General features: G+C 42.6%; 3 protein-coding genes and 2 long non-coding RNA genes across 50 annotated transcripts; 3 read left to right on the forward strand and 2 right to left on the reverse strand.

The window, feature by feature from the left end:
• Nucleotides 1-1550: 1550 nt before the first annotated feature.
• LOC143477791 (uncharacterized) lies at nt 1551-23213 on the forward strand. 13 transcript variants are annotated; one of them, XM_076976538.1, is made up of 26 exons: nt 1955-2094; nt 3888-4082; nt 4159-4243; nt 4344-4525; nt 4804-4836; nt 4951-4987; nt 6566-6651; nt 6891-6944; nt 7137-7311; nt 12904-12970; nt 13593-13679; nt 14086-14197; nt 15139-15325; nt 15656-15973; nt 16062-16205; nt 16336-16419; nt 16988-17056; nt 17295-17491; nt 17600-17695; nt 17815-17974; nt 20035-20142; nt 20241-20337; nt 20718-20948; nt 22113-22185; nt 22343-22432; nt 22571-23213. In XM_076976538.1, exons 4-26 carry the CDS (start codon nt 4512-4514, stop codon nt 22665-22667), a joined length of 2616 nt encoding a protein of 871 aa, XP_076832653.1. In that variant the 5' UTR covers nt 1955-2094; nt 3888-4082; nt 4159-4243; nt 4344-4511; the 3' UTR covers nt 22668-23213. The 13 variants fall into 13 exon arrangements, with proteins under 13 accessions (XP_076832656.1, XP_076832653.1, XP_076832654.1 ...); XM_076976539.1 differs by having other exon boundaries at nt 4360-4525; XM_076976540.1 differs by having other exon boundaries at nt 4159-4238; nt 4360-4525.
• Nucleotides 23214-23789: 576 nt separating this feature from the next.
• LOC143477816 (uncharacterized) lies at nt 23790-32678 on the reverse strand. Its single transcript, XR_013121645.1, has 2 exons — nt 32591-32678; nt 23790-24165 (listed from the first exon to the last, which is right to left on the reverse strand). It is a non-coding gene; the product is annotated as an uncharacterized LOC143477816 (long non-coding RNA).
• A 155-nt stretch (nt 32679-32833) lies between these two features.
• LOC143477797 (uncharacterized) lies at nt 32834-54295 on the forward strand. Of its 22 annotated transcripts, none has more exons than XM_076976581.1 (28): nt 32834-32973; nt 34767-34961; nt 35038-35097; nt 35240-35405; nt 35490-35716; nt 35831-35879; nt 36208-36334; nt 37444-37529; nt 37769-37822; nt 38015-38189; nt 43796-43851; nt 44474-44560; nt 44947-45058; nt 46002-46188; nt 46503-46820; nt 46909-47052; nt 47183-47266; nt 47829-47897; nt 48146-48342; nt 48451-48546; nt 48664-48823; nt 50897-51004; nt 51105-51201; nt 51588-51818; nt 52983-53055; nt 53213-53302; nt 53441-53562; nt 54138-54295. In XM_076976581.1, exons 10-27 carry the CDS (start codon nt 38053-38055, stop codon nt 53535-53537), a joined length of 2343 nt encoding a protein of 780 aa, XP_076832696.1. In that variant the 5' UTR covers nt 32834-32973; nt 34767-34961; nt 35038-35097; nt 35240-35405; nt 35490-35716; nt 35831-35879; nt 36208-36334; nt 37444-37529; nt 37769-37822; nt 38015-38052; the 3' UTR covers nt 53538-53562; nt 54138-54295. The 22 variants fall into 22 exon arrangements, with proteins under 22 accessions (XP_076832696.1, XP_076832699.1, XP_076832704.1 ...); XM_076976584.1 differs by having other exon boundaries at nt 38020-38189; XM_076976589.1 differs by having other exon boundaries at nt 36208-36289.
• On the reverse strand, nt 38241-43150 carry LOC143477808 (uncharacterized). Of its 12 annotated transcripts, none has more exons than XR_013121643.1 (6): nt 43002-43150; nt 41009-42497; nt 40786-40897; nt 39230-39353; nt 38589-38739; nt 38241-38370 (listed from the first exon to the last, which is right to left on the reverse strand). XR_013121643.1 is itself a non-coding variant. In XM_076976651.1 (6 exons), exons 3-6 carry the CDS (start codon nt 41039-41041, stop codon nt 38328-38330), a joined length of 339 nt encoding a protein of 112 aa, XP_076832766.1. In that variant the 5' UTR covers nt 41042-41085; nt 42444-42494; nt 43002-43150; the 3' UTR covers nt 38241-38327. The 12 variants fall into 12 exon arrangements, 7 of the variants coding, with proteins under 7 accessions (XP_076832766.1, XP_076832763.1, XP_076832765.1 ...); XR_013121644.1 differs by lacking the exon at nt 39230-39353 and adding an exon at nt 39518-39591; XR_013121642.1 differs by having other exon boundaries at nt 39230-39591.
• A 3866-nt stretch (nt 54296-58161) lies between the features above and the next one.
• LOC143477207 (uncharacterized) lies at nt 58162-70738 on the forward strand. 2 transcript variants are annotated; one of them, XR_013121515.1, is made up of 8 exons: nt 58162-58445; nt 60239-60434; nt 60511-60562; nt 60704-60869; nt 61146-61178; nt 61293-61341; nt 61670-61857; nt 70457-70738. It is a non-coding gene; the product is annotated as an uncharacterized LOC143477207 (long non-coding RNA). The 2 variants fall into 2 exon arrangements; XR_013121514.1 differs by lacking the exon at nt 70457-70738 and having other exon boundaries at nt 61670-63088.
• Nucleotides 70739-70944: the final 206 nt, after the last annotated feature.

Raw genomic sequence — 70944 nt, forward strand, 5'->3', positions numbered from 1 at the left:
AGTATTTGTCTCGACCGACTCGTGGAATGTTTTATGTATATATGTTGTCTTGCACTGTTTTTATTCTTTTTATGTGACTAAGAGGTACCACTCAGAATTTCGTTGTATCATGTACAATGAAAATAAATCTCTCTACTACTACTACTACTACTACCAAATGGGCTTTATTACAGAATTTCATTACTGCAGTGTCTGGGCTTTTTTTTTGTTCGTTTATTTGTCCATTTTTGTTTGTTTTAGAATACTTTTAATATTTTGTTTTTATTAGGGGTGGGCATAGATTAATTTTTCTAATTTGGATTAATCTCACTGAAATCCTGAAATTAATCTAGATTAAAATGGCTCATTCAGAATATGCGTGCTACCCAAGTAATGACTAAAAGTCAGTCTTTGAGATACGGTTTCTTAATACAGAGGGCGCATTAGACCAGGGGCTCATCTTCTGTTTCCAAAATGCATCAATGACTGCCTGAGAAAACTGTTCTACTTTGATACTTGAAGAAAACAAAACATGCTCAAAAAATGTACTCGTGTTCAACGGTTTATTCAGTTAAACATGAAAATAGTACTGTAAGCCTACATACTTTAAGAAGGCATATTCAGTCAAACATGAATTTGTAAGCCTACATACAGTACATTAAAAGGGGTTGATAACATGTTTATTCAGCTAAACATGGGATTTGAAATGTAAGCCAACATTTAGTACATTTAACCTGTTTTCGGCGACGGCGACTCTTCCCCTGGGCTGCATCGATGCTTGACCCAGCGTCAGCAGCATTAGCAAACGGGTGCTTTGTGTTTAAATGGTACTTCAGACTGGTAGAACTCCTACAATGAACTAATTCCGCGTTGCAACTTTAGTCTTGTCAATGTCTCCATTAGGAAGCTTCTTAAAAATGAATTTTCCATGAAGCAAACCTGGCGGCTTCGTGGCTGCATCCATGTAAACACACGTACGATTCGTTTTGTGTGGTAATTCACAGGTTTGAAAACTCGTTCTCGCTCCCTACTGTGCAATTTGGTTAGGAATAACTCGAGCTAAACTATCAAGGTGAAAGTCATCAGTTTGCTTACCTATTTTGACCCAGCTCCCAACCCAACTTTAAAAATAGATTAATGGTGATATTTTTTTATATCGCCCGATAAGAGTATCACATTATCGAACGCCGTTAACGGCCGATAACGGCCCACCACTAATATATATATATATATATATATATATATATATATATATATATATATATATATATATATATATATATATTATATGGCAGTGGGGAACCGTCAGGGCCCTCTACGCCCTCTAAGAGGGCTTAGAAATTCTCTTAAATTATAAATATATATAATATAATTTATCCAATTTTATTTTTTCTACTTACAGTTTGACAGTCGACATCTAAACAATTACAAAAATATAAGCAAATAAATTATTCAACCGTGTCTATTCAATCTGTGTTGGAAGGTGAGGGGTTAAGTGGAAGCCTGTGAGCCTGTCTCCCCCTTGGCCTAGGTGCACGCACCACTTCCTCGTTTGGTGTAAGGATGTTACCATATTTCCGGTTGGTATGCGGAAGTGCCGATGTTATGGCCGAGTCTATGGCTGTGTTCGAAATAGTCTACTACATACTACTGGCATACTGATCGAGCCCCAAATCAGTATGTCGTATGCAGTATGTGACCAAAATGAAAATTTCCAGTACGCGAAACATACCCGGATGACTTACTACTTCCGCAAAATATTCCAGTACGCGAACAGAGCTATCTTCGTGGTGTACTGCATCCCATCATGCAACGCTACGTTCACGTGACCCCGTAGTGTGCTTTGCTTTTGTCGCATACTGGAAACTGTACTGCATACTACTACGAGGACCAGTATGCAGTATCCAGTATATACCGAGTCCAGTATGCAGTATCCAGTATGTAGTAATCTATTTCGAACACAGCCAACGAAATTCGCAAGGTGCCTCTTGGAGTTACCGAAGATTACCGTCAACGATGTGCGTCGTATTGTCAGAGCATCAAGTACAACGCCACAGAGTAAACTTGAAAAGGGTTTCAAGTTCTACGTTTCATCCTACCTCTGCAATTTTGAAGGTAAGTCGCTGACGCTAGTTAGCTAGCTAGCCTGAGGTGGCAGTCTAATGAAGTGATGTTGTTTTTAGTAACGAACCAACCTGTCCTAGTACTAGAAATGCCTTTTTAAAACATGTTTGTATTTCTGATGGAAGTATCAGGCAAAAGTAAAGCTAACGAGATAACAGTGAGGGCTCACTGCTACAGATCTATGAAGAAAACAGATATGCCACACCAGCTGAGAGTAGGACTGGTTAAAATGACACGAGTTCTGTTCTGTGTCACGTTCAAAGTTCTGTTGAACAAGTTCAAAAGTTAGTTCAACACAAGTTCAATCTTTTATCCTTGCTCTTACTTCACGTAAGCTGTGATAACCATAGGCATTGGTTTTCAAAGCTTACAATGGTAGCCAAATGCAGAGTAGCTGTGTGGGAATCATTAGCAGTCTATTTTGCCTATAGTAAACAAATGGGAGTTTATTTTACAGTTCGAGCTATTGTTATCTACCTCTATGACTCAAAAGCAGAATATAGTCCACCTCAGCTATTTTTCAAACTGCATTTTCTAAAATCTGTCAATCTGTCTTTCAAATCTTTCATTTTAACTTCTTTATTAACATGTGGCTTCAACACTTACACCTATTAACATATTCTGATAACACTCTTCAAGAAGCAGTTGAAGTAAAACCTGCACTGTTCTGTTGTTGGTGGTGGAAACAACAAAATAATATAAATATTAGGGATGCACCGAAATGAAAATTCTTAGCCGAAACCGAAAACCGAAAATGAGAAAACCAAGGCCGAAAACCGAAACACCGAAATACATTATGCCAATTATTAGTAACATTGGATTTATGGCTAACCTCACAAAAATCAAAGCATTGCAATTCAAAGAATAAATCAACTACAAAATTTGATTTGAAAATATGTATTTAGCACTGACATTACAGTAATGCATATTATAAAATAAAATTAGTGGTGGGCCGTTAACGGCGATAACGCTGACAATGGCCGACCACTAATTAAATTTAACTCGCTTCCAGACCGTTTTTATCTGAGAGGATAAATATATGTATTTTATACAAGTTAAATTTAATTATAACTGATTGACCTGAAAGATAAATATAAATTCTCTCATAAAAACGTGACGTGAGTTGCAACAACATTAAACAGCTCAGGTAAACACGCTTCTGAGAAATGTCATCTGCTCGGCAAAACATAACGGGGCTCAATGTTCTCTATTAGCCTACGAAATCCCACATCCTCTACGACAGAGAACGGCTGATCGTCTAAGGCAACGAGTTCCATAATTTTTGGTGTAATGTCCTTTGCCTTGGCGCCATCACTGGAAAACTTTTTTGCTAGCTTTATCCAAATAAACACGTGCAGGCGATTTTTGCTTGCGTCATCACAACACATTGTTTCGGCCGTGTTGTTTCGGTGATGAAAGTATTTTGGCCGAAAACCGAAAATGCAAATTTAAGCCATTTCGGCCTAAAATTTTCGGTGGCCGAATTTTTGGTGCATCCCTAATAAATATAAGTAGGCCTGTTTCACTCCTATGTGTAAGCATTTCATCTGGAGTGAAAATGAAGTTTAAATCTAAAATATATTTAGTTTATAGTTGCTCTGTGAACTAGTAGATTGAACCATGCACAACACTGTAGAATAGAAAGACAGTATAGCCAAACGTTACATGAGACAATAGACAAGTGACATTCACCACTAACAACATGATGGGACAGATATTGCGCCTATTGACATTGCTGAAGTCTTCTTTTCAAGATATTAAATTTTGCCTCTTGTGTATTTCAGATGACATTACGTGATTCAATGCCAGTTGTGCTCATTAGCTGCAACTGCTCTTGTGCTGCTGGTTGCGGAATCTGCAACCACTTGGTTGCATTGCTTTTCCAGACAGCTCATTATTCTGAATCTGGCATGTCTGTCGTCCCTCCTGTCCTTTCATGCACACAGACAGAACAGAAGTGGAATAAACCACGAACAATGGTTTGTCTTATTTCATTATTTAATATTAGTTAATGTATCACAGTCACTTTACTAACACAATCTTTTAAATTAATAGGGGGTGAAGCCTGGACCCGTGGATGCCATGGTTGTCCTAAAGCCAAAACCCAAAAACCAGGTGCTACTACAGCCAGTGGAGTTAGGTTTGCAGTACCAAATTGAATAGGCAGATTACAGTGTGTGGTAAAAAAAAATGCTTTTGATCATCTGATAAGACCCTGTTCTCTTCAAAATTTAATTTAGCCTCGTTGTACTTCAGATGACATGTGAAGAAAACCGCTCCAAACAGAACTTGCTGCTGAGAATTAAGTCTTCGATTTGTTTTCGGAGCCTTGATATCTCCTCGCGTAGCTCTTCATTTTCACTGAGGGAGAGATCAAGCACAGCAGGCTCATTACTGACGCAGTAGTCATGTTCATGACACGGTAAGGGGTCATCATCATCATGGTCAGTCTGCATCTCTGTTAGATCAGTGTTGGGTGGACGCTCTGTTCTTTCCCATACTCCAGGTCGTGGAGTTGGAATAGTATAGTTATTCCATTGAAATAGCACAGGAAAAGCTCCAGGTCGCAGTCGTCGTCGTCCAGCAGGAGTGGGAGGTTCGAGTAGATCAGCAGTGATAAAATGTCGCGAACACACTCAGGGAAGTACTCGTGACGATAAAATGATCTCTCCTGATCTTAACCACCCATTGTTTCTGCAGTTCTGAGTCCTTTGGAAAGGTGTGGAAGCTCAGGTAGGAATTACACCTGTCGATGCTGTGCAGAATGGCACACAGCAGTGGTGGTTGCACCAGCTGTCTGTACATTGTTGAAACGTTTCTTTTTTTTTGTTTACCTGTCATGTTTAGGACACGTAAACGGACAGGAGATGAAGGAAACTTCCAAGTAAATAACACGGTAAATATGTTCGTTACAAGACTGGTGAGGTGAATAGCTAGCACAGTGTACGCTTTCAATGGCTACCGGATGTCAACAACCATCCTAACCTTTTAGCGGAAATTACGTCACTTAACAGCGTGCACATAGGCCATTCAGCAATACCAGTTTCAAATGACAGTAAAATTGACCAATCATATCTTCCCTCTTAGTGGGCGGGCTTAACTGTATGATAATTTCCGCCCGCTGTGGCGACGCTAGCTGTCGTTAGCGTACCACCGCTAGCTAGTTTCGATTCATTCCTTTGATGTCCTCACTGTGCTGTGCTGCAATTTTGCATTTTTCACAGATGCTGGCAAACCTGATGACCTTGTGGACGATGTAGCCAGCAAGATGGAAGAGAATGCATTTCTCGCTCTTTGTGAGATCAGGTGCAGCTCTGTTGACCGCCATTAGCTGTTCCACTCTGACTGATGGTATGACATTTTGCTCCACCGTGTCCAAGAAGTCTGCCAAAAAGCTACTGTTGTCTTCCAGGTAGCTCCCAGACCTGATGGCTGTGAGGAACTGTCCCACAGATATGATTCTCAGTGCATGATGGAATTCCACTGGAGTTGGGACACCTGGCACAGTAGCCAAAAACCTAGGCGTCATACTCGACTCCGACCTATCATTTGATAAATACATAGATAATACTACTAGGATAGCATTTCTACATCTCCGCAACATTGCCAAATTAAGAAATGCATTATCACAGGATGATGCCGAAAAATTGGTGCACGCCTTTGTTAGCTCTAGATTAGACTACTGCAATTCACTACTGTCAGGATGTTCAAATAGGAATCTAAATAAACTTCAAATAGTTCAAAATGCCGCAGCCAGAGTTCTGACCAGAACTAGAAAATTTCAGCATATTAGACCAGTCCTATCAGCCCTGCATTGGCTCCCAGTTAAATTTCGTATTGATTTTAAAATTCTATTATTAACATATAAAGCACTACACGGGCTTGCTCCTGAATACCTCCAGGAACTTATTTCCTACTATGAACCCCCACGTCAACTAAGATCACAGGGTGCTGGTCTTTTATTAGTTCCACAAATTAATAAGGTAACAGCAGGGGGAAGAGCCTTTTCTTATAAGGCCCCCCAGCTTTGGAACAACCTTCCAAAATGCGTACGGGGGACTGACACAGTCACAATCTTTTAAGTCTAGGTTGAAAACCCACCTATTTGGTTTAGTGTTTGATAATTAACATCCCCCCCCCCTTAGATAAAGGTACAGATCCAGGGGTTCATAGACGAAGGGTTTTATGGTTGACTGGGGTGCTGGTGCTGTCGTCCCGTCACTGCTCGTGGTCACTCAAGTTCGTTGACCGTGCAGTGGATGGATGCCATTGTCTTAGAATGCCCCCAAGCCTATGTTACCTTCTGGTTCTGCCTTTTTAGCTAGGCTGTAATAGTTTAACTTAATGCCGGAGTTGCTGCCACACTCCAGAAATGTGTTTAATTTCATCTGTCCTGTATATGTCCTCATACAGAGCTAATTTTCCCTGTTTTATTTTCTCCACATGGCTGCCCGCCTGAAAGGAAGTTCAATTTGAGCGCATAAACACAGAGACAGAACTGCGATTTGAGGATTATTGTGACCTTATAGCGAGCAAATTTAGGCTAATGTGAGAGCACATTGCTGTTTAATGCTTTGATTGTTTTATAATTGTTATATATTACGTTCATTTATATATTTTGAGGGACAAGAAGGGGTGAGAAATTCAGATCAGATTAAATTTCATTATTCACTAAATTTCATGTTCACTAACATTAACATATCTTTAAATCATGGTGATTTCTGTAATCCCATGGTATTGGGGACCTAAGTAATCTAAATGACTAATGTACATTTTCTGACTTTCAGATACGACAGAAGGAAATTGTTTGACTTCATTGTGCAGAAATCTGCTTTAAAAGGGTACATTAAAACACATTACATTTACATCCAGACAGTATATGACATATTAAAATACATTGATAAATTATATATAGCTTGTCTTTTTAATACACACTTATTTACAGCAATGACTTCATCAATAAATCTCTAATAATCTCAAATATGAATATCATGTCAAGCAGTTTTTCTGTGTCCTTTCCTCCATGTTGTTAGTGTAGTGTCCACCGTGGTTTGCTGTGCTGCATGCGCCAATGGATCCGAGAAAGGAGCAAAAATGTATGGTTTCTCCACTGATACTGAGAGGAGAAAAAAATGGTTGGCTCAACTCAGCAGGAGCAATCTTACCCTCACTAAAGATTACAATAGCAAAAAAAAAAAAATATGTGAGGTAATCATCAAACACTGCATTTGCACTTTTCACAATAAACACACTATTGGAAAGCTTATTGCATGATTTATTAAAATACAGAACAGTGAACAAAAAAAATCAAAGACTCCAGACAGACTCGGGTGCAGGTTGAGGGTGCTATCTGGTTGCAGGCTCCATTGAATCCCCTATGGTTCTTTGGCTTAAAGAGAGAGAGGAGAAAAAGACAGGAGAAAATGATTATTATGAGTATTGATGTGATATGAATTTGAACTTGTTGCACACCCTTGGTTGTTTTTTATATATGTAATGAGTGTATACGTATCCAGTAAGTGTTCTCTAATACTGTGTATTCACCCACTATGGGATATGTATATGGGTAGACAAAACTGAGTTGTCATGTGTGAGGAGTAAACTCACATCACTCTGCAGGCACATTTTGAGGCAGAGCAGTTCATCAGAACCAAACGGGGCAAGACTAGGCTGAGAGCAGATGCTGTTCCCACCATTTTTTTGCATCGCCCCGCACTCAGAAAGAGGAAGCCCCCTGCACTACGATGCACCACTGGACCTGTAAAGACAGGGCCCACAGATGCTGATCACAGCTATAGTGTTAGAGGTGACACAGGTATAATAAGTATGAACTCCTAATAATTATATTATTTCTTTAAGTGATAGAATATTTAATACGTAATCAGACTAAATAGTATATATCTTTTATATCCAGCAGTTTCAAAAACTGAGGAAATAAGGGATGAGGATACAGAGAGAAGGGAAAGTGAGATTGAACAAAGAGAGAACATGGCTAGTGAGGAGAGACAGGGAGAGCTAATACAACCCAGTGAGCCAGCAGCCAGTCAGCATAACCATCAGCCAGAAGCCAGCCAACCAGAGTTATTGAAAAAATTAAAGAGACAAGAAAGAATCATCAGGAAAACAAAGGCAGCACTACAAAAAATAAGGAAGGAAAATGCCACTCTCAAGAAGACACTGAAAGTTAGGGACACAAGATTTAAGAAAACGTTTTCAAAAGATCAAATGAAAGCATTAGGCAGACTAACCACAAAAGGGATGAAATGGAGCAATGAGACAATTAAGAAGGCGTTGAAAATTGGCTTTACTGCTGGTGGGACAGGTTACAAGACCCTGCAGGAACTGCAAATTTCCCTGCAAGGAATAAGAACCCTACAGAGAAGGATGCAATGCGTTAGATTTGAGCCTGGAGTGCTGACAGAGGTGTTTGATTTCCTTAAACTGAAGGTAGATGGGTTGACAGAGATTGAACGGGAATGTGTGTTGACCTTGGATGAAATGGCAATCACACCAAGTGTGGAGTTGCATATGCTTACCGGCAAACTCTATGGTGATGTGACTTTGCCAGGTCACACAGGAGTAGCAACACATGCTTGTGTCTTTATGCTGGCTGGAAGCACAACACGGTGGAAGCAAGTAGTGGCATATACTTTCACTGGCAATACTACCAACGGAGCACAGTACAGGCCAATAATTATTGAATTAATACAAAGGGCAGCATCCATAGGGCTACATGTGCTCAACGTCACCACTGACATGGGTAGCCCTAAGCAGGCTATGTGGAGATCCTTTGGGGTCAACCTCAATAAAACATCTGTGCCACATCCATAAACACCAGACAGACAACTTTATTTCATGCCTGATGTCCCACATATGGTAAAGAGCTTAAAAAGTGCCCTTGTCCGTGGACATGTGTTCAACATTCCTGAGGACATTGTAAACAAAGAGAACCTCCTCTCTAATGAGGTTTCAGTGGTCCTATTAAAGACCTAGTGGCCTTTCAGGAAGGGATGGCATTAAAAATAGCTCCCCATCCGTCAGCTGCAGCCATCGAGCCAAGTCACTTTGACAAGATGAAGGTTGGTCCTGCTCTAAATGTATTCAGTAAGGCAACAAGTGCTGGGCTGAAATACATGGTGCAGCAAGAAAAACGCCCTCTGTCCTACACAACTACAGCGTGGCTACTGGAGCAAGTTGATGATTGGTTCGATCTAATGTCATCTCGTCATCCATTTACGTCCCTGAGCAGACTGAAGATGGAGGAGTAGCAAAAGGCCATCACCTTCCTTCAGGACATTGTCCATCTGTTCCGTGGGATGAAGATTGGTCAGAAGGGACACTGGAAGCCTGTTCAGACTGGGGTGATAATGGCAACAAAGGGCAGTCATGGCCTGGTGGTTAGGGAACTGGTCTTGTGACCGGAGGGTCGTGGGTTCGATTCCCAGACCTGAGGCCATGACTGAGGTGCCCTTGAGCAAGGCACCTAACCTCAACTGCTCCCCGGGCACCGGGCTAGGGCTGCCCACCGCTCTGGGCACGTGTGATCCACAGCCCCCTAGTAATCACTAGTGTGTGTGTGTGTGTGTGTGTGTGTGTGTGTGTGTGTGTGTGTTCTGACTGCACAGATGGGTTAAAAGCGGAGGACAAATTTCAATTGGGGTGTAAAAATCACAATTGGCAAAATATGGCACATTTCATTTCAACAACATCAATTTTAGCCATACAAGAGGAGTTGCTGACTAGAGGACACAGGTTTGTGTTAACATTAAGATTCACACAAGACTGCCTTGAAAATACCTTCAGCTGTGTGAGGTCTAAAAATCCTGTCCCAACTCCAGTGGAATTCCATCATGCACTGAGGATCATATCTGTGGGACAGTTCCTCACAGCCATCAGGTCTGGCAGCTACCTGGAAGACAACAGTAGCTTTTTGGCAGACTTCTTGGACACGGTGGAGCAAAATGTCATACAATCAGTCAGAGTGGAACAGCTAATGGCGGTCAACAGAGCTGCACCTGACCTCACAAAGAGCGAGAAATGCATTCTCTTCCATCTTGCTGGCTACATCGTCCACAAGGTCATCAGGTTTGCCAGCATCTGTGAAAAATGCAAAATTGCAGCACAGCACAGTGATGACAGTCCTGCTGGAGAAAACAGCATCTTATTGAACTTAAAAAGAGTTCAAGGCAGGTGCTCTTTGTCATCCTTCCCAAGACGCATATGATTTCATTCAGCAAATTGAGGAACTATTTAGGACCAAGACTGGTTCCTCCCTCATGGAACTCCCCAATGCAGTGAGTGTCTTGGAGAAACAAGCTCAGGCACTTTGCAGTAAGCTTCCAGCTTGCTGTGGAGTACAAGACAAAATCATGAAAAGATTCATACGGCTAAGGTTGAGAATTGAGGCAGCAACAATACCAAATGACAGAAAGAAGAAACAGTTAAAAGATGGTCATTTTGGAAGCAAGAGCCAATCCAGAAAGTTGAAAAACAACTCCAGTAGCCAAGCTTCAAAATCCGGTAACCCCTAAACAGCTCCAAATGTGCCATCAAGCCCATTAGTCACTCCAACAGCAACATTTGGACTAATCATTGCTCCTACAAGTGCTCCAGCCCCCCAGCCAACATCACTACTCCTACACTCCTACAGCCAACATACGGCAGTGTAATAAACATGGATTTCTTATTGCTATTTGAAACTTACCTTGTTGTGTTTTCAATCTCATTGTGCTGCCCTCACTCTGAGTTATCTAATTTCACCAGCTAGACAGCGAGTTAACGACGCTTCAAATAATCAAGCTTTGTTTCTTTGTGTTGATTTATTTGTAGAATGGCCTCTAACCATTGCCCTCTTTAGGCCGTCGTAAAACTAAGAAATAAAATGTACAAGCATAGCATTAGCTAACATCGCAAACTGTCGTGTTACATGTTAACTATACACCACACAATAACAAATCCAGATCAACTCAAATGCACATATTTTTTTACACAAACAAAAATAAAATCACAATTTTGTCATATTATGATACTTACGGACAAATCTCGTCCAAGGCTACAATGTGTGGAGTTCAACATTAATTCGACACACGAACGGCTCGACATTGCGTACGGTCATCTTGAATGATTTCTTTTTTACAAAGTTAATGAAACAGTAATGCCACTCATCCACAAGAGGGAGCTCTGAAATAGCGTACAAAAAACTGCTGCTCAACACAACTTACAAGAGGCAAAACACTCATCATGGTCAGCACCCAATTATCCCACAGCAGGCCACTAATATACACTAACAAGATAAATTAAATACAACATAAATAATACAATAATAGAATACAAGTCTAGTACGGTTACATATGATTACATATATCATACTGTACTATAACATTTTAGTATGTTGTATTACTCTTTAGTCTTGTAAGATTCATTGATCAAAACTGCCACCCTAGTTTCAACTTACCTTGTGTTTTCAATCTCTCTTGATGACCTTCCCTCTCCCTTTGCCATCAGTCTGCTGAGCATAATACAGATAATAGTCAACAGAGTAACAATACCTACAAACACTTGATCTATAAATTACACTGTTGTGTACTATTTAGAAGTCTTAAATATGCATTCTAATCAATATCAGCAGTGATGCATCACAAGAATGGCTCTCCTCCTTATTGTGCGTTAGCTTAACGTTAGCTGGTACTCCAAAATGGATATCCTCATTTCACCTCCTCGACCCAACACACTCTACAATCACACTCAAATGTTGTATTTAACCAATACTTAGCTACCCCGCAAAAACATCGCGTTTAGGTGAAACGGCATTAAGAGAGGAATTTACAATTAATAGGCTGTCGGTCGTTAATGTGAAATCTCGCTAACCGTATTCGCGTTGCCTTAGCATAGATTTAGTTCCCTAAATCTGCTTATTAAGAGGTGGATAATTCACTAAAATGTTTTAATGCACATTTAAATGCACTTGTTAATTTGATTCTGATGTCCTTATAATACACAATCTGATTTTTTTACGCGTACTAACTTGTAAAAGTGTATCACAGATGGTCCACTGCTCCAGTTTGACTGCGCTGCTCGTATTTGCTGCTAACTTCCGGGAATTATTGACAGGCTCCACGATCCGCCATTGCAGTAAAAAAACTGCTCCGTTGGAGTGAACGGAGTTGACGCGACTCTCTCTCTCTATAGGGCTCTGGTTTCGATTAATTCCTTTGACGTCCTCGTGCGCGTTGTTTACATATTCCGCTTCCGAGGAACACGGAGCTGTGAACCTTATTTTGTTGGAACCTTATTTTTCTTAAGAAGTTATCTAGTACATATATTACTGTTTATTGCGTGTCTAAAGCTGTACTGTCGTCTCAGTTTTTTTTTTCTTTATTGTAGTTAATTAGGAGAGGAAACACTTCTTTTTCGGGGGGATGGGAGCGCGCCCAGGTTTAATGGTCACGGTTCGCTACTGATATACGGTCTCTGGTATGAACCCTTTGGGTACAAGCCAGGCTGCATCAGGTTATTGTAGCAGCCTGGCTGATTTGGTGTTTTAGTTAAAAAAATAGGAAATTGTCATATCACGTGCTACTCAACTTTAGAATGTTTGGTTGGGAAGGTGGAATGTTTGGATTCAGTTTCGATGCTGAAAAGCTGAGAAATTGTCGCATGACATTTGGCTCTGAGAATTATCAACCCTACAATCTGAGAATACTATCAACTACAATCTTTACAAATCTTACAAATCTTCCCAGATCTTTCTATTTTTTCTAGATCTTTCTATCTTTCTATTTTTTCTAATTTTTCATCCAGGAGATTTTTTTTACCCTAGGAGAAGTGACCAGCCAAGGCCGGGGCAGGAACCGAAGATCTTCTCCAGGTGAGAAAAATATATTTTCATATACTGTACATAATTTTATACTTCTATGTAAGACAGTATATTTAGTTCTTATGAGTATGGATTTCCACAGGCTTATTCACAATTATTAAAAATTAAATATACACATTTATGTAGTAGGTTTCTAAGGTTCAGAAAAATAACATGTATATTTATTCTGCTGATGACTGTCAAGCTCTTTATTTCATGTGTACAGGATAATATAATTAATGGAGCATGGGTTATTTCTTTGATTTCTTTGACTCAGTACAATTTTTATGAATTCCACCATGTTAACATTGTCCATGTGGCCATGGAAAAAGCAAATAAAAATAAACATTTTTAAAAAGAAACAGATTTCTAACATCACAAATTCTTAAGCTTTCTCCCCACATTCTGATGACATCACATGGCACCATAGCCCTTCTTATAATCACTTGTTCATTGGGAAACACTTACAAGGCATTTGAGCCTCACTGTGAGGCGTGCTGGGTTTCACTTTACCTGCTGTGGGATTTTCAGGTGTGCCCTACAACCCCCAAGAGACAGTAATCCACAGAGAATATGGCAATATCTGTCTACTTCTGTTATTCGTATATTACATAATCTTTTTCTTAATGTTCAGTCAACATGACAGCAGATGCCCTTCGGAGACCAGTTGGAGACCAGTTGATCCTGGAAGAGGATGAGAATTATCTCCCATCTGAACAAGGTACATTAGCTGTCGCATACTACCTGTTACAGTTTAGGACCCCGGATAAAACTTTAATATATGTTACTGAAATGGTATACTTTAATATCCACCATTGATAAAGTCTACAAGCTACAACAGTCCCATCATTTAATAACTAAATTATAATGTTGACATAATAACTTAATAATATATAATAATAATAATAATAATAATAATAATAATAATAATATATATAATAATAATATTAACAACACATGTCCAGTTGGGACTCTTGTATGTTCGTCCAAGCTATAGCTACACTTTATAACATAGAATCATTCTCCATGCATTATGGACTTAAATATTTGAATTTGTGGGATTTTTCTTGATTTGAAAATATCATACTGATTGTGGGTATATTCATCTTATCCGTATTTCTCCTCAGAGGTCCATGAGTATGCCAGAGAAATTGGCATTGACCCTGATGGGGAGCCAGAGCTGCTGTGGCTGGCCAGAGAGGGGATTGTAGCCCCACTACCTCCTGAATGGAAACCCTGGTAGGACAAGCTCATTCTCATACAGTCACCCAGTTTTCTTATCCTTACACACAGAGCAGTGAGCGTTGGTGTGAGCGTTGGTTCCTTTTAGAAAAAATCCAAGCATACTCTAATGTGCCCTTAATTGAGGAATGGCTTCCATTCCAAGAACTCTACGTCTCATTCATGCTGGCTCGTTCATTCAGGTTCTTGATTACCTGACGTACCAAGGCCCTTTGTCCCCTGTAACTCAGTTATAATTTTAAGTACCATTTATAGAAGTAGGATGCATCAGGACTTTATTGTGAGTGTCATAATGTCACACAGACTCTCTGGAAGCTTGCAAGAAGTGGGCATTAAATCACTTATGACCTAGGTGATTAAATGAGCAAATTAGACAGCCCAACTTTTTTTTAAATACCATGGAACTGCAAGTCTGGAGAAGACTGAATATTTTGACTGGGAAATAAGACTGGGCAAGAGAAAATTTAACAGGCAGAAGAGGATTTTTGAAGTTGGAGAGTATGATGTGACATGAAAGATCAGACACAATTTAACATATGAAATCATTTTTGGATTCTGTATTCAAATGGTTTGGGGGAAAGTATGTTATAACCTTATTGTCAGGTGTAACTGGTGTCTTTATATGAGTCAGTACCTTCATAGATAAAACACACAAAGACAAGATCCAGGGGATATTTAATGTTAGTTGTCCCCAAAACTAACAATTGCAAAGTATAAAATTAATATTTCATCACTCTATGCAGCAGATTTGCTTATAGACTTGGCATTATTAATCTGAGCAATGAGACCCAGAGCACCACTCAGTGTTTCAGATGTTGTTCTGTTGACACCTTTGTGGACAGTCCTGTGCTGGAGAACCTAGGCTTGTCTACATGTCATGTGTTTTTATGTGTGTGTTTATCTATGTGATGAGCTTGTCTCTCTTTCCTACTCTCCAGTCAGGATGTGACTGGAGAAGTATACTATTTCAACTTCTCCACGGGCCAGTCCACCTGGGACCACCCCTGTGATGAGCACTACTGCCAACTAGTGGCCCAGGAGCGGGAGTGTGCTCAGCCATGCCACAGCCATGCCATGGATGAAGAGGAGGAGGATGAAGAGCCGAAGAAGGCGTCTGTCCATGAGGTGGAAACACCTGCTAGAATATAATGCTCTGACTTTTAGCTCACTGTCACCTTTGTAGTCTTTACACTGCAGTTGTTCATACATTATGTTCCCAGCTTTTATACACATTTTTATACAGCGCCACTAACATCACTGTGTGTGCTCACGTGATCTTAGTGTTACTGTAGCACCTTGCTCTACCTGACACACACACACACCCACACACACACACACACACACACACACACACACACACACACACACACACACACAGATCTTGTGAATGTCTGTACATGCATGTTTATGCATGTGTGTTTGCATGTGTTGGTGTGTTTGTCTGTGTATGAGCAGGACAGTGAACTCAGGGTGGCAGAGGAGACTGAGCTGGACGTGGACGAAGAAAAGAAAAAGAGAGAGAAGGAGTGTGTGTGTGTGTGTGAGTGTATGTGTGGTGAGTTGTCTGGTCTGTTGCAGGAGGTGAGGGAGGAGGTGCAGAGGGAGCACAGCAGGAAGCTGGAGCAGCTGTCACAGGAGCACCAGGAGCAGCTCTTCACCCTCAGACACGAGCACCTGGAGGAGGTGCAGAGGGAGCACAGCAGGAAGCTGGAGCAGCTGTCGCAGGAGCACCAGGAGCAGCTCTTCACCCTCAGACACAAGCACCTGGAGGAGGTGTGGCAGGGAGAATTCATTTACTCACAGCTCAGTGATCACCTGAGAGACCGAGCCAATGTGTGTTCATCACATGGTGTGTGTGCAGGAGAGCGTGGAGAGGGAGCGCATGTTGAGGGCTCATCTGGAGGAGAGGGAGAGGATGCAGGCTTCGCACACGTCCCAGCTAGATCAGCTCAGACTACAGCTCGACTCTCAGCTCCAACACACCCACAAAATACACATGCAGAAAGTAAGATCCCACACCCATACGATACTCACGTGCAAAAACGCCTCTTCTGCCATACCCAGTCGGGTGTTTATGTGTATAAAGACGGTGTGAGTTGTTTGTATTTGTTTGTTTTTCTTGTGTGTGTGTTTAGGAGTTAGAAGTGCAGAAGATGATTGAGCAATTGGACATGAAAACCAAAGAGCTCAAAACTCAGGAACTGCTACTCCAAACTCAGGTACTTTACCTGCGTTATTTGAGTGTGTGTGTGTGTGTGTGGGTGTGGGTGTGCTACTCCAAACTCAGATACTTTACCTGCTTTATTTGAGTGTGTGTGTGTGTGTGTGTGTGTGGGTGTGGGTGTGCTACTCCAAACTCAGATACTTTACCTGCTTTATTTGAGTGTGTGTGTGTGTGTGTGTGTGTGGGTGGGTGTGCAACTCCATGCTCAGGTACTTTACCTACTTTATTTGAGTGTGTGTAGGTGTGTGTGCGCTACTCCAAACTCAGGTACTTTACCTACTTTGAGTGTGTATGTGCAACTGGTACACTGAGCTCCAGGTGCCCTTAGGTTAGGTGCCCTTATAGCTGTACTTATAAGTTACTAATCATTCGTCAGTCAGTTCTTTGTGCTGAGAAGTTAACTGACTCAATGACCTGTTTTGAAGAAAAAAAATGAATAGATCATGTCTGGAGTGTGTGTGTGCGTGTGCATGTGCATGCATGCATGTGTGTGAATCTTCAGTCCAGTCACTCAGCTGCCTGATAAAATGATCTGTGTGTGTGTTCGTACTGTTGGTCTGTAGGCTGCAGATTTGAAGAAGAGGAGACAACAGCTGAGTGAGGAAGGAGATGAAGTTGAGAAGGGGATAGAGGTGCGTGTGAGTGTGTGTGACCAGGTGTGTGTGTGTGTGTGTGTGTGTGTGTGTGTATCTGAGAGTCTGTGACCAGGTGTGTGTGTGTGTGTGTGTGTGTGTGTGTGTGTGTGTGTTTCATTGTAAACTGTTATGCTAGGTTGTGTGTCCCCCCCAGGTGTGTGTGTGTGTGTGTGTGTGTGTGTGTGTCATTGTGAACTGTTATGTTAGGTTGTGTGTGTGTGTGTGTGTGTCCCAGGCTCTCCCACGTGTCCTGAGAGAACGGGACAGTCTGCGTGCGGAGCTGGACCGATTAAGAGATGAGAGGAGGAGAGAAAGGGAGGAGCTGGAAAAAGAGAGAGAGGGAAGGAGGAGAGAGAGGGAGGAGAGCAGAAGGATGATGGAGGAGAGAGAAAAACTGCAGGCTAGATGTGATGAACTCCACAGAAGGCTCAGGTAATACACACACACACACACACACATACACACACATTAGCTTTGACCAAGTCAGTACTGGTCTCTGGTGACACAAATGCACGGTACACAGAGTGTGTACATGTACAGATCTGTGTTGGTGTGGAGGGCTCCCTCCGGGTGGAGGAAATGGAACCTCCTCTCTCCCCTGTGCCCACCTCCCACAACCTCCCGCAGCATAGACAAGTATGTGGGTGTGGGTGGGGTGTGGGTGGGGAGGGAGGCTGTCCGATTGTATGTATTTATCATATGTTTATATACTCGTTTGTAATCTCCTCTCTCTCTCTCTCTCTCTCTCTCTCTAGCTTGCGGGAGTATATCTCAGGTGAAGGTGTCCTGCAGAGAGCAAGACAGTTCTTGGAGAAACAGACCAGCTGTCTGAGAGCGAGACAGGCGGCACTAAGGACGGCCCACCCCAGCCCGCAGAGGTCCGCTGCAGGAGGCTCTGCTCAGCCTCTCTGCCAGGTCCGTCAAGTCTAGTCAGTTTTATTTATAAAGCGCTTTTTACAAAACATGGTGTCACAAGCGCATGGGTCCAGATCCCTATTGAACAAGACAGGGGCAAGTGTGGCAGAGACAAACTCCCTATGCGGATTAGGAAGAAACCTTGGGAGGACCAAGACCCCAAAGGGAAGCCATGCTCCATTGGCCCAGCAACTTTAAGTTCATATTTATAGTCCTGTGTCTATCTGAGCAGTCACAGTCTCTCCAATATGGATGCTGGGCCTCAGGTAGGATGCTGGCCGTATTGGCACATGCATCCACGGCATCAGCACATCCACTGGCAACCCAGAGCATCTTCTAGCTCCTTTATGGAATTGTCTTTGTAGAAACATGTAGTCAAGATACAGAATGCAGGTTAATATGTAAAATCAAATTAAACTTCCATATATATAGCACACGTGCCAGTGACTTAGCATGTGGCTCCAGCAGGCTTATCCCTAGCAGCATAACTAAAGAGAGGGGCCTGGAGGTGACCACAGGCATGAGGGTACTGAGACATTACTCTGCCTTCGGCTGTAATCTTGTAGTTTTCGGATCTGAGCGCAATCCTGCGCTTTGAGAGAGCAGCAGGTGAGATGGATTATGGTATGCAGTAAGTTTACTCGGATATTGTGGAGGACTATTTAATGCTTTATAGCAGAACAGAAGAATTTTAAAATCAGTTTGATATTTAACCAGGAGCCAGTGCAATGCTGAGAGAGTAGGACTAATGTGATGCACTTCTCAAGGCCTAGTTAGGACTCTGGCTCTTGGATTCAAGTTGGAATGCAGCAAGTTGGACTTTCTTTAGGGACTGTTTAGAGCAGGGGTAATCAATTAAATCTTTCCGCGGTCCATTTTTGGCAGATAGCTCAGACCTTAGGTCCGGGTCCGCGGTGGCGAACGAAAGTTGTTGAGCGGGGGGGTGGGGGGGGGGTGGCAAACGAAAGTTGTTGAGCGGGTGGGGGGGGGGGGGGGGACGTAACACTCAAATGGGTGGTGAGCGTAACACTCGTCTGAAAATAAATTCTCCGGTTTAAAATATAGTCTCCCGTTTTTTTGGCATTTGGGTCCGTATCCAGTTAATAAGGAATGTGATTGGGTCCGGACAGGACGGCATTCGGGTCCGGATCCGGACCGCGGTCCGCCATTTGGTGATACCTGGTTTAGAGCATCCAATTAAAAGTAGTCCAATCTTGATGAGATTGTGGACCAGTTTCTCTGCGTCTGATACCGAACGTACATGTCTCAGCTTGGCAATATTACATGAAGGTGCAAAGGCAGCATTAGTGACATTGCATATGTGTGTGTCAAATGAAAGATCCTAATCACTAGTGACGCCTAAACTTTTAGCAGGAAATTCAGGTGTTACTGAAAAGCCATCTAGTGTAATAAGAAGATCAGACCCATTGCTTCTAGCACCCTTGGATCCAAGAAGTAACACATCAGTCTTATTAGAATTTAGAAGAAGAGAATTAGATGCCATCCAGTTCTTTATTTCTTGGATGCAGTTCTCAGTTTTGGTAGTAGTGTTGACATCATCCAAATTAGAATATATATATATATATATATATAAGTGTAAGTAATTACACTTCCAAATTAGAAAAATATATATATATATATATATATATATATATATATATATATATATATATATATATATATATATATATATATATATATATACATATAAAACTGAGTATCATCTGCATAGCAATGCAAGCTAATACTATGCCTACAAATGCTTGCTAGCCTATATAATGAGAATAACATGGGACCCAATACAGATCCTTATGAGCATTCATTATTTTCAAGTACAAATAGGTAACGATCGGTCAGGTAGGATTTGAACCAGGAGAGTGATTGACCTTTTATCTGAGAATATTAAGAGATTGTTAACTACTTTAGACAGTTTCAGTGCTGTGGTGGGTCTAAGCACGTTAGGTCTTGCAGTGCCTACAGCCATGTAGCCAGGTCAGATGGGAGAGAGTAGGAAGCATGAGTATAGCTCCTCTTAGATGTTCTGCTCCCCTGTGCTGTAGGAGGTGAGTGAGCTGGAGAAGCTGAGGGAGACGGTCCAGAAGGGCCACGAGCTCCTGAGAAAGAAGGAGGAGAGACTCGGCCAGCTGGACACGTCACTGGCAGAGGAGGTAACACACACACACACACGCGTATGCCTGCACCCACACACTTATGTACAAACCCACATTAATACCTACCTGGGCTTTACAATGTTTTACTGTCTCAGCTGTCATGTGATGAAGGCGAGCGGCTGGTGGGAGATCGGAGAGTCTCTGATGTCATAGACTCAGAGACGAGCGGTGTGTGTGGCCAAGAGGAGACGAGTGAGACACACACTCCATGTGCATGCACAACACACACGGGCAGACATTTTAAGAAGGCACTAATTTTGGTTAGCCATGAATAAGGGAAGGTATCAAAACATCCTTCCAGAACAACATCTCCCAACGATTCAGGAGCAGTTTAGCAGCAATGAACAATTATGGACTGTTAATAATTGTACTTCATTAAGGTTCTTAAAAAAGGTTCTTAAAAAAAGCTGAGGAAGCAAACTGTGAAAACTAAAAATATGCCCACAACTGTAAACAGCTCTAGAGTCCACTCTGGTCTTGTTGGTTCATAGTTATCTGATGTTTTTATTTCTCTAGCAGTAATACACCCAAACTCTGGTCTTCCTCTCTGCTACTCCCACTCTCTGTTTCAGCACATGCAGTGCCAGTGAAAGTGCAGCAGTTAGCAGAGTCCCTGCAGCAGATCTCTGGCCAGCTGAACACAGTGCTGGGTGAACTGGGATCTTTCACTGGGAGGAGCGTCCAGCCCCTCCCTCAGCCACCTCCGTCCTCCTCCTTCCCTCCTGCCCCGTCCTGGGCATGGACACCAAGCCCCGCCTCCTCTTCAGTGGCTCAGAACAGCTTCTTACACTCCACCATTAATGGTCAGTGTTGGGAACGTTACTTTAAAAAAGTAATTCGTTATAGTTACTACTTGTTCAAAAAAGTAACTGAGTTAGTAACTGAATTACTCTATAATAAAAGTAACTCGTTACCAGGGAAAGTAACTATTTGCATTACAGTTAAAAAAAAAGTTATATGCCAAGGAATAAGGATTTTTTGAAAAAGCAGTTTTCACAGTCAGTTGAAATGAGTAGATCAGAAAGGTGTTGAACTTTTGATATTTACTGCACATCCACAGACCAGTGCAGGATAAAATCCTTTATAATCCCAAATCTTTGTAAAAAAAAAAAAGCAAAAGCAAACAGTTACACTATATAAAGTGCATTTACATCTTTCAAATTAAATTAAATTCTCTCAACCTGAGACAACTGGTTTGTTCACAACAGAAGTAAACTTAGAATAAAACCTCTATTCTTAATTAAATAAATCAAATACCCAGTCTGGTAGACATTCAGGAACTTCAAGTATTTTCTTAAATAATGTTTATATCGCCACCTTGAAAATGCTAATTTTTCTTCGGCTTGTTCCTGACTCGCCATTTCTGCCTCTTCTCCGTGTCGTGTGTCACTGGTGTGCTTCGGCGCGCGTGTAAAAACACTGGCTCTGATTGGCTACCATAACGGTGCCTTAGCCAATCGCTTACTGACTTGTTAAGTTAAACAGGTGTTACACCGTAACACAGAGAACTGTGACCTATCGAGATCTGTTACTCCTCACTAGCCTGGGCAGCGATCCGCTCGGATTACTGTTAGTATATCAATATATAGTAATGCACCGCTTTTAATGACCAGTAACGTCAACTGCGTTATATTATCCCGTTACTGACTAAATGACGCCGTTACCTAACGCCGTTACCTAACTGTGGTCACACAGTGGGCTGCAGTGATTTTCACTAATGCTTCATTTCTTCATCACTTGTAAAACCTTTGAATACAAATAGAAAACTTCTGCCTCTCCCTCAAGCACAAACCAGTCACTGCTGGATTTATAGCTTTTTTCACATAGTTGATGACCATTGATTTTCTGTGCTAGGATAATGCCGATCTTTTCCAGTGTAAGGGTGGTGCAGTGTAGAGACCTGCTGTGTCAAATTGGCTTCAGAAATCTAAACCGCACTACCTGTATTAAGACTACTCTGATTTTAGGAGTTTCCATGGATACCAGTGCCCGCTATCCTATGAGGGCTACCAGAGCATATAGTGGATACACTCCAGCAAGGTGACTACACACACTTGCACACCTGTGCAGGCTTGGTCACAATCTCTCACTCTCACTCTCTCTCACAGGATCAGTGCTGCTGTTGATTTTGAAAGGAAAATTGATGAACTCATACAGTGCTTTTTCATTATGTGTGTGTGTGTGTGTGTGTGTGTAGTCTCTCCTCTGAGCTAGATGGCCAGAGGCTGCAGAGACTGATCGACGACAACAAAAGGTGGCTGGAATCACGACGCAAAGACCCAAATGTGTATCCTTTCACAATCTCTCTCTCCCCCTCAGCTTATACACATGTACGTATCACACACAAACCAGTACGGGAACAGAATGCATCATATTTTCACACACACTCTCTTGCACCCTTGTATTCTCCTGAACCTCTGCCCAGGCCTCTCTTCACACGCTACCCAGCTGCCCCGCCCACCAATGGGCTGGTCCAGCTCAGCCTGGACAAGAAGAATCAGATCAAGGTCTACCATTACTGAAGAGGCACAACCCACTGATGTCCATGTATGTCCAGTGCAAACAAATCAATGGATAGACAGAATACAAACATGCCTATGGACATAAGAGAACACATGAAATTGTCAAGAGACTTAAACACAGAATGTATAACACTAATGACAGTCGTGTGCATCTACAGTGTACATATACAGTGTTTAAAGTGTAGTATTCAACACATCTGTCCCCTTTAATCCCTTCATACCTTTGTATGTGTTGATGCCATGCCATTAAACAACTGCTGTACAAGTTCATTTCCACAACAGAAAAGCCTCATAAATCCTGATGACAGGATTATCTTGATCTAGATATTATAGTCCCTAATCTTAGTCTGAAGATGAGGATCACCAACAGAGGTTGTGTAAGCCATATGAAGGTTACAGCTTCCTAGGAGTGTTGTGCTTCACAAAACAACGTGTTTACAGATGTGACACTTGGGGACCAGACAGTGCTTAGCCTGTAAATCCTTTTCATGTAGATACGAAATTTTGCATTTATTTTTGTAAAACGAATAAATCTGTGGTGTTTTACATCAGTGTGGCTTGTGATGTTTGATGGTGTGTGTTTCACTTCTGTGCTTACAGTAAGATCAGGAATAGACCTTCTGTTCAGCAATAGCATTTCTACTGCACACCGATTCTGCAGCACATGCCCCACCGTGGATTCTTCTCAGCTCCACCACGAGTGCAGTCAGAAGAAAGCAGAACAATGACTTGCAGCAGAGAAAAAAAACTGCCGTTTTTGCACATCACAGAAAAGTGAATAAAGTTTAATCTGATTCTAGACCTGCTGTAATTGTTATTTTACCGATCTACAGGACATCCTGACACACACCCACTTGCGCTACTGAGAAAACATACAAATGCTTTATTCATTACTCTCAACCATCAGTTATTAAAAACATCACTTTTTTTTTTTTTTTACATCTGTGCAAATTAGATTCCACCATGTTCACTATCACAGAAGGACTAGTAAAGTGTCCTGGTGAACTAGAGCATTCACTCCTCAGTCAAACCCAAGAGGCCCCAAACCAACATGGAAGGGAGCGGATTGACTAACACACGACTCGGGCGACGTAGGAAAAGAAACAACAAGTGCAAAATGCATTGACGTTTGCATGGCAGGTTTGATTTTTCTCCACTTGAAATACTGAAGCACTGAACGTCGTCTTTGCCGGCATTACAGAAGCAGAGTGTCACAGCGACAGAGCTCGATCATTACGATGGTGACGGCAACAAGAAGCTCGAGAAGCTCCAGCAGGTGTGAAGGACAATCTGATTGGCACGTTCAGTGTCCTCACAGCATCACTCTACAGGGAGCCCAACACTGACTAACGTCTGGCTGTTGAGACGAATCTTCAGGGCTGCAAGGCCTCTTATTGGAAGGCTACAGTATTGTCCAATCATTAGCCAGGAGAAGTTAGAAGACGTAGATTTTATCTCTCTGAATGGTGTCCAGGTCATCGTCCATTGTTAGGAGCACCTGTTTGGAGTAAGGACAAATGAACAGGAAATAAGACCTCGTATTCCTCTAAAGAGGGTTAGGAAATAAAACATTGCATCTCCATCATCGGTTTCCCTCTAAAGAGGAGTCACCAACTGCATGAAGGTTCAATCACACCTGGTATTAAAAATACATTTTGGTGATTAGTGTGTTCACCAAATACAGCTGTAAGCAGGGCCACAAAAACCACCTCCAACATGTGTTCTGTGAATGCCTGATTGACTAGATCTAAAACGTTATCACTGTGAGCCTGCTTGAGTAGATCTGCACCACTCTTGGGTAAAGGAGATGCCTGTGGTTCGAACATTATTAGAAGACCATACCATAAACTCTGCAATCTAGGACTGTCCCCCTCACTGTGCTCATGCATCAAAGACTTTCTCACTAACAGACCACAAGTGGTGAGAATAGGGGACCACACATCATCCCAAATCATTTTAAACACTGGTACACCGCAGGGCTGTGTGCTCAGTCCTAACCTCTTCACACTTTTTACTTTTATGATTGCAGCCCCATCCACGCCTTCAACACATTTGTGAAATATGCTGATGATACAGTAGTGATAGACTGCATCTCTAACAACAATGAAACTCAGTACAGAGAGGAGATTCAGCACCTGGCACGGTGGTGCTCAGACAACAACCTAGCTCTGAACACCACCAAAACTAAAGAGATCATCAGAGACTACCGCACAGTTAAAAGAACTGCACATGCCCCTCTACTCATAGATGGAGATGAAGTGGAATGTGTGCACAGCATCAAATACCTCAGACTCCACATCACAGCTGATCTCACCTAAATACCTCACACCTCATATAGAAGGCCCATCAAAGACTTTTCTTTCTGAGGAAACTAAAGCTGTCTGAACTCCGCTCACAACTACTTGTGAATTTTTACACAAGCACAATTGAGAGTGTACTTTGTCTCTGCATGACTGTATGGTATTCCAGCTGTACAGTATAAGACAGAAAGGACCTGACCCAGGTGGTCAGAACAGCGCAGAGGATCATAGGGAGTCCACTCACAGATCTAGACTCTGTGTATGCTGGCCGCCTTCATAACAAAGCCAGCAACATTATTAAAGATCCCACCCAGCCAGGACACCATCAATTTGTTCCTCATTTCTCATTTGCAACTTTGCTCCACAAAACCTGTATTGCTGCTATTAATATTTTATTTATAATACTTTAATATTATATACATAATATAAATACAGTATATGTTATACTATGCCATATAATCATAACAGTCATATCATCACACCATAACTGCCTCACTTATACCATGTCGCTGCTATAAAATCAGAATTAGTATTTGTCTCGACCGACTCGTGGAATGTTTTATGTATATATGTTGTCTTGCACTGTTTTTATTCTTTTTATGTGACTAAGAGGTACCACTCAGAATTTCGTTGTATCATGTACAATGAAAATAAATCTCTCTACTACTACTACTACTACTACCAAATGGGCTTTATTACAGAATTTCATTACTGCAGTGTCTGGGCTTTTTTTTTGTTCGTTTATTTGTCCATTTTTGTTTGTTTTAGAATACTTTTAATATTTTGTTTTTATTAGGGGTGGGCATAGATTAATTTTTCTAATTTGGATTAATCTCACTGAAATCCTGAAATTAATCTAGATTAAAATGGCTCATTCAGAATATGCGTGCTACCCAAGTAATGACTAAAAGTCAGTCTTTGAGATACGGTTTCTTAATACAGAGGGCGCATTAGACCAGGGGCTCATCTTCTGTTTCCAAAATGCATCAATGACTGCCTGAGAAAACTGTTCTACTTTGATACTTGAAGAAAACAAAACATGCTCAAAAAATGTACTCGTGTTCAACGGTTTATTCAGTTAAACATGAAAATAGTACTGTAAGCCTACATACTTTAAGAAGGCATATTCAGTCAAACATGAATTTGTAAGCCTACATACAGTACATTAAAAGGGGTTGATAACATGTTTATTCAGCTAAACATGGGATTTGAAATGTAAGCCAACATTTAGTACATTTAACCTGTTTTCGGCGACGGCGACTCTTCCCCTGGGCTGCATCGATGCTTGACCCAGCGTCAGCAGCATTAGCAAACGGGTGCTTTGTGTTTAAATGGTACTTCAGACTGGTAGAACTCCTACAATGAACTAATTCCGCGTTGCAACTTTAGTCTTGTCAATGTCTCCATTAGGAAGCTTCTTAAAAATGAATTTTCCATGAAGCAAACCTGGCGGCTTCGTGGCTGCATCCATGTAAACACACGTACGATTCGTTTTGTGTGGTAATTCACAGGTTTGAAAACTCGTTCTCGCTCCCTACTGTGCAATTTGGTTAGGAATAACTCGAGCTAAACTATCAAGGTGAAAGTCATCAGTTTGCTTACCTATTTTGACCCAGCTCCCAACCCAACTTTAAAAATAGATTAATGGTGATATTTTTTTATATCGCCCGATAAGAGTATCACATTATCGAACGCCGTTAACGGCCGATAACGGCCCACCACTAATATATATATTGTGGCGTCGGCGAGTGAGGAGACTGGCTCAGGAAGCTCATTTCTACTCAGATGACTTATTTATTTATGAGTAACACAGAAAATGCTATTCAAATCCACTCTCACACTGGCGCTAATGGCAGCCATGTCATGCATTCACATACATTCCCCACTCATGGTGACTTGCCCCCTGAACACACCTTTTCCCCCCAAAGTATTCCCACCAACTATCTAAACAACTACTGACTTAACACACATTTATAGAACACTTTAAGAAACGTTATTACTGAATTATGTACAAGACTGATGCGCTTCCCAGCATCCTCCACAGCAGGTGGGCGGAGCCCACCAGTCCACTAGTCCACCGCCGTCACATAGCCCCCCCCCCTACAGTCAGCCGTCCCGGCGACTCTCAACTCCAAGTCCGGTGATGAAATCATCCAGGTGACGGGGTGGTCCACGGACTCTCTGCGGTCTAGCAGTTTGAGGGCACGGTGGTGTCTGAAGTCCGTGCGCAACGGGAGGGCTGGGAGGCAGAGGCGCCTCAGCGTCCATTCGTCCATCGTCCAACCCCGCGCGCCTCTCCGTCGCGCCACCGTGCAAGTCCGCAGGGCCCTCCCCGCCGGTACTGTCAGCATCCTGTGGGTGAGATCGGACGAACCGCGGTGAGCCCTCTTGAACGCCCGGTTGGCAAAGGTAGCCCCTGGGCCTGTACGGTGCCAGCCGATCTCTGTGTACGACAACATGTTTTCTGCCCACCTTGATCCTGTAAACCACCTCACTAACGCGAGCCACCACGGAACACGGCCCCACCCAGTTTGACTGTAGTTTCGGACAGAGGCCCCTCGTACGCTTAGGGTTGTATAACCACACATCCTGCCCATTAGCTAGTGGTCCACCACTACACCGCACATCGTATGCTCGCTTTTGTTTCCGGCTCGCGGACCCCTGAGCGTCTCTCGCGTCCCTGTGAGCGTCCCTAAGCCTGCCCATCAGGTCCCTGACGAAAGCTGGCCCAGGCACACAAAGTGAATCCGCGTCCGGGTGCGGCCCAAAGGCTAGGTCCACGGGCGTGCGAAGTTCTCTACCAAACATAAGGCACGCTGGGGTGAACCCAGTCGACTCTTGGACTGCCGACCGGCATGCAAGTAGGACCGTGGGCAATCTCACGTCCCAGTCCTTCTGGTGCCTACTCACAACCATGGCAAGCTGGGTTGCCAGCGTGCGGTTGAATCGCTCGACGAGTCCGTCCCCCTGAGGGTGCAGTGGGGTGGTCCTGGTCTTGTTGATCCCCAGCAGCCTACAGACTTCACCCATGACCTCCGACTCGAAATTTCGCCCCTGGTCGCTGTGTAGCGTCTCTGGCACCCCGAACCGGCAGAAAAACTCATCCACCAGCACCCTAGCAGTAGTGGTCGCGCTCTGGTCGGCAACGGCGTAGGCCTCAGGCCACTTAGTGAAGTAGTCCATTGCCACCAGGACATACTTGTTACCCGCTTCGGTTACCGGGAATGGACCCATCACATCCACGGCAACTCTCTCCATGGGTGAGCCTGATTGCATCGGTATGAGCGGCGACCTAGGCTTTGTGGCCGGACCTTTTTTAGCAGCGCATTGGTCACAACAGTGGACGTACAACTCCACATCACGCCTGCACCCTGGCCACCAGAATCGCTGCCTAAGGCGGCGTAGCGTCTTTGACACCCCAAAGTGTCCGCTACCGAGCGCTCCATGCACCGAACCGAGAACCGCCTCTCTTAACTGTGCCGGAACCACGTTTTGTAGGGTGCGCCTATTTGAGCTGGGTTCAGACCATTCTCTACAAAGTAGTCCATTAATCACGCGCATATTGGCCCAGTTTGACTTGACCGCCTTTGCTACTGGACCCAGCGGGCATACCACGTCCCAATTGGGCGTGGAGCCGGCCTCCAAATGCTTTAACCCCCAGCTGATCTCTGGGTCGGCCAACTGGCCATCCCTAAACTGGTCGGTCGCCACCGCGTCTACACTCCGTTGCAGAGTCCTGTCTGCCGGTCCAAATGCAGCGCAGCACCTGGGCTCAGGCGTGCTCCCCTCGGCCTTCACGCAGTGCTTGCAGTCCGTGCTCTGGCACGGTCTGCGCGACAGCGCGTCCGCGTTGCCATGAACTTTACCCGGCCGGTGCACGATAGTGAAGTTGAATTCTTGCAACCTGGCCAGCCACCTAGCCAGCTGCCCCTCGGGGTCACGGAGGTTTATGAGCCACTGTAGGGATGCGTGGTCTGTACGTAGGCAGAATTTAGTGCCATATACGTACGGCCTAAAGTTCTCTAAACATGCTATCATGGCCAGCAGCTCGCGCCTGGTGACGCAGTAATTACGCTCCGTCTTGCTCAGGGCGCGACTGAAATACCCCACAACGCGCTCTATGTCACCGTGCACCTGTGACAGTACGCCACCTATACCATGGTCGCTCGCATCTGTGTCGATAATAAATTCATTATTAAACACAGGGAAGGCTAGTATGGGTGCGCAACACAGCCTTTTCTTTAGTTCCGTGAACGCGTTCTCGCACTCAGCCGACCACGCGAATTTCGCCCTACCCCCTGTAAGCCCATGGAGAGGCGCCGCTATCTCCGCAAAACCTCGCACGAACTTCCTATAATAGGAAGCCAGTCCCAGAAAGCTCCTGACCTGCTTGGCGCTATTGGGCCTAGGCCAGTTTTTGACCGCCTCCGTTTTTGCTGGGTCTGTGCTTACCCCTTCGCTACTGACAATGTGGCCCAAAAAACTCAGGCGCTCTTGCAGCAGATTGCATTTTTCAGGGTTAAGCTTTAGGTTAGCGTGCTTGATCCTATTCAAAACTAGCTCCAAGCTCGATAGCGCCGCCTCGAATGAATTAGCGTGCACCAGTACATCGTCAAGATAGACGATGCACTTAGTGCACGGGACCCCCTGTAATACCCTCTCCATCAATCTCTCGAAGGTCGCGGGTGCATTACAAAGCCCGAAGGGCAACACGTTGAACTGCCATAGTTCCTTACCGATAGTGAAGGCAGAACGTTCCTTAGCCGCTTCGGTTAGGGGGACCTGCCAGTAACCGCTGCGTAGGTCAAGGGAGCTAAACCACGCCGACCCCGCAAGCAGTTCTAGGGACTCGTCTACACGCGGTAGCGGGTACGCGTCCAATTTTGTCACCGCATTTAAACGTCTGTAGTCCACACAAAATCTCCAATCCCCGTTTTTCTTCTTTGACAGCACAACCGGCGACGACCACGGGCTGTGCGATGGCTCGATTATGCCCGCCTCAGCCATAATTTTAATTTGTCGCTCCGCTATTTCGCGCCTTGCGAACGGCAGCCGGTGTGGTCTCGAGCGAATTGGCCGCGCATCGCCTGTTATAATATCGTGTGTAGCTAAGCTGGTCCTAGTGCAGTCGCCTTCTGATACCGCAAAGATGTCCATGTAACGCTCCAAGAGTGACCAGACTTGGTCCCCTTGCTCCTCAGTAAGGTGGCTTACACAGCGTTTCCATAGGTCACGGACGGCCGCAGCGATCGCAGTCTCGTCGCGCGTCACGGCCGTTTGTCCTATGCTGCTCGCGGCGCGCGTATCAGGTGGCACACCGTTAAACGAAATCGCCCCAGTTTTGCAATCTATGTGCGCCCCTGTGCGTTTTAGGAAGTCGATTCCCAGTATACACTCTTCGCTAATTGCACCAAGCCAAAATTTGTGAACGCTGGGCCCCTGTCCGAAATCTACGCGAGCTAACGTGTGCTCGTGAAGTGTCACCTTCTCGCCTGTTACCGTGGTGAGGTTAATGCGCTCGCCCCTTATGGGTCTAATACCGCACTTGGACATGTTGTCGTCATTATGCTGCAACACAGAGACGGCAGAACCCGTATCGACAAGAGCACTCACCGCAAATCCGTTGATCTCTAGTGGGGCGTACTGTCTGTCCAGGCCCAAGCGACACGAAGCCAATGAGGATCCGACGAGATGAGCGGGGGCCGACCTGATCCTCAGTGGCCGGCCCCGTTCTCGTTTCCCTGCATCGTGCACTCCGCTGCTTTGTGGTCCGGCAGGCCGCAGGTCCAGCACGTCATCGGCCGGCGCCCCGCTGTTCTACGTCGTGGCCCAGTTGCGGTGGTCGAGTGTGCCCTGGGCCTTCTGGAGAAGATCAGCTCCGCCCTCTCTGCCTCCTCGATCGCCTGGTGAAGTGACGACGGGTCCTTCAGTAGCACGTGCGACTGCAGTTCGAATGGCTCCAGCGCCTCCACGAACCTGTCCAGCGCCAACATCCGTACTGTGTCCTCTGACAGCGTTGGGTATGCCCGTCGTGCCAGTCGCAGAACATCCGCCCCCAAGATCCCAATCCGTTCGCCGTAGGCGCGTCTCCGCAGACTCAGCTCTTGCTTCGCAGCAGCACTCGAGGGTTGTCTACTGAAACGTGTTGCTAGCGCGTCACATAGCGCGTATAGGTCGCCGTGATCCTCGTTTCTCAGCTCCGTCAGTGTGGTTCTGGCCTGGCCTCTGAGTGACAGACACAAACGGGCCGCGGTCTCCCCGTCCGACCATCCCATGCACCTGGCTGCTATTCTCAGCTGCGCGTCGTATTCTCCCCAGTCCGACAATCCGTCGTACAAAGGTAGCTCGAGCGGTGTTATCGGCCTGTTTAGTAGTGGGGCGCCGGCTGCTGTATCCACGCCGCTCGGTGTGGTGTAATCCGGCGCGCCGCTGTCCTCAATTCCGGCGTCGCGTCGCTCCCCGACGGCCCTTTCAGTCGTCATTGGCTTCACGGCATCAATCTGCGCGGCGCCATTCGCCGTCACCAGCCGACGCACCTCTTCCTGCAGCGTCATCCGATTCTCGGCTTCTGATTGGGCGTCGTTGTTGAACGCTTCCAGCCAATCCGCTGGTCGACGCGCCTCCTTCGCGGCGCTTCGTCCTTCCGCTTCCCATCGGAGCTTTTCTCGTCTCACCGCTGTCTCTTGCCGCCGTATTAGTTCTTCTACCTCGTCGATCCGGTCCAGTAACGGCCGAAGATCGCCCAGAGGCCCACTTCTTGACACCAGTTGTGGCGTCGGCGAGTGAGGAGACTGGCTCAGGAAGCTCATTTCTACTCAGATGACTTATTTATTTATGAGTAACACAGAAAATGCTATTCAAATCCACTCTCACACTGGCGCTAATGGCAGCCATGTCATGCATTCACATACATTCCCCACTCATGGTGACTTGCCCCCTGAACACACCTTTTCCCCCCAAAGTATTCCCACCAACTATCTAAACAACTACTGACTTAACACACATTTATAGAACACTTTAAGAAACGTTATTACTGAATTATGTACAAGACTGATGCGCTTCCCAGCATCCTCCACAGCAGGTGGGCGGAGCCCACCAGTCCACTAGTCCACCGCCGTCACAATATATATATATATATATATATATATATATATATATATATATATATATATATATTATATGGCAGTGGGGAACCGTCAGGGCCCTCTACGCCCTCTAAGAGGGCTTAGAAATTCTCTTAAATTATAAATATATATAATATAATTTATCCAATTTTATTTTTTCTACTTACAGTTTGACAGTCGACATCTAAACAATTACAAAAATATAAGCAAATAAATTATTCAACCGTGTCTATTCAATCTGTGTTGGAAGGTGAGGGGTTAAGTGGAAGCCTGTGAGCCTGTCTCCCCCTTGGCCTAGGTGCACGCACCACTTCCTCGTTTGGTGTAAGGATGTTACCATATTTCCGGTTGGTATGCGGAAGTGCCGATGTTATGGCCGAGTCTATGGCTGTGTTCGAAATAGTCTACTACATACTACTGGCATACTGATCGAGCCCCAAATCAGTATGTCGTATGCAGTATGTGACCAAAATGAAAATTTCCAGTACGCGAAACATACCCGGATGACTTACTACTTCCGCAAAATATTCCAGTACGCGAACAGAGCTATCTTCGTGGTGTACTGCATCCCATCATGCAACGCTACGTTCACGTGACCCCGTAGTGTGCTTTGCTTTTGTCGCATACTGGAAACTGTACTGCATACTACTACGAGGACCAGTATGCAGTATCCAGTATATACCGAGTCCAGTATGCAGTATCCAGTATGTAGTAATCTATTTCGAACACAGCCAACGAAATTCGCAAGGTGCCTCTTGGAGTTACCGAAGATTACCGTCAACGATGTGCGTCGTATTGTCAGAGCATCAAGTACAACGCCACAGAGTAAACTTGAAAAGGGTTTCAAGTTCTACGTTTCATCCTACCTCTGCAATTTTGAAGGTAAGTCGCTGACGCTAGTTAGCTAGCTAGCCTGAGGTGGCAGTCTAATGAAGTGATGTTGTTTTTAGTAACGAACCAACCTGTCCTAGTACTAGAAATGCCTTTTTAAAACATGTTTGTATTTCTGATGGAAGTATCAGGCAAAAGTAAAGCTAACGAGATAACAGTGAGGGCTCACTGCTACAGATCTATGAAGAAAACAGATATGCCACACCAGCTGAGAGTAGGACTGGTTAAAATGACACGAGTTCTGTTCTGTGTCACGTTCAAAGTTCTGTTGAACAAGTTCAAAAGTTAGTTCAACACAAGTTCAATCTTTTATCCTTGCTCTTACTTCACGTAAGCTGTGATAACCATAGGCATTGGTTTTCAAAGCTTACAATGGTAGCCAAATGCAGAGTAGCTGTGTGGGAATCATTAGCAGTCTATTTTGCCTATAGTAAACAAATGGGAGTTTATTTTACAGTTCGAGCTATTGTTATCTACCTCTATGACTCAAAAGCAGAATATAGTCCACCTCAGCTATTTTTCAAACTGCATTTTCTAAAATCTGTCAATCTGTCTTTCAAATCTTTCATTTTAACTTCTTTATTAACATGTGGCTTCAACACTTACACCTATTAACATATTCTGATAACACTCTTCAAGAAGCAGTTGAAGTAAAACCTGCACTGTTCTGTTGTTGGTGGTGGAAACAACAAAATAATATAAATATTAGGGATGCACCGAAATGAAAATTCTTAGCCGAAACCGAAAACCGAAAATGAGAAAACCAAGGCCGAAAACCGAAACACCGAAATACATTATGCCAATTATTAGTAACATTGGATTTATGGCTAACCTCACAAAAATCAAAGCATTGCAATTCAAAGAATAAATCAACTACAAAATTTGATTTGAAAATATGTATTTAGCACTGACATTACAGTAATGCATATTATAAAATAAAATTAGTGGTGGGCCGTTAACGGCGATAACGCTGACAATGGCCGACCACTAATTAAATTTAACTCGCTTCCAGACCGTTTTTATCTGAGAGGATAAATATATGTATTTTATACGAGTTAAATTTAATTATAACTGATTGACCTGAAAGATAAATATAAATTCTCTCATAAAAACGTGACGTGAGTTGCAACAACATTAAACAGCTCAGGTAAACACGCTTCTGAGAAATGTCATCTGCTCGGCAAAACATAACGGGGCTCAATGTTCTCTATTAGCCTACGAAATCCCACATCCTCTACGACAGAGAACGGCTGATCGTCTAAGGCAACGAGTTCCATAATTTTTGGTGTAATGTCCTTTGCCTTGGCGCCATCACTGGAAAACTTTTTTGCTAGCTTTATCCAAATAAACACGTGCAGGCGATTTTTGCTTGCGTCATCACAACACATTGTTTCGGCCGTGTTGTTTCGGTGATGAAAGTATTTTGGCCGAAAACCGAAAATGCAAATTTAAGCCATTTCGGCCTAAAATTTTCGGTGGCCGAATTTTTGGTGCATCCCTAATAAATATAAGTAGGCCTGTTTCACTCCTATGTGTAAGCATTTCATCTGGAGTGAAAATGAAGTTTAAATCTAAAATATATTTAGTTTATAGTTGCTCTGTGAACTAGTAGATTGAACCATGCACAACACTGTAGAATAGAAAGACAGTATAGCCAAACGTTACATGAGACAATAGACAAGTGACATTCACCACTAACAACATGATGGGACAGATATTGCGCCTATTGACATTGCTGAAGTCTTCTTTTCAAGATATTAAATTTTGCCTCTTGTGTATTTCAGATGACATTACGTGATTCAATGCCAGTTGTGCTCATTAGCTGCAACTGCTCTTGTGCTGCTGGTTGCGGAATCTGCAACCACTTGGTTGCATTGCTTTTCCAGACAGCTCATTATTCTGAATCTGGCATGTCTGTCGTCCCTCCTGTCCTTTCATGCACACAGACAGAACAGAAGTGGAATAAACCACGAACAATGGTTTGTCTTATTTCATTATTTAATATTAGTTAATGTATCACAGTCACTTTACTAACACAATCTTTTAAATTAATAGGGGGTGAAGCCTGGACCCGTGGATGCCATGGTTGTCCTAAAGCCAAAACCCAAAAACCAGGTGCTACTACAGCCAGTGGAGTTAGGTTTGCAGTACCAAATTGAATAGGCAGATTACAGTGTGTGGTAAAAAAAAAATGCTTTTGATCATCTGATAAGACCCTGTTCTCTTCAAAATTTAATTTAGCCTCGTTGTACTTCAGATGACATGTGAAGAAAACCGCTCCAAACAGAACTTGCTGCTGAGAATTAAGTCTTCGATTTGTTTTCGGAGCCTTGATATCTCCTCGCGTAGCTCTTCATTTTCACTGAGGGAGAGATCAAGCACAGCAGGCTCATTACTGACGCAGTAGTCATGTTCATGACACGGTAAGGGGTCATCATCATCATGGTCAGTCTGCATCTCTGTTAGATCAGTGTTGGGTGGACGCTCTGTTCTTTCCCATACTCCAGGTCGTGGAGTTGGAATAGTATAGTTATTCCATTGAAATAGCACAGGAAAAGCTCCAGGTCGCAGTCGTCGTCGTCCAGCAGGAGTGGGAGGTTCGAGTAGATCAGCAGTGATAAAATGTCGCGAACACACTCAGGGAAGTACTCGTGACGATAAAATGATCTCTCCTGATCTTAACCACCCATTGTTTCTGCAGTTCTGAGTCCTTTGGAAAGGTGTGGAAGCTCAGGTAGGAATTACACCTGTCGATGCTGTGCAGAATGGCACACAGCAGTGGTGGTTGCACCAGCTGTCTGTACATTGTTGAAACGTTTCTTTTTTTTTGTTTACCTGTCATGTTTAGGACACGTAAACGGACAGGAGATGAAGGAAACTTCCAAGTAAATAACACGGTAAATATGTTCGTTACAAGACTGGTGAGGTGAATAGCTAGCACAGTGTACGCTTTCAATGGCTACCGGATGTCAACAACCATCCTAACCTTTTAGCGGAAATTACGTCACTTAACAGCGTGCACATAGGCCATTCAGCAATACCAGTTTCAAATGACAGTAAAATTGACCAATCATATCTTCCCTCTTAGTGGGCGGGCTTAACTGTATGATAATTTCCGCCCGCTGTGGCGACGCTAGCTGTCGTTAGCGTACCACCGCTAGCTAGTTTCGATTCATTCCTTTGATGTCCTCACTGTGCTGTGCTGCAATTTTGCATTTTTCACAGATGCTGGCAAACCTGATGACCTTGTGGACGATGTAGCCAGCAAGATGGAAGAGAATGCATTTCTCGCTCTTTGTGAGATCAGGTGCAGCTCTGTTGACCGCCATTAGCTGTTCCACTCTGACTGATGGTATGACATTTTGCTCCACCGTGTCCAAGAAGTCTGCCAAAAAGCTACTGTTGTCTTCCAGGTAGCTCCCAGACCTGATGGCTGTGAGGAACTGTCCCACAGATATGATTCTCAGTGCATGATGGAATTCCACTGGAGTTGGGACACCTGGCACAGTAGCCAAAAACCTAGGCGTCATACTCGACTCCGACCTATCATTTGATAAATACATAGATAATACTACTAGGATAGCATTTCTACATCTCCGCAACATTGCCAAATTAAGAAATGCATTATCACAGGATGATGCCGAAAAATTGGTGCACGCCTTTGTTAGCTCTAGATTAGACTACTGCAATTCACTACTGTCAGGATGTTCAAATAGGAATCTAAATAAACTTCAAATAGTTCAAAATGCCGCAGCCAGAGTTCTGACCAGAACTAGAAAATTTCAGCATATTAGACCAGTCCTATCAGCCCTGCATTGGCTCCCAGTTAAATTTCGTATTGATTTTAAAATTCTATTATTAACATATAAAGCACTACACGGGCTTGCTCCTGAATACCTCCAGGAACTTATTTCCTACTATGAACCCCCACGTCAACTAAGATCACAGGGTGCTGGTCTTTTATTAGTTCCACAAATTAATAAGGTAACAGCAGGGGGAAGAGCCTTTTCTTATAAGGCCCCCCAGCTTTGGAACAACCTTCCAAAATGCGTACGGGGGACTGACACAGTCACAATCTTTTAAGTCTAGGTTGAAAACCCACCTATTTGGTTTAGTGTTTGATAATTAACATCCCCCCCCCTAGATAAAGGTACAGATCCAGGGGTTCATAGACGAAGGGTTTTATGGTTGACTGGGGTGCTGGTGCTGTCGTCCCGTCACTGCTCGTGGTCACTCAAGTTCGTTGACCGTGCAGTGGATGGATGCCATTGTCTTAGAATGCCCCCAAGCCTATGTTACCTTCTGGTTCTGCCTTTTTAGCTAGGCTGTAATAGTTTAACTTAATGCCGGAGTTGCTGCCACACTCCAGAAATGTGTTTAATTTCATCTGTCCTGTATATGTCCTCATACAGAGCTAATTTTCCCTGTTTTATTTTCTCCACATGGCTGCCCGCCTGAAAGGAAGTTCAATTTGAGCGCATAAACACAGAGACAGAACTGCGATTTGAGGATTATTGTGACCTTATAGCGAGCAAATTTAGGCTAATGTGAGAGCACATTGCTGTTTAATGCTTTGATTGTTTTATAATTGTTATATATTACGTTCATTTATATATTTTGAGGGACAAGAAGGGGTGAGAAATTCAGATCAGATTAAATTTCATTATTCACTAAATTTCATGTTCACTAACATTAACATATCTTTAAATCATGGTGATTTCTGTAATCCCATGGTATTGGGGACCTAAGTAATCTAAATGACTAATGTACATTTTCTGACTTTCAGATACGACAGAAGGAAATTGTTTGACTTCATTGTGCAGAAATCTGCTTTAAAAGGGTACATTAAAACACATTACATTTACATCCAGACAGTATATGACATATTAAAATACATTGATAAATTATATATAGCTTGTCTTTTTAATACACACTTATTTACAGCAATGACTTCATCAATAAATCTCTAATAATCTCAAATATGAATATCATGTCAAGCAGTTTTTCTGTGTCCTTTCCTCCATGTTGTTAGTGTAGTGTCCACCGTGGTTTGCTGTGCTGCATGCGCCAATGGATCCGAGAAAGGAGCAAAAATGTATGGTTTCTCCACTGATACTGAGAGGAGAAAAAAATGGTTGGCTCAACTCAGCAGGAGCAATCTTACCCTCACTAAAGATTACAATAGCAAAAAAAAAAAAATATGTGAGGTAATCATCAAACACTGCATTTGCACTTTTCACAATAAACACACTATTGGAAAGCTTATTGCATGATTTATTAAAATACAGAACAGTGAACAAAAAAAATCAAAGACTCCAGACAGACTCGGGTGCAGGTTGAGGGTGCTATCTGGTTGCAGGCTCCATTGAATCCCCTATGGTTCTTTGGCTTAAAGAGAGAGAGGAGAAAAAGACAGGAGAAAATGATTATTATGAGTATTGATGTGATATGAATTTGAACTTGTTGCACACCCTTGGTTGTTTTTTATATATGTAATGAGTGTATACGTATCCAGTAAGTGTTCTCTAATACTGTGTATTCACCCACTATGGGATATGTATATGGGTAGACAAAACTGAGTTGTCATGTGTGAGGAGTAAACTCACATCACTCTGCAGGCACATTTTGAGGCAGAGCAGTTCATCAGAACCAAACAGGGCAAGACTAGGCTGAGAGCAGATGCTGTTCCCACCATTTTTTTGCATCGCCCCGCACTCAGAAAGAGGAAGCCCCCTGCACTACGATGCACCACTGGACCTGTAAAGACAGGGCCCACAGATGCTGATCACAGCTATAGTGTTAGAGGTGACACAGGTATAATAAGTATGAACTCCTAATAATTATATTATTTCTTTAAGTGATAGAATATTTAATACGTAATCAGACTAAATAGTATATATCTTTTATATCCAGCAGTTTCAAAAACTGAGGAAATAAGGGATGAGGATACAGAGCGAAGGGAAAGTGAGATTGAACAAAGAGAGAACATGGCTAGTGAGGAGAGACAGGGAGAGCTAATACAACCCAGTGAGCCAGCAGCCAGTCAGCATAACCATCAGCCAGAAGCCAGCCAACCAGAGTTATTGAAAAAATTAAAGAGACAAGAAAGAATCATCAGGAAAACAAAGGCAGCACTACAAAAAATAAGGAAGGAAAATGCCACTCTCAAGAAGACACTGAAAGTTAGGGACACAAGATTTAAGAAAACGTTTTCAAAAGATCAAATGAAAGCATTAGGCAGACTAACCACAAAAGGGATGAAATGGAGCAATGAGACAATTAAGAAGGCGTTGAAAATTGGCTTTACTGCTGGTGGGACAGGTTACAAGACCCTGCAGGAACTGCAAATTTCCCTGCAAGGAATAAGAACCCTACAGAGAAGGATGCAATGCGTTAGATTTGAGCCTGGAGTGCTGACAGAGGTGTTTGATTTCCTTAAACTGAAGGTAGATGGGTTGACAGAGATTGAACGGGAATGTGTGTTGACCTTGGATGAAATGGCAATCACACCAAGTGTGGAGTTGCATATGCTTACCGGCAAACTCTATGGTGATGTGACTTTGCCAGGTCACACAGGAGTAGCAACACATGCTTGTGTCTTTATGCTGGCTGGAAGCACAACACGGTGGAAGCAAGTAGTGGCATATACTTTCACTGGCAATACTACCAACGGAGCACAGTACAGGCCAATAATTATTGAATTAATACAAAGGGCAGCATCCATAGGGCTACATGTGCTCAACGTCACCACTGACATGGGTAGCCCTAAGCAGGCTATGTGGAGATCCTTTGGGGTCAACCTCAATAAAACATCTGTGCCACATCCATAAACACCAGACAGACAACTTTATTTCATGCCTGATGTCCCACATATGGTAAAGAGCTTAAAAAGTGCCCTTGTCCGTGGACATGTGTTCAACATTCCTGAGGACATTGTAAACAAAGAGAACCTCCTCTCTAATGAGGTTTCAGTGGTCCTATTAAAGACCTAGTGGCCTTTCAGGAAGGGATGGCATTAAAAAATAGCTCCCCATCCGTCAGCTGCAGCCATCGAGCAAAGTCACTTTGACAAGATGAAGGTTGGTCCTGCTCTAAATGTATTCAGTAAGGCAACAAGTGCTGGGCTGAAATACATGGTGCAGCAAGAAAAACGCCCTCTGTCCTACACAACTACAGCGTGGCTACTGGAGCAAGTTGATGATTGGTTCGATCTAATGTCATCTCGTCATCCATTTACGTCCCTGAGCAGACTGAAGATGGAGGAGTAGCAAAAGGCCATCACCTTCCTTCAGGACATTGTCCATCTGTTCCGTGGGATGAAGATTGGTCAGAAGGGACACTGGAAGCCTGTTCAGACTGGGGTGATAATGGCAACAAAGGGCAGTCATGGCCTGGCGGTTAGGGAACTGGTCTTGTGACCGGAGGGTCGTGGGTTCGATTCCCAGACCTGAGGCCATGACTGAGGTGCCCTTGAGCAAGGCACCTAACCTCAACTGCTCCCCGGGCACCGGGCTAGGGCTGCCCACCGCTCTGGGCACGTGTGATCCACAGCCCCCTAGTAATCACTAGTGTGTGTGTGTGTGCGTGTGCGTGTGTGTGTGTGTGTGTGTGTGTGTGTTCTGACTGCACAGATGGGTTAAAAGCGGAGGACAAATTTCAATTGGGGTGTAAAAATCACAATTGGCAAAATATGGCACATTTCATTTCAACAACATCAATTTTAGCCATACAAGAGGAGTTGCTGACTAGAGGACACAGGTTTGTGTTAACATTAAGATTCACACAAGACTGCCTTGAAAATACCTTCAGCTGTGTGAGGTCTAAAAATCCTGTCCCAACTCCAGTGGAATTCCATCATGCACTGAGGATCATATCTGTGGGACAGTTCCTCACAGCCATCAGGTCTGGCAGCTACCTGGAAGACAACAGTAGCTTTTTGGCAGACTTCTTGGACACGGTGGAGCAAAATGTCATACAATCAGTCAGAGTGGAACAGCTAATGGCGGTCAACACAGCTGCACCTGACCTCACAAAGAGCGAGAAATGCATTCTCTTCCATCTTGCTGGCTACATCGTCCACAAGGTCATCAGGTTTGCCAGCATCTGTGAAAAATGCAAAATTGCAGCACAGCACAGTGATGACAGTCCTGCTGGAGAAAACAGCATCTTATTGAACTTAAAAAGAGTTCAAGGCAGGTGCTCTTTGTCATCCTTCCCAAGACGCATATGATTTCATTCAGCAAATTGAGGAACTATTTAGGACCAAGACTGGTTCCTCCCTCATGGAACTCCCCAATGCAGTGAGTGTCTTGGAGAAACAAGCTCAGGCACTTTGCAGTAAGCTTCCAGCTTGCTGTGGAGTACAAGACAAAATCATGAAAAGATTCATACGGCTAAGGTTGAGAATTGAGGCAGCAACAATACCAAATGACAGAAAGAAGAAACAGTTAAAAGATGGTCATTTTGGAAGCAAGAGCCAATCCAGAAAGTTGAAAAACAACTCCAGTAGCCAAGCTTCAAAATCCGGTAACCCCTAAACAGCTCCAAATGTGCCATCAAGCCCATTAGTCACTCCAACAGCAACATTTGGACTAATCATTGCTCCTACAAGTGCTCCAGCCCCCCAGCCAACATCACTACTCCTACACTCCTACAGCCAACATACGGCAGTGTAATAAACATGGATTTCTTATTGCTATTTGAAACTTACCTTGTTGTGTTTTCAATCTCATTGTGCTGCCCTCACTCTGAGTTATCTAATTTCACCAGCTAGACAGCGAGTTAACGACGCTTCAAATAATCAAGCTTTGTTTCTTTGTGTTGATTTATTTGTAGAATGGCCTCTAACCATTGCCCTCTTTAGGCCGTCGTAAAACTAAGAAATAAAATGTACAAGCATAGCATTAGCTAACATCGCAAACTGTCGTGTTACATGTTAACTATACACCACACAATAACAAATCCAGATCAACTCAAATGCACATATTTTTTTACACAAACAAAAATAAAATCACAATTTTGTCATATTATGATACTTACGGACAAATCTCGTCCAAGGCTACAATGTGTACAAGTTCAACATTAATTCGACACACGAACGGCTCGACATTGCGTACGGTCATCTTGAATGATTTCTTTTTTACAAAGTTAATGAAACAGTAATGCCACTCATCCACAAGAGGGAGCTCTGAAATAGCGTACAAAAAACTGCTGCTCAACACAACTTACAAGAGGCAAAACACTCATCATGGTCAGCACCCAATTATCCCACAGCAGGCCACTAATATACACTAACAAGATAAATTAAATACAACATAAATAATACAATAATAGAATACAAGTCTAGTACGGTTACATATGATTACATATATCATACTGTACTATAACATTTTAGTATGTTGTATTACTCTTTAGTCTTGTAAGATTCATTGATCAAAACTGCCACCCTAGTTTCAACTTACCTTGTGTTTTCAATCTCTCTTGATGACCTTCCCTCTCCCTTTGCCATCAGTCTGCTGAGCATAATACAGATAATAGTCAACAGAGTAACAATACCTACAAACACATGATCTATAAATTACACTGTTGTGTACTATTTAGAAGTCTTAAATATGCATTCTAATCAATATCAGCAGTGATGCATCACAAGAATGGCTCTCCTCCTTATCGTGCGTTAGCTTAACGTTAGCTGGTACTCCAAAATGGATATCCTCATTTCACCTCCTCGACCCAACACACTCTACAATCACACTCAAATGTTGTATTTAACCAATACTTAGCTACCCCGCAAAAACATCGCGTTTAGGTGAAACGGCATTAAGAGAGGAATTTACAATTAATAGGCTGTCGGTCGTTAATGTGAAATCTCGCTAACCGTATTCGCGTTGCCTTAGCATAGATTTAGTTCCCTAAATCTGCTTATTAAGAGGTGGATAATTCACTAAAATGTTTAAATGCACTTGTTAATTTGATTCTGATGTCCTTATAATACACAATCTGATTTTTTTACGCGTACTAACTTGTAAAAGTGTATCACAGATGGTCCACTGCTCCAGTTTGACTGCGCTGCTCGTATTTGCTGCTAACTTCCGGGAATTATTGACAGGCTCCACGATCCGCCATTGCAGTAAAAAAACTGCTCCGTTGGAGTGAACGGAGTTGACGCGACTCTCTCTCTCTATAGGGCTCTGGTTTCGATTAATTCCTTTGATGTCCTCGTGCGCGTTGTTTACATATTCCGCTTCCGAGGAACACGGAGCTGTGAACCTTATTTTGTTGGAACCTTATTTTTCTTAAGAAGTTATCTAGTACATATATTACTGTTTATTGCGTGTCTAAAGCTGTACTGTCGTCTCAGTTTTTTTTTCTTTATTGTAGTTAATTAGGAGAGGAAACACTTTTTTTTCGGGGGGATGGGAGTGCGCCCAGGTTTAATGGTCACGGTTCGCTACTGATATACGGTCTCTGGTATGAACCCTTTGGGTACAAGCCAGGCTGCATCAGGTTATTGTAGCAGCCTGGCTGATTTGGTGTTTTAGTTAAAAAAATAGGAAATTGTCATATCACGTGCTACTCAACTTTGGAATGTTTGGTTGGGAAGGTGGAATGTTTGGATTCAGTTTCGATGCTGAAAAGCTGAGAAATTGTCGCATGACATTTGGCTCTGAGAATTATCAACCCTACAATCTGAGAATACTATCAACTACAATCTTTACAAATCTTACAAATCTTCCCAGATCTTTCTATTTTTTCTAGATCTTTCTATCTTTCTATTCTTTCTAATTTTTCATCCAGGAGATTTTTTTTACCCTAGGAGAAGTGACCAGCCAAGGCCGGGGCAGGAACCGAAGATCTTCACAGACACACCAGGTGAGAAAAATATATTTTCATATACTGTACATAATTTTATACTTCTATGTAAGACAGTATATTTAGTTCTTATGAGTATGGATTTCCATAGGCTTATTCACAATTATTAAAAATTAAATATACACATTTATGTAGTAGGTTTCTAAGGTTCAGAAAAATAACATGTATATTTATTCTGCTGATGACTGTCAAGCTCTTTATTTCATGTGTACAGGATAATATAATTAATGGAGCATGGGTTATTTCTTTGATTTCTTTGACTCAGTACAATTTTTATGAATTCCACCATGTTAACATTGTCCATGTGGCCATGGAAAAAGCAAATAAAAATAAACATTTTTAAAAAGAAACAGATTTCTAACATCACAAATTCTTAAGCTTTCTCCCCACATTCTGATGACATCACATGGCACCATAGCCCTTCTTATAATCACTTGTTCATTGGGAAACACTTCCAAGGCATTTGAGCCTCACTGTGAGGCGTGCTGGGTTTCACTTTACCTGCTGTGGGATTTTCAGGTGTGCCCTACAACCCCCAAGAGACAGTAACCCACAGAGAATATGGCAATATCTGTCTACTTCTGTTATTCGTATATTACATAATCTTTTTCTTAATGTTCAGTCAACATGACAGCAGATGCCCTTCGGAGACCAGTTGGAGACCAGTTGATCCTGGAAGAGGATGAGAATTATCTCCCATCTGAACAAGGTACATTAGCTGTCGCATACTACCTGTTTACAGTTTAGGACCCCGGATAAAACTTTAATATATGTTACTGAAATGGTATACTTTAATATCCACCATTGATAAAGTCTACAAGCTACAACAGTCCCATCATTTAATAACTAAATTATAATGTTGACATAATAACTTAATAATATATAATAATAATAATAATATATATAATAATAATATTAACAACACATGTCCAGTTGGGACTCTTGTATGTTCGTCCAAGCTATAGCTACACTTTATAACATAGAATCATTCTCCATGCATTATGGACTTAAATATTTGAATTTGTGGGATTTTTCTTGATTTGAAAATATCATACTGATTGTGGGTATATTCATCTTATCCGTATTTCTCCTCAGAGGTCCATGAGTATGCCAGAGAAATTGGCATTGACCCTGATGGGGAGCCAGAGCTGCTGTGGCTGGCCAGAGAGGGGATTGTAGCCCCACTACCTCCTGAATGGAAACCCTGGTAGGACAAGCTCATTCTCATACAGTCACCCAGTTTTCTTATCCTTACACACAGAGCAGTGAGCGTTGGTGTGAGCGTTGGTTCCTTTTAGAAAAAATCCAAGCATACTCTAATGTGCCCTTAATTGAGGAATGGCTTCCATTCCAAGAACTCTACGTCTCATTCATGCTGGCTCGTTCATTCAGGTTCTTGATTACCTGACGTACCAAGGCCCTTTGTCCCCTGTAACTCAGTTATAATTTTAAGTACCATTTATAGAAGTAGGATGCATCAGGACTTTATTGTGAGTGTCATAATGTCACACAGACTCTCTGGAAGCTTGCAAGAAGTGGGCATTAAATCACTTATGACCTAGGTGATTAAATGAGCAAATTAGACAGCCCAACTTTTTTTTAAATACCATGGAACTGCAAGTCTGGAGAAGACTGAATATTTTGACTGGGAAATAAGACTGGGCAAGAGAAAATATAACAGGCAGAAGAGGATTTTTGAAGTTGGAGAGTATGATGTGACATGAAAGATCAGACACAATTTAACATATGAAATCATTTTTGGATTCTGTATTCAAATGGTTTGGGGGAAAGTATGTTATAACCTTATTGTCAGGTGTAACAGTGGTGTCTTTATATGAGTCAGTACCTTCATAGATAAAACACACAAAGACAAGATCCAGGGGATATTTAATGTTAGTTGTCCCCGAAACTAACAATTGCAAAGTATAAAATTAATATTTCATCACTCTATGCAGCAGATTTGCTTATAGACTTGGCATTATTAATCTGAGCAATGAGACCCAGAGCACCACTCAGTGTTTCAGATGTTGTTCTGTTGACACCTTTGTGGACAGTCCTGTGCTGGAGAACCTAGGCTTGTCTACATGTCATGTGTTTTTATGTGTGTGTTTATCTATGTGATGAGCTTGTCTCTCTTTCCTACTCTCCAGTCAGGATGTGACTGGAGAAGTATACTATTTCAACTTCTCCACGGGCCAGTCCACCTGGGACCACCCCTGTGATGAGCACTACCGCCAACTAGTGGCCCAGGAGCGGGAGTGTGCTCAGCCATGCCACAGCCATGCCATGGATGAAGAGGAGGAGGATGAAGAGCCGAAGAAGGCGTCTGTCCATGAGGTGGAAACACCTGCTAGAATATAATGCTCTGACTTTTAGCTCACTGTCACCTTTGTAGTCTTTACACTGCAGTTGTTCATACATTATGTTCCCAGCTTTTATACACATTTTTATACAGCGCCACTAACATCACTGTGTGTGCTCACGTGATCTTAGTGTTACTGTAGCACCTTGCTCTACCTGACACACACACACACCCACACACACACACACACACACACACACACACACACACAGATCTTGTGAATGTCTGTACATGCATGTTTATGCATGTGTGTTTGCATGTGTTGGTGTGTTTGTCTGTGTATGAGCAGGACAGTGAACTCAGGGTGGCAGAGGAGACTGAGCTGGACGTGGACGAAGAAAAGAAAAAGAGAGAGAAGGAGTGTGTGTGTGTGTGTGAGTGTATGTGTGGTGAGTTGTCTGGTCTGTTGCAGGAGGTGAGGGAGGAGGTGCAGAGGGAGCACAGCAGGAAGCTGGAGCAGCTGTCACAGGAGCACCAGGAGCAGCTCTTCACCCTCAGACACGAGCACCTGGAGGAGGTGCAGAGGGAGCACAGCAGGAAGCTGGAGCAGCTGTCGCAGGAGCACCAGGAGCAGCTCTTCACCCTCAGACACAAGCACCTGGAGGAGGTGTGGCAGGGAGAATTCATTTACTCACAGCTCAGTGATCACCTGAGAGACCGAGCCAATGTGTGTTCATCACATGGTGTGTGTGCAGGAGAGCGTGGAGAGGGAGCGCATGTTGAGGGCTCATCTGGAGGAGAGGGAGAGGATGCAGGCTTCGCACACGTCCCAGCTAGATCAGCTCAGACTACAGCTCGACTCTCAGCTCCAACACACCCACAAAATACACATGCAGAAAGTAAGATCCCACACCCATACGATACTCACGTGCAAAAACGCCTCTTCTGCCATACCCAGTCGGGTGTTTATGTGTATAAAGACGGTGTGAGTTGTTTGTATTTGTTTGTTTTTCTTGTGTGTGTGTTTAGGAGTTAGAAGTGCAGAAGATGATTGAGCAATTGGACATGAAAACCAAAGAGCTCAAAACTCAGGAACTGCTACTCCAAACTCAGGTACTTTACCTGCGTTATTTGAGTGTGTGTGTGTGGGTGTGGGTGTGCTACTCCAAACTCAGATACTTTACCTGCTTTATTTGAGTGTGTGTGTGTGTGTGTGTGTGTGGGTGTGGGTGTGCTACTCCAAACTCAGATACTTTACCTGCTTTATTTGAGTGTGTGTGTGTGTGTGTGTGTGTGGGTGGGTGTGCAACTCCATGCTCAGGTACTTTACCTACTTTATTTGAGTGTGTGTAGGTGTGTGTGCGCTACTCCAAACTCAGGTACTTTACCTACTTTGAGTGTGTATGTGCAACTGGTACACTGAGCTCCAGGTGCCCTTAGGTTAGGTGCCCTTATAGCTGTACTCATAAGTTACTAATCATTCGTCAGTCAGTTCTTTGTGCTGAGAAGTTAACTGACTCAATGACCTGTTTTGAAGAAAAAAAATGAATAGATCATGTCTGGAGTGTGTGTGTGCGTGTGCATGTGCATGCATGCATGTGTGTGAATCTTCAGTCCAGTCACTCAGCTGCCTGATAAAATGATCTGTGTGTGTGTTCGTACTGTTGGTCTGTAGGCTGCAGATTTGAAGAAGAGGAGACAACAGCTGAGTGAGGAAGGAGATGAAGTTGAGAAGGGGATAGAGGTGCGTGTGAGTGTGTGTGACCAGGTGTGTGTGTGTGTGTGTGTGTGTGTGTGTGTATCTGAGAGTCTGTGACCAGGTGTGTGTGTGTGTGTGTGTGTGTGTGTGTGTGTGTGTGTGTGTGTGTTTCATTGTAAACTGTTATGCTAGGTTGTGTGTCCCCCCCAGGTGTGTGTGTGTGTGTGTGTGTGTGTGTGTGTGTCATTGTGAACTGTTATGTTAGGTTGTGTGTGTGTGTGTGTGTGTCCCAGGCTCTCCCACGTGTCCTGAGAGAACGGGACAGTCTGCGTGCGGAGCTGGACCGATTAAGAGATGAGAGGAGGAGAGAAAGGGAGGAGCTGGAAAAAGAGAGAGAGGGAAGGAGGAGAGAGAGGGAGGAGAGCAGAAGGATGATGGAGGAGAGAGAAAAACTGCAGGCTAGATGTGATGAACTCCACAGAAGGCTCAGGTAATACACACACACACACACACACATACACACACATTAGCTTTGACCAAGTCAGTACTGGTCTCTGGTGACACAAATGCACGGTACACAGAGTGTGTACATGTACAGATCTGTGTTGGTGTGGAGGGCTCCCTCCGGGTGGAGGAAATGGAACCTCCTCTCTCCCCTGTGCCCACCTCCCACAACCTCCCGCAGCATAGACAAGTATGTGGGTGTGGGTGGGGTGTGGGTGGGGAGGGAGGCTGTCCGATTGTATGTATTTATCATATGTTTATATACTCGTTTGTAATCTCCTCTCTCTCTCTCTCTCTCTCTCTCTAGCTTGCGGGAGTATATCTCAGGTGAAGGTGTCCTGCAGAGAGCAAGACAGTTCTTGGAGAAACAGACCAGCTGTCTGAGAGCGAGACAGGCGGCACTAAGGACGGCCCACCCCAGCCCGCAGAGGTCCGCTGCAGGAGGCTCTGCTCAGCCTCTCTGCCAGGTCCGTCAAGTCTAGTCAGTTTTATTTATAAAGCGCTTTTTACAAAACATGGTGTCACAAGCGCATGGGTCCAGATCCCTATTGAACAAGACAGGGGCAAGTGTGGCAGAGACAAACTCCCTATGCGGATTAGGAAGAAACCTTGGGAGGACCAAGACCCCAAAGGGAAGCCATGCTCCATTGGCCCAGCAACTTTAAGTTCATATTTATAGTCCTGTGTCTATCTGAGCAGTCACAGTCTCTCCAATATGGATGCTGGGCCTCAGGTAGGATGCTGGCCGTATTGGCACATGCATCCACGGCATCAGCACATCCACTGGCAACCCAGAGCATCTTCTAGCTCCTTTATGGAATTGTCTTTGTAGAAACATGTAGTCAAGATACAGAATGCAGGTTAATATGTAAAATCAAATTAAACTTCCATATATATAGCACACGTGCCAGTGACTTAGCATGTGGCTCCAGCAGGCTTATCCCTAGCAGCATAACTAAAGAGAGGGGCCTGGAGGTGACCACAGGCATGAGGGTACTGAGACATTACTCTGCCTTCGGCTGTAATCTTGTAGTTTTCGGATCTGAGCGCAATCCTGCGCTTTGAGAGAGCAGCAGGTGAGATGGATTATGGTATGCAGTAAGTTTACTCGGATATTGTGGAGGACTATTTAATGCTTTATAGCAGAACAGAAGAATTTTAAAATCAGTTTGATATTTAACCAGGAGCCAGTGCAATGCTGAGAGAGTAGGACTAATGTGATGCACTTCTCAAGGCCTAGTTAGGACTCTGGCTCTTGGATTCAAGTTGGAATGCAGCAAGTTGGACTTTCTTTAGGGACTGTTTAGAGCAGGGGTAATCAATTAAATCTTTCCGCGGTCCATTTTTGGCAGATAGCTCAGACCTTAGGTCCGGGTCCGCGGTGGCGAACGAAAGTTGTTGAGCGGGGGGGTGGGGGGGGGTGGCAAACGAAAGTTGTTGAGCGGGTGGGGGGGGGGGGGACGTAACACTCAAATGGGTGGTGAGCGTAACACTCGTCTGAAAATAAATTCTCCGGTTTAAAATATAGTCTCCCGTTTTTTTGGCATTTGGGTCCGTATCCAGTTAATAAGGAATGTGATTGGGTCCGGACAGGACGGCATTCGGGTCCGGATCCGGACCGCGGTCCGCCATTTGGTGATACCTGGTTTAGAGCATCCAATTAAAAGTAGTCCAATCTTGATGAGATTGTGGACCAGTTTCTCTGCGTCTGATACCGAACGTACATGTCTCAGCTTGGCAATATTACATGAAGGTGCAAAGGCAGCATTAGTGACATTGCATATGTGTGTGTCAAATGAAAGATCCTAATCACTAGTGACGCCTAAACTTTTAGCAGGAAATTCAGGTGTTACTGAAAAGCCATCTAGTGTAATAAGAAGATCAGACCCATTGCTTCTAGCACCCTTGGATCCAAGAAGTAACACATCAGTCTTATTAGAATTTAGAAGAAGAGAATTAGATGCCATCCAGTTCTTTATTTCTTGGATGCAGTTCTCAGTTTTGGTAGTAGTGTTGACATCATCCAAATTAGAATATATATATATATATATATATATATATATATATAAGTGTAAGTAATTACACTTCCAAATTAGAAAAAAAAAAAAAATATATATATATATATATATATATATATATATATATATATATATATATATATATATATATATATATATATATATACATATAAAACTGAGTATCATCTGCATAGCAATGCAAGCTAATACTATGCCTACAAATGCTTGCTAGCCTATATAATGAGAATAACATGGGACCCAATACAGATCCTTATGAGCATTCATTATTTTCAAGTACAAATAGGTAACGATCGGTCAGGTAGGATTTGAACCAGGAGAGTGATTGACCTTTTATCTGAGAATATTAAGAGATTGTTAACTACTTTAGACAGTTTCAGTGCTGTGGTGGGTCTAAGCACGTTAGGTCTTGCAGTGCCTACAGCCATGTAGCCAGGTCAGATGGGAGAGAGTAGGAAGCATGAGTATAGCTCCTCTTAGATGTTCTGCTCCCCTGTGCTGTAGGAGGTGAGTGAGCTGGAGAAGCTGAGGGAGACGGTCCAGAAGGGCCACGAGCTCCTGAGAAAGAAGGAGGAGAGACTCGGCCAGCTGGACACGTCACTGGCAGAGGAGGTAACACACACACACACACACGCGTATGCCTGCACCCACACACTTATGTACAAACCCACATTAATACCTACCTGGGCTTTACAATGTTTTACTGTCTCAGCTGTCATGTGATGAAGGCGAGCGGCTGGTGGGAGATCGGAGAGTCTCTGATGTCATAGACTCAGAGACGAGCGGTGTGTGTGGCCAAGAGGAGACGAGTGAGACACACACTCCATGTGCATGCACAACACACACACACACGGGCAGACATTTTAAGAAGGCACTAATTTTGGTTAGCCATGAATAAGGGAAGGTATCAAAACATCCTTCCAGAACAACATCTCCCAACGATTCAGGAGCAGTTTAGCAGCAATGAACAATTATGGACTGTTAATAATTGTACTTCATTAAGGTTCTTAAAAAAGGTTCTTAAAAAAAGCTGAGGAAGCAAACTGTGAAAACTAAAAATATGCCCACAACTGTAAACAGCTCTAGAGTCCACTCTGGTCTTGTTGGTTCATAGTTATCTGATGTTTTTATTTCTCTAGCAGTAATACACCCAAACTCTGGTCTTCCTCTCTGCTACTCCCACTCTCTGTTTCAGCACATGCAGTGCCAGTGAAAGTGCAGCAGTTAGCAGAGTCCCTGCAGCAGATCTCTGGCCAGCTGAACACAGTGCTGGGTGAACTGGGATCTTTCACTGGGAGGAGCGTCCAGCCCCTCCCTCAGCCACCTCCGTCCTCCTCCTTCCCTCCTGCCCCGTCCTGGGCATGGACACCAAGCCCCGCCTCCTCTTCAGTGGCTCAGAACAGCTTCTTACACTCCACCATTAATGGTCAGTGTTGGGAACGTTACTTTAAAAAAGTAATTCGTTATAGTTACTACTTGTTCAAAAAAGTAACTGAGTTAGTAACTGAATTACTCTATAATAAAAGTAACTCGTTACCAGGGAAAGTAACTATTTGCATTACAGTTTAAAAAAAAGTTATATGCCAAGGAATAAGGATTTTTTGAAAAAGCTGTTTTCACAGTCAGTTGAAATGAGTAGATCAGAAAGGTGTTTAACTTTTGATATTTACTGCACATCCACAGACCAGTGCAGGATAAAATCCTTTATAATCCCAAATCTTTGTAAAAAAAAAAAAGCAAAAGCAAACAGTTACACTATATAAAGTGCATTTACATCTTTCAAATTAAATTAAATTCTCTCAACCTGAGACAACTGGTTTGTTCACAACAGAAGTAAACTTAGAATAAAACCTCTATTCTTAATTAAATAAATCAAATACCCAGTCTGGTAGACATTCAGGAACTTCAAGTATTTTCTTAAATAATGTTTATATCGCCACCTTGAAAATGCTAATTTTTCTTCGGCTTGTTCCTGACTCGCCATTTCTGCCTCTTCTCCGTGTCGTGTGTCACTGGTGTGCTTCGGCGCGCGTGTAAAAACACTGGCTCTGATTGGCTACCATAACGGTGCCTTAGCCAATCGCTTACTGACTTGTTAAGTTAAACAGGTGTTACACCGTAACACAGAGAACTGTGACCTATCGAGATCTGTTACTCCTCACTAGCCTGGGCAGCGATCCGCTCGGATTACTGTTAGTATATCAATATATAGTAATGCACCGCTTTTAATGACCAGTAACGTCAACTGCGTTATATTATCCCGTTACTGACTAAATGACGCCGTTACCTAACGCCGTTACCTAACTGTGGTCACACAGTGGGCTGCAGTGATTTTCACTAATGCTTCATTTCTTCATCACTTGTAAAACCTTTGAATACAAATAGAAAACTTCTGCCTCTCCCTCAAGCACAAACCAGTCACTGCTGGATTTATAGCTTTTTTCACATAGTTGATGACCATTGATTTTCTGTGCTAGGATAATGCCGATCTTTTCCAGTGTAAGGGTGGTGCAGTGTAGAGACCTGCTGTGTCAAATTGGCTTCAGAAATCTAAACCGCACTACCTGTATTAAGACTACTCTGATTTTAGGAGTTTCCATGGATACCAGTGCCCGCTATCCTATGAGGGCTACCAGAGCATATAGTGGATACACTCCAGCAAGGTGACTACACACACTTGCACACCTGTGCAGGCTTGGTCACAATCTCTCACTCTCACTCTCTCTCACAGGATCAGTGCTGCTGTTGATTTTGAAAGGAAAATTGATGAACTCATACAGTGCTTTTTCATTATGTGTGTGTGTGTGTGTGTGTGTGTAGTCTCTCCTCTGAGCTAGATGGCCAGAGGCTGCAGAGACTGATCGACGACAACAAAAGGTGGCTGGAATCACGACGCAAAGACCCAAATGTGTATCCTTTCACAATCTCTCTCTCCCCCTCAGCTTATACACATGTACGTATCACACACAAACCAGTACGGGAACAGAATGCATCATATTTTCACACACACTCTCTTGCACCCTTGTATTCTCCTGAACCTCTGCCCAGGCCTCTCTTCACACGCTACCCAGCTGCCCCGCCCACCAATGGGCTGGTCCAGCTCAGCCTGGACAAGAAGAATCAGATCAAGGTCTACCATTACTGAAGAGGCACAACCCACTGATGTCCATGTATGTCCAGTGCAAACAAATCAATGGATAGACAGAATACAAACATGCCTATGGACATAAGAGAACACATGAAATTGTCAAGAGACTTAAACACAGAATGTATAACACTAATGACAGTCGTGTGCATCTACAGTGTACATATACAGTGTTTAAAGTGTAGTATTCAACACATCTGTCCCCTTTAATCCCTTCATACCTTTGTATGTGTTGATGCCATGCCATTAAACAACTGCTGTACAAGTTCATTTCCACAACAGAAAAGCCTCATAAATCCTGATGACAGGATTATCTTGATCTAGATATTATAGTCCCTAATCTTAGTCTGAAGATGAGGATCACCAACAGAGGTTGTGTAAGCCATATGAAGGTTACAGCTTCCTAGGAGTGTTGTGCTTCACAAAACAACGTGTTTACAGATGTGACACTTGGGGACCAGACAGTGCTTAGCCTGTAAATCCTTTTCATGTAGATACGAAATTTTGCATTTATTTTTGTAAAACGAATAAATCTGTGGTGTTTTACATCAGTGTGGCTTGTGATGTTTGATGGTGTGTGTTTCACTTCTGTGCTTACAGTAAGATCAGGAATAGACCTTCTGTTCAGCAATAGCACTTCTACTGCACACCGATTCTGCAGCACATGCCCCACCGTGGATTCTTCTCAGCTCCACCACGAGTGCAGTCAGAAGAAAGCAGAATAATGACTTGCAGCAGAGAAAAAAACTGCCGTTTTTGCACATCACAGAAAAGTGAATAAAGTTTAATCTGATTCTAGACCTGCTGTAATTGTTTGTTATTTTACCGATCTACAGGACATCCTGACACACACCCACTTGCGCTACTGAGAAAACATACAAATGCTTTATTCATTACTCTCAACCATCAGTTATTAAAAACATCACTTTTTTTTTTTTTACATCTGTGCAAATTAGATTCCACCATGTTCACTATCACAGAAGGACTAGTAAAGTGTCCTGGTGAACTAGAGCATTCACTCCTCAGTCAAACCCAAGAGGCCCCAAACCAACATGGAAGGGAGCGGATTGACTAACACACGACTCGGGCGACGTAGGAAAAGAAACAACAAGTGCAAAATGCATTGACGTTTGCATGGCAGGTTTGATTTTTCTCCACTTGAAATACTGAAGCACTGAACGTCGTCTTTGCCGGCATTACAGAAGCAGAGTGTCACAGCGACAGAGCTCGATCATTACGATGGTGACGGCAACAAGAAGCTCGAGAAGCTCCAGCAGGTGTGAAGGACAATCTGATTGGCATGTTCAGTGTCCTCACAGCATCACTCTACAGGGAGCCCAACACTGACTAACGTCTGGCTGTTGAGACGAATCTTCAGGGCTGCAAGGCCTCTTATTGGAAGGCTACAGTATTGTCCAATCATTAGCCAGGAGAAGTTAGAAGACGTAGATTTTATCTCTCTGAATGGTGTCCAGGTCATCGTCCATTGTTAGGAGCACCTGTTTGGAGTAAGGACAAATGAACAGGAAATAAGACCTCGTATTCCTCTAAAGAGGGTTAGGAAATAAAACATTGCATCTCCATCATCGGTTTCCCTCTAAAGAGGAGTCACCAACTGCATGAAGGTTCAATCACACCTGGTATTAAAAATACATTTTGGTGATTAGTGTGTTCACCAAATACAGCTGTAAGCAGGGCCACAAAAACCACCTCCAACATGTGTTCTGTGAATGCCTGATTGACTAGATCTAAAACGTTATCACTGTGAGCCTGCTTGAGTAGATCTGCACCACTCTTGGGTAAAGGAGATGCCTGTGGTTCGAACATTATTAGAAGACCATACCATAAACTCTGCAATCTAGGACTGTCCCCCTCACTGTGCTCATGCATCAAAGACTTTCTCACTAACAGACCACAAGTGGTGAGAATAGGGGACCACACATCATCCCAAATCATTTTAAACACTGGTACACCGCAGGGCTGTGTGCTCAGTCCTAACCTCTTCACACTTTTTACTTTTATGATTGCAGCCCCATCCACGCCTTCAACACATTTGTGAAATATGCTGATGATACAGTAGTGATAGACTGCATCTCTAACAACAATGAAACTCAGTACAGAGAGGAGATTCAGCACCTGGCACGGTGGTGCTCAGACAACAACCTAGCTCTGAACACCACCAAAACTAAAGAGATCATCAGAGACTACCGCACAGTTAAAAGAACTGCACATGCCCCTCTACTCATAGATGGAGATGAAGTGGAATGTGTGCACAGCATCAAATACCTCAGACTCCACATCACAGCTGATCTCACCTAAATACCTCACACCTCATATAGAAGGCCCATCAAAGACTTTTCTTTCTGAGGAAACTAAAGCTGTCTGAACTCCGCTCACAACTACTTGTGAATTTTTACACAAGCACAATTGAGAGTGTACTTTGTCTCTGCATGACTGTATGGTATTCCAGCTGTACAGTATAAGACAGAAAGGACCTGACCCAGGTGGTCAGAACAGCGCAGAGGATCATAGGGAGTCCACTCACAGATCTAGACTCTGTGTATGCTGGCCGCCTTCATAACAAAGCCAGCAACATTATTAAAGATCCCACCCAGCCAGGACACCATCAATTTGTTCCTCATTTCTCATTTGCAACTTTGCTCCACAAAACATGTATTGCTGCTATTAATATTTTATTTATAATACTTTAATATTATATACATAATATAAATACAGTATATGTTATACTATGCCATATAATCATAACAGTCATATCATCACACCATAACTGCCTCACTTATACCATGTCGCTGCTATAAAATCAGAATTAGTATTTGTCTCGACCGACTCGTGGAATGTTTTATGTATATATGTTGTCTTGCACTGTTTTTATTCTTTTTATGTGACTAAGAGGTACCACTCAGAATTTCGTTGTATCATGTACAATGAAAATAAATCTCTCTACTACTACTACTACTACTACCAAATGGGCTTTATTACAGAATTTCATTACTGCAGTGTCTGGGCTTTTTTTTTGTTCGTTTATTTGTCCATTTTTGTTTGTTTTAGAATACTTTTAATATTTTGTTTTTATTAGGGGTGGGCATAGATTAATTTTTTTAATTTGGATTAATCTCACTGAAATCCTGAAATTAATCTAGATTAAAATGGCTCATTCAGAATATGCGTGCTACCCAAGTAATGACTAAAAGTCAGTCTTTGAGATACGGTTTCTTAATACAGAGGGCGCATTAGACCAGGGGCTCATCTTCTGTTTCCAAAATGCATCAATGACTGCCTGAGAAAACTGTTCTACTTTGATACTTGAAGAAAACAAAACATGCTCAAAAAATGTACTCGTGTTCAACGGTTTATTCAGTTAAACATGAAAATAGTACTGTAAGCCTACATACTTTAAGAAGGCATATTCAGTCAAACATGAATTTGTAAGCCTACATACAGTACATTAAAAGGGGTTGATAACATGTTTATTCAGCTAAACATGGGATTTGAAATGTAAGCCAACATTTAGTACATTTAACCTGTTTTCGGCGACGGCGACTCTTCCCCTGGGCTGCATCGATGCTTGACCCAGCGTCAGCAGCATTAGCAAACGGGTGCTTTGTGTTTAAATGGTACTTCAGACTGGTAGAACTCCTACAATGAACTAATTCCGCGTTGCATAAGGTGCAAACAACTTTAGTCTTGTCAATGTCTCCATTAGGAAGCTTCTTAAAAATGAATTTTCCATGAAGCAAACCTGGCGGCTTCGTGGCTGCATCCATGTAAACACACGTACGATTCGTTGTGTGGTAATTCACAGGTTTGAAAACTCGTTCTCGCTCCCTACTGTGCAATTTGGTTAGGAATAACTCAAGCTAAACTATCAAGGTGAAAGTCATCAGTTTGCTTACCTATTTTGACCCAGCTCCCAACCCAACTTTAAAAATAGATTAATGGTGATATTTTTTTATATCGCCCGATAAGAGTATCACATTATCGAACGCCGTTAACGGCCGATAACGGCCCACCACTTCCACTTCCTCGTTTGGTGTAAGGATGTTACCATATTTCCGGTTGGTATGCGGAAGTGCCGATGTTATGGCCGAGTCTATGGCTGTGTTCGAAATAGTCTACTACATACTACTGGCATACTGATCGAGCCCCAAATCAGTATGTCGTATGCAGTATGTGACCAAAATGAAAATTTCCAGTACGCGAAACATACCCGGATGACTTACTACTTCCGCAAAATATTCCAGTACGCGAACAGAGCTATCTTCGTGGTGTACTGCATCCCATCATGCAACGCTACGTTCACGTGACCCCGTAGTGTGCTTTGCTTTTGTCGCATACTGGAAACTGTACTGCATACTACTACGAGGACCAGTATGCAGTATCCAGTATATACCGAGTCCAGTATGCAGTATCCAGTACATACTACTGGCATACTGATCGAGCCCCAAATCAGTATGTCGTATGCAGTATGTGACCAAAATGAAATTATCCAGTACGCGAAACATACCCGGATGACCTACTACTTCCGCAAAATATTCCAGTACACGAACAGAGCTATCTTCGTGGTGTACTGCATCCCATCATGCAACGCTATGTTCACGTGACCCCGTAGTGTGCTTTGCTTTTGTCGCATACTGGAGACTGTACTGCATATTACTACGAGGACCAGTATGCAGTATCCAGTATATACTGAGTCCAGTATGCAGTATCCAGTATGTAGTAATCTATTTCGAACACAGCCAACGAAATTCGCAAGGTGCCTCTTGGAGTTACCGAAGATTACCGTCAACGATGTGCGTCGTATTGTCAGAGCATCAAGTACAACGCCACAGAGTAAACTTGAAAAGGGTTTCAAGTTCTACGTTTCATCCTACCTCTGCAATTTTGAAGGTAAGTCGCTGACGCTAGTTAGCTAGCTAGCCTGAGGTGGCAGTCTAATGAAGTGATGTTGTTTTTAGTAACGAACCAACCTGTCCTAGTACTAGAAATGCCTTTTTAAAACATGTTTGTATTTCTGATGGAAGTATCAGGCAAAAGTAAAGCTAACGAGATAACAGTGAGGGCTCACTGCTACAGATCTATGAAGAAAACAGATATGCCACACCAGCTGAGAGTAGGACTGGTTAAAATGACACGAGTTCTGTTCAGTGTCACGTTCAAAGTTCTGTTGAACAAGTTCAAAAGTTAGTTCAACACAAGTTCAATCTTTTATCCTTGCTCTTACTTCACGTAAGCTGTGATAACCATAGGCATTGGTTTTCAAAGCTTACAATGGTAGCCAAATGCAGAGTAGCTGTGTGGGAATCATTAGCAGTCTATTTTGCCTATAGTAAACAAATGGGAGTTTATTTTACAGTTCGAGCTATTGTTATCTGCCTCTATGACTCAAAAGCAGAATATAGTCCACCTCAGCTATTTTTCAAACTGCATTTTCTAAAATCTGTCAATCTGTCTTTCAAATCTTTCATCTTAACTTCTTTATTAACATGTGGCTTCAACACTTACACCTATTAACATATTCTGATAACACTCTTCAAGAAGCAGTTGAAGTAAAACCTGCACTGTTCTGTTGTTGGTGGTGGAAACAACAAAATAATATAAATATTAGGGATGCACCGAAATGAAAATTCTTAGCCGAAACCGAAAACCGAAAATGAGAAAACCAAGGCCGAAAACCGAAACACCGAAATACATTATGCCAATTATTAGTAACATTGGATTTATGGCTAACCTCACAAAAATCAAAGCATTGTAATTCAAAGAATAAATCAACTACAAAATTTGATTTGAAAATATGTATTTAGCACTGACATTACAGTAATGCATATTATAAAATAAAATTAGTGGTGGGCCGTTAACGGCGATAACGCTGACAATGGCCGACCACTAATTAAATTTAACTCGCTTCCAGACCATTTTTATCTGAGAGGATAAATATATGTATTTTATACGAGTTAAATTTAATTATAACTGATTGACCTGAAAGATAAATATAAATTCTCTCATAAAAACGTGACGTGAGTTGCAACAACATTAAACAGCTCAGGTAAACACGCTTCTGAGAAATGTCATCTGCTCGGCAAAACATAACGGGGCTCAATGTTCTCTATTAGCCTACGAAATCCCACATCCTCTACGACAGAGAACGGCTGATCGTCTAAGGCAACGAGTACCATAATTTTTGGTGTAATGTCCTTTGCCTTGGCGCCATCACTGGAAAACTTTTTTGCTAGCTTTATCCAAATAAACACGTGCAGGCGATTTTTGCTTGCGTCATCACAACACATTGTTTCGGCCGTGTTGTTTCGGTGATGAAAGTATTTCGGCCGAAAACGGAAAATGCAAATTTAAGCCATTTCGGCCTAAAATTTTCGGTGGCCGAATTTTTGGTGCATCCCTAATAAATATAAGTAGGCCTGTTTCACTCCTATGTGTAAGCATTTCATCTGGAGTGAAAATGAAGTTTAAATCTAAAATATATTTAGTTTATAGTTGCTCCGTGAACTAGTAGATTGAACCATGCACAACACTGTAGAATAGAAAGACAGTATAGCCAAACGTTACATGAGACAATAGACAAGTGACATTCACCACTAACAACATGATGGGACAGATATTGCGCCTATTGACATTGCTGAAGTCTTCTTTTCAAGATATTAAATTTTGCCTCTTGTGTATTTCAGATGACATTACGTGATTCAATGCCAGTTGTGCTCATTAACAGCAACTGCTCTTTTTTCTGCTGGTTGCGGAATCTGCAACCACTTGGTTGCATTGCTTTTCCAGACTGCTCATTATTCTGAATCTGGCATGTCTGTCGTCCCTCCTGTCCTTTCATGCACACAGACAGAACAGAAGTGGCATAAACCACGAACAATGGTTTGTCTTATTTCATTATTTAATGTTAGTTAATGTATCACAGTCACTTTACTAACACCATCTTTTAAATTAATAGGGGGTGAAGCCTGGACCCGTGGATGCCATGGTTGTCCTAAAGCCAAAACCAGGTGCTACTACAGCCAGTGGAGTTAGGTTTGCAGTACCAAATTGAATAGGCAGATTACAGTGTGTGGTAAAAAAAAATGCTTTTGATAATCTGATAAGACCCTGTTCTCTTCAAAATTTAATTTAGCCTTGTTGTACTTCAGATGACATGTGAAGAAAACCGCTCCAAACAGAACTTGCTGCTGAGAATTAAGTCTTCGATTTGTTTTCGGAGCCTTGATATCTCCTCGCGTAGCTCTTCATTTTCACTGAGGGAGAGATCAAGCACAGCAGGCTCATTACTGACGCAGTAGTCATGTTCATGACACGGTAAGGGGTCATCATCATCATGGTCAGTCTGCATCTCTGTTAGATCAGTGTTGGGTGGACGCTCTGTTCTTTCCCATACTCCAGGTCGTGGAGTTGGAATAGTATAGTTATTCCATTGAAATAGCACAGGAAAAGCTCCAGGTCGCAGTCGTCGTCCAGCAGGAGTGGGAGGTTCGAGTAGATCAGCAGTGATAAAATGTCGCGAACACACTCAGGGAAGTACTCGTGACGATAAAAATAATCTCTCCTGATCTTAACCACCCATTGTTTCTGCAGTTCTGAGTCCTTTGGAAAGGTGTGGAAGCTCAGGTAGGAATTACACCTGTCGATGCTGTGCAGAATGGCACACAGCAGTGGTGGTTGGACCTGCTGTCTGTACATTGTTGAAACGTTTCTTTTTTTTTGTTTACCTGTCATGTTTAGGACACGTAAACGGACAGGAGATGAAGGAAACTTCCAAGTAAATAACACGGTAAATATGTTTGTTACAAGACTGGTGAGGTGAATAGCTAGCACAGTGTACGCTTTCAATGGCTACCGGATGTCAACAACCATCCTAACCTTTTAGCGGAAATTACGTCACTTAACAGCGTGCACATAGGCCATTCAGCAATACCAGTTTCAAATGACAGTAAAATTGACCAATCATATCTTCCCTCTTAGTGGGCGGGCTTAACTGTATGATAATTTCCGCCCGCTGTGGCGACGCTAGCTGTCGTTAGCGTACCACCGCTAGCTAGTTTCGATTCATTCCTTTGATGTCCTCACTGTGCTGTGCTGCAATTTTGCATTTTTCACAGATGCTGGCAAACCTGATGACCTTGTGGACGATGTAGCCAGCAAAATGGAAGAGAATGCATTTCTCGCTCTTTGTGAGATCAGGTGCAGCTCTGTTGACCGCCATTAGCTGTTCCACTCTGACTGATGGTATGACATTTTGCTCCACCGTGTCCAAGAAGTCTGCCAAAAAGCTACTGTTGTCTTCCAGGTAGCTCCCAGACCTGATGGCTGTGAGGAACTGTCCCACAGATATGATTCTCAGTGCATGATTGAATTCCACTGGAGTTGGGACACCTGGCACAGTAGCCAAAAACCTAGGCGTCATACTCGACTCCGACCTATCATTTGATAAATACATAGATAATACTACTAGGATAGCATTTCTACATCTCCGCAACATTGCCAAATTAAGAAATGCATTATCACAGGATGATGCCGAAAAATTGGTGCACGCCTCTGTTAGCTCTAGATTAGACTACTGCAATTCACTACTGTCGGGATGTTCAAATAGGAATCTAAATAAACTTCAAATAGTTCAAAATGCCGCAGCCAGAGTTCTGACCAGAACTAGAAAATTTCAGCATATTAGACCAGTCCTATCAGCCCTGCATTGGCTCCCAGTTAAATTTCGTATTGATTTTAAAATTCTATTATTAACATATAAAGCACTACACGGGCTTGCTCCTGAATACCTCCAGGAACTTATTTCCTACTATGAACCCCCACGTCAACTAAGATCACAGGGTGCTGGTCTTTTATTAGTTCCACAAATTAATAAGGTAACAGCAGGGGGAAGAGCCTTTTCTTATAAGGCCCCCCAGCTTTGGAACAACCTTCCAAAATGCGTACGGGGGACTGACACAGTCACAATCTTTTAAGTCTAGGTTGAAAATCCACCTATTTGGTTTAGCGTTTGATAATTAACATCCCCTCCCCTTAGATAAAGGTACAGATCCAGGGGTTCATAGACGAAGGGTTTTATGGTTGACTGGGGTGCTGGTGCTGTCGTCCTGTCACTGCTCGTGGTCACTCAAGTTCGTTGACCGTGCAGTGGATGGATGCCATTGTCTTAGAATGCCCCCAAGCCTATGTTACCTTCTGGTTCTGCCTTTTTAGCTAGGCTGTAATAGTTTAACTTAATGCCGGAGTTGCTGCCACACTCCAGAAATGTGTTTAATTTCATCTGTCCTGTATATGTCCTCATACAGAGCTAATTTTCCCTGTTTTATTTTCTCCACATGGCTGCCCGCCTGCTCGAGGAAAAATGAGATGAGGAGAGACAAGCGATTTATCCAGTGCCTGCCACCTACTACCTGACCAGATAAGCCTACACCATGATGGACAATACTACATCTTTTCCTTTTCTTTATTTCTTTCTGTCCCCATAGGGGATTCAATGGAGCCTGCAACCAGATAGCACCCTCAACCTGCACCCGAGTCTGTCTGGAGTCTTTGATTTTTTTTGTTCACTATTCTGTATTTTAATAAATCACGCATTAAGCTTTCCAACAGTGTGTTTATTGTGAAAAGTGCAAATGCAGTGTTTGATGATTACCTCACATATTTTTTTTTTTTGCTATTGTAATCTTTAGTGAGGGTAAGATTGCTCCTGCTGAGTTGAGCCAACCATTTTTTTCTCCTCTCAGTATCAGTGGGGAAACCATACATTTTTGCTCCTTTCTCGGATCCATTGGAGCATCCCCATGCAGCACAGCAAACCATGGTGGACACCAGGGGCGGACTGGCATACATTGCTACCGGGGATTTCCCCGGTGGGCCGATGGGTTAGTGGGCCGGTGGGCCGCCGGTGGTCTAACTCAGCCCGTGGAGGAGCCACTGCCGCGCACTGCGGCCCCGGTCCATAGTCACGCTGCTGTTTAACGGTGTTAATACCTCCCCCGCTCCAGTCAGACTAACCTGCTCAGCGCGGCCGCGGACTGAGCCTGTAAACACATGAACGAGTTGGACCGGGCCGCGGACTGGGCCAGCTGATGCGGGCTGACGGTATGCAGCGGAGATCAGAAAAAAAAACAACTTGTCCCAGAAAATCCGGGCCGGACTACGAAAACATACAGCAGTTTAAATTGTAGATAACATGTTATTTTAAATGTACTGCTGTCGCCTCTGCAACGTCTAAGGCACCATGTACAAAATGACCTTAACACGGTTAACACTGACGCAAGTGGCGGTCTTAAAGGTTCCAGAGCACTACGCATTGTTTTTTTTAAAGCTATTGAAATTCTTAGATTAAAACTAACCACCACAAATAGGTAAGAGGAAGAAATACCCACGTTAGAGTTGTAGGTTGTTCTTTAGGATGCACTTTGTGTAAAACAACTTGTTTGGTGGTCTTATGATGGACTATTTAAAAGCCACTATGTGGCTTTGTAATCATATTATTGCTGGAATTAATATTTAATATTGTCCATATGACAATAAACGCAGTCATATACACTACATGCCATGCATAGATTCATATACAGTATACACACACACACACACACACACACACATATATATATATACATATATATATATATCTATATATATATATACCTGTTGTCTGTTCCATTTGCACAAGAGCAGTTGAAATTGATTGACAATCAGTGTTGCTTCCTATCTGAACACGAAGTGTGGATGACTTGGAGTTATATTGTGTTGTTTAAGTGTTCCCTTTATTTTTTATATATAGTGGGCCAGTCTGTCAGGAACTCCCGGGCCAATTTTCCTCCCCAGTCCGCCCCTGGTGGACACTACACTAACAACATGGAGGAAAGGACACAGAAAAACTGCTTGACATGATATTTAGGGTTCACACACGTAGTGTGGGAAACCTATTGTAATTGTCGGGTTTTTTTTTCTTTCTTATTAGGGTTCACACACATAGTGTGGGAAACCTATTGTTATTGCTCGGATTTTTCTTTCTTATTATTAGGGTTCACACACGTAGTGTGGGAAACCTATTGTTATTGTTAGGTTTTTTCTTCTTTCTTATTATTATTATTATTTTTCTCCGCATAAAACGCATACTGCAGCCTAAACCGTAAGGCCCAGGGAGACCAAACTTGGCAGACTGGTGTAGTCTGTTTGCGGGACCGTGCTTAAGTACAGACACCCAAATTGGCCTCATGGTGGCGCTATAGCGCAGCATTTTGCGTTTGGGTTCATATCTCCCACCCCGTAGGTCGTAGAAACAAAATTCCACTTCAGGTGCATTCCTTGGCTCCAGACAAACAAAAAAGCCTCAAGAACCATTATGCTCCGCCTACTTAGATTTTTGCTAATTTGCATAATATGCAAAACCTACTTTTTCATACTAGTCCCTGGTTTTTCATCTGATCACCACAATCTTGGTGTCAAAATATTCACAAGAATCTCATTATCAAGGAACATCAACAAAACTTTGACATTGGTATACAGTCTGGTTGTCACATGTCAATCAATAGCTCTGAGGCGTGGCCAAATTGACTTCAGCAGCTATATCTCAGCAATGCTTTGACCTATCTTTATGAAAATTTATCAGTTGTTAGGGCACATGACTCAGAGGTCACAGGTCAAAGCTGGTCACGATTGTCCAATAGGGGGCGCTATAACATGGGGAAATTTGTTTCTCAGAAACCATTAGTCACATCAAGCCCAAACTTTACAGGCGTCATCAGGGGCCCAAGTGGTATCAAGGCACACAATGATGACCTCATCACTCAAAAAACATGGCCGCCATGAGCCAATTAATTTTTATTTGAATTAATTGGCCATTTGACAGACTTACCATTGGCCAATCAACATGAAACCTCATCACTGTGCATATCCCAGGACTATGTGTCATACTGTGCAGTGTTGAAACATTTGGCCACTAGGTGGCGCTATTTGTGAAAATCATGCATAACTCCTCCAAATTTTCACTTAGGAACATGCAACTTGTTTCTTTTTATACCTTGCAGTAGACCTGACAACTTTGCAATTACAAGTCCTATTAAAAAATGCATACTTTTGTCACATTCATCAATTGTTTGAAAATAGCTCTTTAAGAACTATTCCTAGGAATTTGATCCAATGATGGCAAAAATGGCATAGGCATAATCTGTAGACACTGTAGTTAACTAAATATGGAAAAAATGTTGCATTTTTATTTGTCTGATTGGTCAATTTTTCCATTATATCCTTCTGGCCATGCCATAAATGACCTTTATTGCTATAACTCATAAACCATGTGAGTGATCAACTCCCACTTTGAAAGGCTTTTATACACTGAAGTCCTTGTGAGGTAGGCCAAGTTTGGTTCAAATTGGCCTGTCGGAGGCGCTACAGTACCCAAAAACCTGAGAAATCATAAAAACTCACGCAGCAATCTTGTTATGCAGAATACAGACAAGTAATGGGGCTTGTATGATTCAGATCAATGAGGTCTATAACATTGCCATTACATCTCATAACAAAAAGTGCACTGCCTGACCAGAAATGAACCTTTTAATTCACCAAAATGTCATTGCATTACTGAGGTTAATGAGATATCAGTATGATAGTACTTGGGCTCCATCTAGTGGCCAAACACCGAAACTGACTGAAAACAATTGCTCACATGAAACACCACACAAACGCACACAATGCTGATCTCATTATGTGATTTAGTTCTGTGATCTGAATCATTTTGCCAATACACATTATTTTGATCCTTTTGGGCCTTTAGTGCCTCAGTTGAATTGAATGTTTTGTCACATTGATTTACTTATGCATTTTTTCCACTCAAACAGCTTCTATTCACTTTTGGGTCTAAAGGACCTATTGGGCTTCTTTTTGCCTATTGAGGCCAAGAGGCCAATTTGTTGGTCTAAAAGACCCTTTGGGCTTTTTTGCCTTTTTTTGTGTGAACCCGCCAATCGCCGCTTGCGGCTATATTTATTATTATTTTTCTCCGCATAAAACGCATACTGCAGCCTAAACCGTAAGGCGCAGGGAGACCAAACTTGGCAGACTGGTGTAGTCTGTTTGCGGGACCGTGCTTAAGTACAGACACCCAAATTGGCCTCATGGTGGCGCTATAGCGCAGCATTTTGCGTTTGGATTCATATCTCCCACCCCGTAGGTCCTAGACACAAAATTCCACTTCAGGTGCATTCCTTGGCTCCAGACAAACAAAAAAGCCTCAAGAACCATTAAGCTCCGCCTACTTAGATTTTTTGCTAATTTGCATAATATGCAAAACCTACTTTTTTATACTAGTCCCTGGTTTTTCATCTGATCACCACAATCTTGGTGTCAAAATATTCACAAGAATCTCATTATCAAGGAACATCAACAAAACTGTGACATTGGTATACCGTCTGGTTGTCACATGTCAATCAATAGCTCTGAGGCGTGGCCAAATTGACTTCAGCAGCTATATCTCAGCAATGCTTTGACCTATCTTTATGAAAATTTATCAGTTGTTAGGGCACATGACTCAGAGGTCACAGGTCAAAGCTGGCCACGATTGTCCAATAGGGGGCGCTATAACATGGGGAAATTTGTTTCTCAGAAACCATTAGTCACATCAAGCCCAAAATTTACAGGCATCATCAGGGGCCCAAGTGGTATCAAGGCACACAATGATGACCTCATCACTCAAAAAACATGGCCGCCATGAGCCAATTAATTTTTATTTGAATTAATTGGCCATTTGACAGACTTACCATTGGCCAATCAACATGAAACCTCATCACTGTACATATCCCAGGACTATGTGTCATACTGTGCAGTGTTGAAACATTTGGCCACTAGGTGGCGCTATTTGTGAAAATCATACATAACTCCTCCAAATTTTCACTTAGGAACATGCAACTTGTTTCATTTTATACCTTGCAGTAGACCTGACAACTTTGCTATTACAAGTCCTATTAAAAAATGCATACTTTTGTCACATTCATCAATTGTTTGAAAATAGCTCTTTAAGAACTAGTCCTAGGAATTTGATCCAATGATGTCAAAAATGGCATAAGCATAATCTGTAGACACTGTAGTTAACTAAATAAGGAAAAAATGTTGCATTTTTATTTGTCTGATTGGTCAATTTTTCCATTATATCCTTCTGGCCATGCCATAAATGACCTTTATTGCTATAACTCATAAACCATGTAAGTGATCAACTCCCAATTTGAAAGGCTTTTATAGACTGAGGTCCTTGTGAGGTAGGCCAAGTTTGGTTCAAATTGGCCTGTCGGAGGCGCTACAGTACCCAAAAACCTGAGAAATCATAAAAACTCACGCAGCAATCTTGTTATGCAGAATACAGACAAGTAATGGGGCTTGTATGATTCAGATCAATGAGGTCTATAACATTGCAATTACATCTCATAACAAAAAGTGCACTGCCTGACCAGAAATGAACCTTTTAATTCACCAAAATGTCATTGCATTACTGAGATTAATGAGATATCAGTATGATAGTACTTGGGCTCCATCTAGTGGCCAAACACCGAAACTGACTGAAAACAATTGCTCACATGAAACACCACACAAACGCACACAAAGCTGATCTCAGCATGTGATTTAGTTCTGTGATCTGAATCATTTTGCCAATACACATTATTTTGATCCTTTTGGACCTTTAGTGCCTCAGTTGAATTGAATGTTTTGTCACATTGATTTACTTATGCATTTTTTCCACTCAAACAGCTTCTATTCACTTTTGGGTCTAAAGGACCTACTGGGCTTCTTTTTGCCTATTGAGGCCAAGAGGCAAATTTGTTTGTCTAAAAGACCCTTTGGGCTTTTTTGCCTTTTTTTGTGTGAACCCGCCAATCGCCGCTTGCGGCTATATTTATTATTATTATTATTATTTTTCTCCGCATAAAACGCATACTGCAGCCTAGACCGTAAGGCCCAGAGACACCAAACTTGGCAGAATGGTGTAGTCTCTTTGCGAGACCGTGCCAAAGCACAGAGACCCACATTGGCCTGATGGTGGCGCTATAGCGCACCATTTTGCGTTTTGGTCCATATCTCCCAAACCGTAGGGCCTAGACACAAAATTCCACTTCAGGTGCATTCCTTGGCTCAAACCAAACAAAAAAGCCTCAAGAACCATTAAGCTCCGCCTACTTAGATTTTTTGCTAATTTGCATAATATGCAAAACCTACTTTTTTATACTAGTCCCTGGTTTTTCATCGGATCACCACAACCTTGGTGTCAAAATATTCAGGAGAATCTCATTATCAAAGTTGCTTAAAAACATTTTGAGATTTGCATACAGTCTGGTTGTCACATGTCAATCAATAGCTCCAAGGCGTGGTCAAATTTACTTAAACAGCCATATCTCAGCAACGCTTTGACGGATCTTCATAAAATTTTAACCGTTGTTAGGGCACATGACTCCGAGGCCATAGGTCAAAGCTGGCCACGATTGTCCAATAGGGGGCGCTATAACATGGGAAAAACTGTATCTCAGAAACCATTAGTCACATCAAGCCAAAACTTTACAGGCATCATCAGGGGCCCAAGTGATATCAAGACACACAATGATGACATCATCACTCAAAAAACATGGCCGCCATGAGCCAATTAATTTTTATTTGAATTAATTGGCCATTTGACAGACTTACCATTGGCCAAACAACATGAAACCTTACCACTGTGCTTATCTCAGGACTATGTGTCATGCTGTGCAGTTTTGAAACATTTGGCCACTAGGTGGCGCTATTTGTGAAAATCATGCATAACTCCTCCAAATTTTCACTTAGGAACATGCAACTTGTTTCTTTTTATTCCTTGCAGTAGACCTGACAACTTTGCAATTACAAGTCCTATTAAAAAATGCATACTTTTGTCACATTCATCAATTGTTTGAAAATAGCTATTTACAAACTAGTCATAGGAATTTGATCCAATTATGGGAAAATTGCTATGAGCATAATCAGTAGACTCTGTAGGTAAAGAGTAATTAAAAAAATGTTGGATTTTTATTTTTCTGATTGGTCCATTTTTGCATTATATCATTGTGGCCATGCCATATATGACCTATATTGCTATAACTCATAAACCATGTATGCAATCAACTCCCAATTTGAAAGGCTTTTATATCCTGAAGTCCTTGTGAGGTATGCCAAGTTTGGTTCAAATTGGCCTGTCGGGGGCGCTACAGTACCCAAAAACCTAAGAAAACATAAAAACTCATGCTGCAATCTTGTTATGCAGAATACAGACAAGTAATTGGTCTTGTATGATCCAGATCAATAAGTTCTATAACATTGCAATTGCAACTTATAACAAAAAGTGCACTGCCTGACCAGAAATGAACCTTTTAATTCACCAAAATGTCATATTGCATTACTGAGATTAATGAGATATCAGTATGGTAGTACTTGGGCTCCATCTAGTGGCCAAACATCGGAACGGACTGAAAACTATTTCTCACATGAAATACCACACAAACACACACACAAAGCTGATCTCAGCATGTGATTTAGTTCTGTGATTTGAATCATTTTGCCAATACACATTATTTTGATCCTTTTGGGCCTTTAGTGCCCCAATTGAAAATTTTTTTGCACATTGATTTATTTGTGCATTTTTTCCACTCAAACAGCTTCTTTTGGGTCTAAAGGACCTATTGGGTCTATTGCCTATTGAAGCCAAGTGGCCTATTCGTGTGTGAACCCGCCAATTGCCGCTTGCGGCTATATTCATATTTGAGATTATTAGAGATTTATTTCATGGATTCATTGCTGTAAATAAGTGTGTATTAATAAGACAAGCTATATATAATTTATCAATGTATTTTAATGTCATATACTGTCTGGATGTAAATGTAATGTGTTTTAGGTACTTCCAGGAAGTTCAATTTGAGCGCATAAACACAGAGACAGAACTGCGATTTGAGGATTATTGTGACATTATAGCGAGCAAATTTAGGCTAATGTGAGAGCACATTGCTGTTTAATGCTTTGATTGTTTTATAATTGTTATATATTACGTTCATTTATATATTTTGAGGGACAAGAAGGGGTGAGAAATTCAGATCAGATTAAATTTCATTATTCACTAAATTTCATGTTCACTAACATTAACATATCTTTAAATCATGGTGATTTCTGTAATCCCATGGTATTGGGGACCTAAGTAATCTAAATGACTAATGTACATTTTCTGACTATCAGATACGACAGAAGGAAATTGTTTGACTTCATTGTGCAGAAAAATGTGCTTTAAAAGGGTACATTAAAACACATTACATTTACATCCAGACAGTATATGACATATTAAAATACATTGATAAATTATATATAGCTTGTCTTTTTAATACACACTTATTTACAGCAA

The sequence above is a fragment of the Brachyhypopomus gauderio genome, chromosome 16 (assembly GCF_052324685.1).
Source record: "Brachyhypopomus gauderio isolate BG-103 chromosome 16, BGAUD_0.2, whole genome shotgun sequence".
Lineage (NCBI taxonomy): Eukaryota > Metazoa > Chordata > Actinopteri > Gymnotiformes > Hypopomidae > Brachyhypopomus > Brachyhypopomus gauderio.

Bases quoted from the DNA above. Each gene is read 5' to 3' on its own strand.
- LOC143477791 (XM_076976538.1), top strand. The intron at 4,988-6,565 runs GTAAATAACACG...CCCGCCTGAAAG, and splicing joins GAGATGAAGGAAACTTCCAA to GAAGTTCAATTTGAGCGCAT. The intron at 6,945-7,136 runs GTACATTAAAAC...CCATGTTGTTAG, and splicing joins CAGAAATCTGCTTTAAAAGG to TGTAGTGTCCACCGTGGTTT.
- LOC143477797 (XM_076976575.1), top strand. From the start codon at position 38,053: ATGGATCCGAGAAAGGAGCAAAAATGTATGGTTTCTCCACTGATACTG. The intron at 45,059-46,001 runs GTAGGACAAGCT...CCTACTCTCCAG, and splicing joins CCTCCTGAATGGAAACCCTG to TCAGGATGTGACTGGAGAAG. The intron at 53,303-53,440 runs GTATCCTTTCAC...ACCTCTGCCCAG, and splicing joins CGACGCAAAGACCCAAATGT to GCCTCTCTTCACACGCTACC.
- LOC143477808 (XM_076976651.1), bottom strand. From the start codon at position 41,041: ATGGAAGAGAATGCATTTCTCGCTCTTTGTGAG. The intron at 40,898-41,008 runs GTCAGGTGCAGC...GTTGTCTTCCAG, and splicing joins CATTTCTCGCTCTTTGTGAG to GTAGCTGCCAGACCTGATGG. The intron at 38,740-40,785 runs GTATTTTCAAGG...CTGTCTTTACAG, and splicing joins TAGACCTCACACAGCTGAAG to GTCCAGTGGTGCATCGTAGT.